This window comes from Erithacus rubecula, assembly GCF_903797595.1.
Source record: "Erithacus rubecula genome assembly, chromosome: 28".
NCBI classification, from domain to species: Eukaryota; Metazoa; Chordata; class Aves; order Passeriformes; family Muscicapidae; genus Erithacus; species Erithacus rubecula.
This window is the reverse complement of record NC_136680.1, coordinates 1-58,378: the sequence shown is the minus strand read 5'-3', so window position 1 is coordinate 58,378 and position 58,378 is coordinate 1. Positions and strand designations below refer to the sequence as shown.

Here is a 58,378-nt window from a genome sequence, read left to right as displayed (position 1 = left end):
AAAGGACAGGTAATAGCCTACAATGTGTTGTTTCAGTGAGGGGTCCTAACGCAAATCCTGCTGAATAACTGGATTAATTCCCAACTCGCTCCAATAATGAGCAAAGGGCGGGTTTGTTTCCTGGCCGCGGTGCATGCTGGGGCTTGCAGTCCGGCGCAGCGACCTCGCCGAGGCGCTGGCGGAGCCAATGAACGGGCGGGACACTGGGGAGTGCCGCGCTCCGGGACACGGCCCGGAGGAGCCTCCGCCGCCTCGGGCGGGCCGGTTCCACGCCGTTCTCCGACCCTGTCCCGCCCCATGCCGTCCGTCCTGCTCCGTCCAGCTCTGGCTCGTCCCGTCCCGGATGGCCGCGATCTCTTGAGCACCCGTGGGCCGAGGTCAGGTGAGGCAGCGGCGCCCTACCTCAGTCTGTACCTCGGCAGCCTCTGCCACGGGCGGTGTTTGTGTCCCTTGTGGGGAGGGTTCTGTACAACCCCCTTCCTACAGCTCTCTGACAGAACTGAGTGCAGTCAGGTAGTGACAGCGCTGCTCCCAGGGAACCAGCGGCAGGACGAGAGGACAGTCTTAAGCTGTGCCTGGGGAGGTTCAACTTGGACATCGGAAAAAATTTCCTCACAGTAAGGGTGGTCAGACACTGGAAGGGGCTGCCCGTGAAGTCACCATTCCTGTGGAGTCACCATCCCTGGAGATGTTTAAGGAAAGACTGGATGTGGCACTCAGTGCTTTGGTCTGGTTAGCGACGTGTGTGAGGATCAGTCACAGGTTGGACTCGATGATGTCAGGTCTTTCCTAAGGTCAGTGATTCTGTGATTTTTGCAGGGCCACAGCCATGCGCCCCGCAGGACGTGGTGACCTCACGGTGATGGACACAGAGCTGGAAAACGCTGGAAGAACTCAGGCCCATCACAGCAGGTTTCTGAAGGTGCGCAATGCAAACGCGCGAGGGAGGCTGTGGGGCCAGAGGCCGGGAAACAGCGTGTGGGCAGAGAGCAGCCCTGGAGCCCAGAGCACGCTGCGCAGCACCTCCCACACGCGGTTAAGCTCCGTCCTGAATAAAGTGGCACAACTAGAAAGCAAAATCTTGCATCAAAAAAAGCACCTGGAATTGCAGAACACTGACTCGGGCCTGAAACCTTTGGCTGAGGAGTGCACCTCATCTGCCTCTGGGCATGAAGATGGTGCCAGGGGCAAGAAGTATTGGAAGAATTACGGTACCACCAGTGGGAATGGGACCCGCAGGGATGCCTATTCTGAGGAAAAAAGCATCCAAAGTCCTAAAAGGAATGCTACGGTTAAACAACAGCTTGATCTGGATAGTGATGAAGAGGAAATGAGAGAACTGATGGAGAGCTCTTTGGGCTTTTCCAGTGGAAATGAGAATCAGAAGGTTCTGGTAAGTGATGCTCAGTGGGATAGATAGGTAAATACAAATTTGCTGGACTATGTATCTTTGTTAATGCTTCTTTATAATTGTTTTAATTGATTGATCGCTTTTTATTTAGATAACACCAGCAACTAAATTTTAAATTTGCATTTGTGTTTAGCTCTTGATAGGGTTCAAGTTCACACCTTAACATCTTAAAATAACTCTATAATACCCGCAATGATTTGTTCTCCTTTTAACAATTTACACATAACAATGAAGTAACATAAATCTCTTTTTCATGTTCTTCAAAAAGAGCAAGACTCCAGCTCCATCAGGAAGGGCTCCTCCACCTGGTAAGGAAGTTTCACCAGCAGAGTTACCTAAAGCATCTTCTTTTCACAACAAAGATTCAGAGAAAAGTGTGTTTGGTAGAGTTAATTCACCAGCAACTTCACCTGCCAGCAGAAACCTGTCAGGACATGCCATGAGATCTCGATTGTTGTCGTCTTCCATGAAAGACAACACTGTAAAGATTGCTCTGCCTAAAGCAGGCTACACCAAGCAAATTCAAGAATCCCTTGAAAGTGAGAGAAGTGAAATAAAGTCATTAGATGAATTATTTTCTGAAGGGGCTGATGCAGAGGATCCAACCAGCAGCAGCTTGAAATGTAAGTTTCCTAAAATATTGTCTTAGTAAACTCAGTATTAATTGTACTGATAGTCTCTGATAAATTCTTTTAATAAACATGGACAAATAGTCACTTTGAAAGGATTCACTGGTGAAATTCTACATAAAGTAAGGCCTGATCAAAATAATTATCCTGATCTGTTTCTTTTTTCTAGTGAAATAGATTTGTATTTTTCTTAGTTTTTCACTTAATGGGGTCATATTAATGACGCTGCCCTGGGTGACATATGTCAAAACAAATAGGTCATTTAGAGTAGTTTTCATGTATCAGTGGCACAATATACTAATAAGTCAGAGTGAGAACAGCTGGAAATGAGGAGCAGCAAAAATCTCATGAACTTCAGGAAAATCAGCAGCTCAAAGGAGGAAATTTTAGGAGTTTCTACGAAGTTACAACCAGTGACTGATTGCTATTATTTTTTGTGCTAAACTAGGAAGGTAGTACTAATTTTTCCCCCACTTTTCTCACACATGGGAAAGTGTACTGTCATTTTAATGTAAATTCTCATGCATAGGTGTCATTCATTTGCAGGCTTCAGACGAAATGTCGTGAGCCTTGATGGTTTGGCACCAGATACTACCAGTAAGGCAGGAGAATTAAAGAAGAAAGTAAGTAGAAATTCCCAACTAGCACATATTCTCAGTCTGCCTTTGTTTGGAGTGTGGAGGTTCTAAAAGAAATACTTTTACAGGGAAAAGACATCCAGTTTACTCAAGAATCAAACAAATGTGTGAAAAAAGATACATTGCTGGTGGGAGAGGACCAGGCTGCTCTTAAAATGACCAGTGCAATAACTAGCGTGAGTGATTCTGCTGAAGAGGATGTTGAAAAATGTGTCTCTGAAGCTGAAATCTCTGAACATTTAAGTGGAGTTTCCTCAGATTTCCCTCCACACAAAAAGGTTTATCTTAATCAGAATGAGAGAACTCTTAATTCAGAGTATTCTGAAGACTTTGAAAAGTCTCTGTCTACAGCAGACAGGGAATCTGTAGAGGGACATGCTGAGAGCTGCCCGTGTTCTGGAGCACAGCCGTCTGCAGCCTCATCCCTGCTGGTGGTCCGAGAGCAGCGCAGCCGGAGGCGCCGAGTGACCCTCACAGAAGCCGCGGTTCAGACAGCAGAGCCTCCGTGCACCTCCTGCTGGGCAAAGAGTGAGTTCAACACTTACTGTCTTCATCAGGCTAGTTTGACACTTTTACGTATGCCCAGGCAGCCTTGGTAGACTTCTTCACTTCGGTGCCAGCTTCCCCTCAATGGTGCTAAATAAAAAAATGTCTAAAGCCCAACACTTTAATCTGCTGTCTACAGAGAAGACTGGGATTGAGTATCATAATAACAAATGTTTTTTTGGTTAAAAATACCCCCCACAGGACCTGAGGCTGGATGAGCAAGTGTTAGGAGCAGAGCTCACAATAGCACAAGTAGTACTCTCAAATGCAATTCAATATTCTGACATCTTTACTGTCATAAATAATAGCATTGTAGCATTACTGAAGTGATTGCTCATTCATAGTTTTTTTGCATTGTACTTCTCTCTTGGGAAAGCATTATGGCCCCAGGACAGGTTCAGATCCGAGCTTTGATATCCCAAGGGATAAATCCCTGCCTACATCTCTTTACTTAAGGGAAAAAGTATTAAGAGCCACCATTCCTGGCCACACTTGAGGAGAAAGTAGAAACCCGAGTGTCCTTGAAAACAGCAGCATCGAGTACAGAAGTCTTTATTTTTACTCTGCCTAGGGCTAAGATTAGAAAAGGTGCTTTCTGCAATGGAGCTGTCAGCCGGAGAGTAAAGACCATGGAAGGTGTTTTAACTATGTCATTTTTTTGGCTGACAGAAATCTCCTGGTAGGCTGTACAGTGTGTATTAGGGCACCTGCTATCCCAAGAAACTGCCGAAGAACCAAGCAGTAGCAGCAAACCTTTCCCCTCTCCTCAGGCAGTAATTCTGATGCGATCCTGTGCACAGCAGACCCCTCTGCGGTGGGAGCCCCGCCTGCTGGAACCAGCGACTTTGATCCAGTGCCAATTGCCAGTCACGTGATCAGCATGGATGCAGTAGAAGGTACCAGAACCACATTTCTTCTTTTTTTTACTGTTTTCTGCACCTAAGCTCAGCTTAGTTTGTTCAGACTTTGCTGCTGGCTGTGCCTCACCCAGTACATCCTTTCCCTTTCTGGCAGCCCTGACTGCATACAGCCCCTTGGTTCTTGTTTTACACACCATGTGCAAGCAGCACGTGATGCTGACCCAGCAGTTTGTTGAGAATGTTCACCGCCTTCACACATCCCTTGTGGAGTCGTTAGAGCATGAGAAGTTCCACTACCATACCCTGGAAGAGGCTAAAGAGGTATTTATGACAAACCAGAGAATGAGCATATATTCCTTTACAAGTGCTTATGGTAGTTGCAGAAAACCCGGTTTCTTTGCATATGATTAATTAATAAGTTTAAAAGAAAAAAAAAAAAGGACTGAAGTCCTGCTGGAGGCCATAGTTTTTAAAGGTTAAGGTTTCTGCTGTAGCATTTAGCTGTCCTCAAATGAGCAGGGATCAATCATTCAGATGCTTCAAGGGTCACTTTCTGTTGGTAGTACAGAAATGTGCAGGTATTGTGACATGAAGATTAGTTGCTTTCTACTATTTAATAAATAATAATCTACATAATACAAACATTCGTTTATTAACTTTTTTTTTTTTTGCAGTACATCAAGAATCACAAATCCCCACCTCTAACAATTGAGCAAGCGCTTGAAGAAATTCGGAGAGCCCAGGAGAAATAACTGCTTGGACAGTTACTGAGCTTTAAGTGACATTTATATTTACAGCTCTAAGGCTGAAACAAGAAACTTTTCCAGGCTGCACAGAAAAAAGGTTCTAAACCTTTGGAATCCTTCTATTGGAAGGATTAGTACAAACTGCTATGTTAGTATAAATTACCTAGTACAAGTTGCTAATTATTATATATAATTTACTTTTCTATAGCTGAATGTTTTACTTATGTACACAATATAGGGATACGCAGGAACCTTCAGCAAGACTATGTCAGCAAAGGAGATGTCAAGGTTAACACTTCTGTCTAATACAACCATGATAAGTCATCACAGTGCACATATTTATTCAGTGAATTGTGACATCTGTGATCACATCTATGATTGTGGTAGAAGTGAAAATCTGTACTACAGCCCCTGAGAAATATGACCACAGCAGGAAATTACCATATCCTCACCTTAGTGCCATTCTCCGAGCAGCGTTTCTATGTAATCAGCCTCGTCAAATTACAACAACCCCAAACGCACACTTGAGTGTGTTAATATTAAGATAAATTCAAAACAAAGAAGGCTTATAGTCAAGGTACAGGAATCCACTTACTCTGAAATATCAGCTGCCTTTTTATTAAAAAAAACCTGTTTATTGGAAGGCAAAACAACAACATTCACAAGTTGGTAACATACAGGTGTTATATGCTGATTCACAGACAGGTACAGTTCCACAACTACAGTAGATCTAGAACAAACTGGTATTTCACCATATTAACTGAATGGTTTTAAGAGGGATTTTAGTCTACAGCCAACCAACTGGAAAAGGGAACCACCACGCAGACCTGGGGAGTGGAACTGCAGTATAAGGGCCTAACAGCTCTAGCTGGTGGTCTCTGGGAAACAGTTACAAAAGGTTTGTTTCTCTTTTCATTTAGATTACAGCAAGGTTCCAAGAACATCTCCTTGATAGAAACGTGTAGAGCAGAGAAAATGAATTATCTTCTATTGAACTAATTAGCTTTTATTAAAGGGTATGTACAAAAATATAAAAAAGCTTAAAGACTGTGTTCCATTACAAAGCATCACCCATCCCTCAGAGTGCTGGAAAAGCTACCAGAGAACTGATCCTTGTGTCCTGCCCTGAGAGGCGGCTGCAGCAGCTGCTGGGCGGGGCCTGAAGGTGGGTGGAAGGTTCTAAAAGCTTGCACAGTGCTCAGAGGTCACGTGCACCGGAACTAGATGCTTCATTCCCCATTTAGACATTAGGATACACTGCTCAGCATCAGTCTGACTTGATCCCAAGGCAGCACCCCTCCACTTCAAATAGAATTAACCTTTTGAGAGAAATAAACATACATTATGCAACTAGAGAACATACAACCACGTCAGATAATGTCTGTATTCCACAGGAATGAATGAGGCAAAGTCGTGCACTAGGAACAGCTTGAATGGGTTTAATTCTACTATAAAATGGAAAACTAATTAGAAAGTTTTGCAAGATAAATGGAAATTTTTAAACTTGCTAGACATGTCATAGTAACAACTGGCCTTTTTAAAGCACTAATTGGCAAGTGTTGAAGTGCATGTCGTAGCTTTCTATTTTTCACCATAGTTTTAAAAGCAATTTATTTGTCACTTCCTCCAGATTTTATTTTGGATTTCTACAAGTTTAATGTTTTACACAAGATGCAAGACATCTTTCTTCAGAGAGTCTTATTTGAGTGGTGGAGGGTCTTGTGTTTCATGCTTCACTGAAACAATAGGGAAAAGAGTTCTTACACATTCTGCAGTTACCTAAGGTGTCTGAAATGTTTCGTGGAAAAAGGGTTCTGTTAATAAGGAATTTTTCCTTATGGGCTTTACTTGAACCCACTTGACTGCACAGATCTAGAGGCAGAAGTGACATTTCATTGAGCATGCCAGCTTTTTCCTTTTAGCTGTTGGCAGATGCCAATGTTCATTGTATTACAGACTCAGCAAAAATCCAGCATTTGGGTAATTGTCTTCACCTCTTATAAAAGTTTCCACTTTTTCTGAACCCTTCCTGCACTACAGGGAATTTATTATCAGTTCTGGCTTTGGCAGAATGTGGTACTAATGATAGGAAACTGAATAGGGCAGGGGTAAACAGTAAGTGTGCTCTAACTTGATTCCAACCACAAGGACCTCCCTGCTGCAGCAGCTGTCCCTTGTGTGGCACAGCTCCCCCTCCACTTTGCGAAAGATGCAGGTGCTCACTATTGCAGCCAGAAAGTGGCTTACACAGAACACACTCATTAATTAACATTTCAGAAATTAAAACGCTACACAATGCCTAAAAAGGAATACCTGCTGAATAAGAGTACATGTCCACTTACCTGTTGTTTTACTGTATCAGTTACACTAGAAAAAATTAAGAGTTACTGATATTTTGATTTGGGTTTACAAAAATCACCCTCAAGACATTTCTAAATTGCTGAGAAACATTCACTTACATTCATCCCTGGCCTTCATTCGTGCGATAAATGAGTAACTTTTATTTCTTCTGTAGTTTTCATAAGGGTCGTCCAACGCAACTCCCACTCCTTTGTACTGATCCCATTTGTCTCGGATATCACCTCCTTTAATTGGATCCTGAATTCCTTGTTCCTTGGCTCCTAATCCACCAGATCCACTCCACCCTGCAGCAAGGACACAACATTGCAGTCTCTTCACTGTTATTACTAGAATCATGAAACAACCAAAGAGAGCATCAGTTTGATAAAGCAGGATGGGGACAACCAGAAACAACACATGAGCTGTCCCGTTTATTTCACAAGCATTAACATGCAGAGATTCCAGGAGCTGACATCAGCAGTGTCCCTAAGAACTGTTAGGAGGATAAGACGAAAGGCAGCGCGAACCCAATCTGTGCGGTCAGCCCTGCTGATGAAATACCTCAGGTAGCGTCACTTCTATCTGATACCAGATTCACATCCCTCTCCTGTATATTTCCCAGAAAGGCAATTATAACTGTTCCATAAACATGTATCTCTGAATATTCTTATGCTGACCTTGGAATGCCAAGGAACAATTTCTTATGAACGTGTATTAATGAATTATATCTAAGACTTTGGTGTCTAATTTTCTTTCCTGGCTTCTGTAAGATTCTAGAGCAGCATCTTACCCATTTTCACTAGCATTTGATGGCCTTTATTTTCTTCTCCAAGTCTCGATTCTGGTATAGGAGGCCCAGAACTGGAGCCCAAACCAGCAGAAGAACTAAGAAAATAAGAACAAATGAGGAATCAGTGATACTACTATGACACAGAAAACAGTCAGTTCTATTCTATTAAGCATTAACATCCAACACAATTCTATCCACTCTACTAAGCTATTCTTTATCAAAGCCACAAGATTATGCAGTTATTGAGGTGCCAGAAATACATCACCTGCTTCTCAGCACAAGGGAAATCAAAACACTTGATTGCTATTGCACTCTGAGTGCAATGGAGCACTCAGAGAATTACTCGTGCTCCCAAGAAGACATACACAGACTTCACAGTTGCATGCAGTTTAGTTAAAATAAGAAGCCACCACAACAGAGGAATATTCTCTCTACAAGCACATATAGCAGATAAATTGTTTCCAAATCTGCTCGCCATCATCTTTTCTGTTCTTTGTTGAAATGCTTATTATCCCCTGATAACGAGGCAGTGTCCCTGCAGGCACTCTGTTCAAACAGCCCAGGTAAAAGAAGACAGGTCCAAACCAAAGCTTACGGAGGAGTGGGGCTGCGAGAGCGGGAACGGCGCCGCCTTCCTGGGGAGTACGATTTGGACCGAGACCGTGACCGAGACCGCGATCGGCTGTGAGAGGAGCGGGACCTGCTCCGGCTTCTGAAAGGGAGAGCACACGAGTTACCAGAGCAGTTCCTTGGATCAGCCTTGAGGGATGGATTTTTCCCACTCCCCAGTTCCCAAAGTTCAGACCCCCTGTGCCCTACCTGGACTGTGAGCGAGAATAGGATCGCGATCGAGAGCAAGAGCGAGAGCGTGATCTCGAGTAGGAGCCAGATGATTTTGAAGATCGTGAATGAGACCGGGAAGATGAACGACCTCGGCTTTTAGACCGACTGCGAGACCGAGAAGGTCCACTGCACAGATGAACAGAGAAACTCCACTGAGATTCCATGGAGAATCACCAGAAACACAAATCTACTCCTGATCAAATTAAAATTACACACAAGCGCTACTTCTGCAGTGAAAGTGAAAGCTTAAGTGTGAAAAACTGTTTCATAGAATCACAAAATGGTCTGGAAGGGACCTTGAAGATCATCCAGTTCCAACCCCTGCCATTCCGCAGGGACACCTTCCTCAAGACCAAGTTGCTCCAAGCCCTGTTCAACCTGGCCTTGGGCACTTCCGGGGATGGGGCAGCCACAGCTCCTCTGGGCAACTTGTGCCGGTTCCATTTTCTGCAGATTAGAAGCTCCAGCACATTGAAACTCAAATTTTCATCAGCATGTTGCTGAACAGACTTTCCCTCTGCATTTAGTGCAAGCACCATTCAGATGAACAGCACATAGCAGAAGGTGGCACACAGGAACTCTCACCTATTTCTCTTCTCTTGACCTTTCCTTCGTCTTGCTCTCATTTTAGCTCTGAAGAATTCGTACAGTCCATTCTGCTCCCATCCTTCACTGCAACAAATCAACCACACAGAATCCACATGTGTATATTCCACTTCAGTGATGACCTTAAGGATTTTTACCAGATTTTGTACTGAACAAAAGGTCTGGGCAAAACTGTCTTGCAACTCTTAGCATAAGATTGAAGAGCAAGTACAGTTACAATTCAACAAGTGCATTAGGAGAACCAAGACACAGACAAAAGAGAGGGGGGCACTTTGTGGTTTGAGACACCTTCTTAGGGCAGTTTCCTTACCATTTTATTTGCTACACCTGCTATTACCTGTTTCTAGGCCTGTCATGAGATGGTGGACTATAAAATGCCTCAACTGCAGCCAGGAGTCTCTCACTGGGGGGCATTGGAGGTGGAAGACGTATATCTTTAGGATCTAAAGGTTTATACTCATGATCTTCAAGCTGCCGGAAACAAAACAAATTGCATTCATGTCACATGTCATGGGGTGGCTGTCTGGAGAGTTAAATACAGATTTAGCTGTGTAGAGACCTCAAATTTCAATACTATATAAAAAATGATCCGGAAATAAGGATTCTGCTGATGACTCAATGCTTCCTCATGCTATCACTATTGTGAGTTCTCTGAGAAAAGCCTGCACTGCACAGGTTGCAGTTTTAAGTGGGTCACCAGGTGGGTAAAATGCAGATCTCATTCATCCACCTTTGTGCTAACGTGTCTGGATGGAAGCCTGGCACAAACTGGTATATGAGAATAACACAAAGAGGTGGAATAGGCTCATTTGTTCATCTCAAATACAGAAAATATATATGTAAATACCCCTGAAAATGCTGATACAGGAGTGTTTCCTGTTTTCTAGCCTTCTTTGTTTATATAACATTGACATTGTAAAACATCGTCATGAGAATTCTGATTATGAAGAGCTAGTACAGTGGTCCCATCAGACTTAGGAGGTCTCCCTGGCCATCTGGAAATCACTAGGGATTTCCATTTCCTACAAATAGGGGTCAGACTTTCAAGTATAAATTAGTCTTTCTGTGAGTTCAACCAGCTTCCTCTAGCACATAACACAGGAAAATCATCACCATTTTTACTACCTAGTCCCCCCAACTACTCCTACTCTTATACCCTACACAACTAGTAGTGGAATGGAAGTATTTGAAATTATACACATCCATGTTAAACTGTCCCTAATAACAACAACAACAACAGGTTTTGGATCTTTTAATTCCACCAGTCAGTCCCATAGCAAACACTTACTTTGACAAGTGGAGCCATCAGTCCGGCAGGAAGATCAAAGTAGGGAACATTCGGCACCAGACTGGGATCATCGTGGTTCATGTGAGGGGGCCCTTGGCGCCGCATGTGAGGGGGCTGCCCGTTAAATCCATGGGGGGGAGGCCCAAAATCAGGGTGCTGTGGCCCTCCCCAGGGAGGATGCTCGCTGATTCCAGGATGAGGCAATCTGTGACCAGGATGATGATGAGGAGGTCCAATTTCTGCAGGGTGGGAGGGTTAACATGTTTTATTTAGCTATCAAGAAAGAAAGGCAATCAGAGATGTACTTATGTACTTATGTACTCACCTATGGACTGATGTGCAGGTGATTAAATTTACTTTTGAACTTAATTACTTAATTAATTTTCACTTTTGAACTTAACTATTTTTAAAGCAAAGTAGTTGCAAAAGCTGTAGAGATGCTGACTTGAATTTGAACTACAATTTCTTATCCATTAGGGAAGACTCACAAAAAGCAAGGAAGCATCCAACTCTGCACATATTTCCTACCGAGTTCTTAGCTGTAGTTTCCCAAACTAAACATTTCTTAGGAAAATCACAACAGTCCACCAGGGATAAACTGTCACTGCAAACCACTAAATAATTTTGTAATGGCAATCAGCATTACAACGTAAGAAAACCTGGCCTGGTACACACTTTACCTTGAGGAAAATCCCCTTGGGGGTAATCAAAACGATGAGGATAAGGAGGCCTTTCAAAGGGATGGCGAGGTGGAAAATCATCCTGCATGAAGCGAGGTGGAAAGCGGTTGAAATTATGCGGATGCGGGGGCTGGTTGAATTGGGGATGTTGCTGATGTGGAGGAAATGGGCCTCTGAAGTGAGGTGGCCGCTGCATTCGAAATGGAGGTTCCCTCTGACCCCCACCCCATGGAGGCTGCTCATGCTGGTTGTTCCACGGTGCTTCAAACTGGTTGTTCCAAGAAGGATCAGGCTGGTTGTTCCAAGGTGTCTCTCGCTGATTGTTCCAGCCTTGATCTCTCTGTTCATTCCACATTCCTTCATGGTTGTTATTCCAGGGAGGACAATGAGGTGGTCCCTGGAGGTGAAGTACAGAAGTCTGGTCATTAGGTTACAAGAATAAAGAACACAATAACATAGCTCCTTATGGAAATACAGCCCATAAGCAACATGCACAAGTGAAAGAACATTTAAAATACGAGTCTGAATGACTGCAGCTTCAGAAAAAAGATGGGAAAAGACCAAACTGTTACTTAGCAAACAGCTCTTGCTCACGGGAACAGTGTGATAGTTAACAAACTGAAATATAATTAACATTTTGCCTTTAACTGCGCTCAGAATGACAAAGCTTGGCATTGAAATCTGGATTTCTAACTTCCACAGCTTTTCACTGCACTTCCACAACCCAACCTCCACAACCAAAACAGCTATTCTGAATCCGCATCTGTTTTCACAACTATTTCTTACCTGTTGCTGACCCCATGGCGCAACAGGGTGAGGTTGGTCAAACCAGGGTGGTTTATTTGGGGGAATCTGGTCATGAGATCCAGGCCCACGTGGTCCACCTGAGGCAGGATCCTGCACTCCAGACCCAGTTGTATCATACTCTGTAGAACCAGCTAGAGGCAGCTGAGATTTACCATCATCTGGAACAATTTAGAGACTATTGTCAGCATCAAAGTCATATGCAGTTAAATAAAACATCAGCACACCAGACACCAGATGGACTTCTTCTGCAGAAATCTAATTACTGGGAGACAGGATTTCTGATCCATCTCTTTGGTTCTTTTTATACTCAACCATCAGTCTACATCTGCTGAAAGGCTCTGAAGTGATTCAAGCTTTTGCCTGAACCAAACCAGTAGTGCATTTTGTCTCATTATTAAAAAAGGAGGAAAAAACCAAAAGTCTTAACATTGTCACCCACTGATTTTTGCACAGGTCCCAGGTCAGCTCAGTACCTGCTTGTGTGACCGGAACAGACTGTGGAGCTGAGGCTGGGGCTGCTGTGGGGGCTTGAGGCGGGGGTGTTGATTTCACCTCGTTCTCTAGTGGGGGTATTTGGATTTGTTGCTGCTGCTGCTGCTGTGTTAAACTGCTCACAAACTCCTCGTGTTGAGTTTTCAGGTTCTGGATTTGCTGTTGGAAAGCCACTTGCACAGGCTGTACAACCGTTGCATATTCAGTGATCAAATTTGCCTAATAAAACAAATGAAGAACAAGTGAACACTGCAAGTACCTGCCCTCCCTTGCTTGTTCAGAATTCCCTGTATTGCCCTTCACCCTCTCTCCCAAAAAACTCATAAGGATGCAGGCTGGCAGCACCTATTATGAAGCTTTATGGAGATTTCCAAAATATTCTCTGCAGCCTGGAACCCACCATCTTTAGTACTGTCTTTCCAATCAGCTCAAATCGACAGCATTCATTATTAATAACAAAAAGGAAAAGTTCCAGCTGCCACAGTAATTTTTATATTCGATGTATCCAGTTTAAAGCCATGCTTGCTTGTTTCCTTTCGACTAAACACTCCCTGCTAATACAAGACACTGTCAAATATGTACAAATACGGACAGGATGGTATGAGTATCCTGTATCCAGGACCATATCAGCAACTGGACTATTGAACGTTTGAAATAACAAGGTTGTATTTTACATTATTTTTTGTAATTCCTTGTAAGCAACTTCAAGGGGGGGGGGGGGGATGACAGAAATTAACATTATCCTTTAAAAAGGAAAATAATTTAAAAAATATTTGCATAAATAAAGAAACCTTGTATTTTTGTGCCTAACCTGGTACTGGCCAAGTCCAAGAGCTGGGCTTTGTAATTGCTGAATAATGGACTCATCAAAGTACCCGTTTTTCTCCCATAGCTGAAGAAGCTGCATGAATAAGAGTGAAAGTGATTTTAGAAGTTATGAACAATCAAAGAAAAAGTGGACCACAGCATTTTTGTGCCTTCAGTTTTTCATAAGACCTAGTTATTTATTTTCGAACCACTAAAGATTCAGATGTGTACATCATTATGGTAACTCTTAAATAAAGCCTAGGTACTTTTAAGTTCTATTTTAAATGTGAATTAGAGCACCTCCTGTAATACACTTTATGAAGACAATCAGACCAGAAAAATATCTCAGTGATCTTCTTGAACCTGCCTATTTGTGAATTTACATAGCACCAAGCTAAGCAAAAGTCGCAGTTAAACCAGATACTCACTCTGGCAATTTTCTGTTGCTTATCTTCCTCCACTGCTAGAAAACTGGTACAATAAATAGGCACAACCACCTTCTGTAAAGCAGCCAGAAGATCTCGTGCTTGCTTCCGCTGGCTTTGAGAAAGGAATGGGGAGAGTTATCTTTTTCATTGTAACACTAAGTGCATTGGAATATTCAATTAATCTCAACTTCTGCTAAAAGTAGTGGAATCACGAAATAGAGTTCTCTCCCTAATGACTTCAGTATAAAATCTTGTTTGGAGGAAAAATACATCAAGCAGGTAAAATGGTTTTACCTAAATTTGATTACTAAAGCACTAGATCAAAGCTGTGGACATCTGAGGACAGCAGCTAAAAATAACTAGTACATTAAAAACATGAAGTGACTTGTCAAACCACTGTCAACCAACACTGCATCTAGGAGAGAAACTTCATCAAATTAAAACAGCAAACTGAAACCCATAACAGAATTCTTACCAGTGATGCAAAACATCATTGATTAAGTAGATGAGGTGCAGCCGCAGCTCAAAGTGAGCTCCGTCTGCTGTAATCCGGTTCCGCAGATGTCCAGCCATCAACTCACAGTGTGCAGGAGACTTGGCATTACTAAACATCCAGTTCTTGCCAGCCTTAGAAAAGCAAATTTAAAATATTTTAAGCCAGTCTAACGTGTTCCCACAATATGGGCTTCCTATAGTTCTGAAATAACTGCAGGAAGGGAAGTTTTCAGGTAACAGCTTTCATCTTACCTGCCACACAACACAGATATAAAGCTGTTTTTAATGTATGGAGAATCTCAAAATTCAAACAAACCCACAGCACCACCAAATCCCTGTGGAAATTCAGACCACTTACCGAGATTGCATCTTTCGTGCAAGTGTCAATTATTGGCTGCAACAAGTTGTCAAATTCATTCATATCTAACTGGGTTTCCTCCAAAACCTTTTGCATTTGTTGCTCGATTGCAAGGGCTACTGCTGATGTGACTTGTTCCTGGTGAAAGGAACAAAAAAAAAGCAGAAGCAAAAAAAAAAAAAAAAAAAAAAAAAAAAAAAAAAAAAAAAAAAAAAGATAAAGATAAAGAAAAAGAATTACATTACAGCCAAAACCAACATTCTTTTAAAGAATGAAGCTGCTGTATCCTTATCCTCTTGGACACGAGTAGCTATCTCAAGGACAAAATCTTTTACAACCACTGTGACCTCATGAAAATGTTTAAATTCTTTAATTCTGAAAAGACTCTTCACATTTTTCAGGTGAAGTCCAATTTACTTCTAAAATCTATCACATGATAAAAAGTAATTGCAAGAAGCTCTTAAATGTAAGGAACATAACCAAGTCACAGGGAACTCTTCAGTTTGGTTTTCAGCAGCCTTAACAGCTACACATCTACAAAAATTGATAGCAAAAATTGATAGCACGCAGTTCCCTTCCACCAGTAATCACATCTAAGTTGGAATACTATTAACTCGTAGATCTTGCAGTTCCTACCAATCTGCAGCATTTAACCAAGGATAAGGTGGTCACAATTTATTCCACTCTGAAACTAACAAGGATTTTCAAAGATTAAATAAAAGGTTTTAATCACAGATCAATCATACCAGTACAACCTACACATCAGATACATCCATTATAGGGTAACGCTGGCATTTGCTACACAACAAAAAAGAGGAAAGCAACATCCATTCTCCTCACCTCCATCACCACTCAGCAGCAAACCATCCTCTCCCCCTCCACTCCTAATTCCTATAGCCACTGACAGGCCAGGATACACCAGGTGAGTGCTCATCTTAAACCAACCTGTCTCATAGCGAGGAGATGCTGCTCCTGCTGCTGCAGGTTCCACTGACTCTGCTGGATGAGTTCCTCCACAGATGGGGTGCCCTGAGGGGCTGGGATGGGCGCAGCAGGTGGGAGCGATGGCTGTGGCAGGGGCTGGATCTGTGCAGAAGCCTCGATGTCTTGGCTTTGCTTGCACAACACTATCAGACAGAGTAAACTTTGAAAGTAAACCTCCCAGAGAAACCTGCTACCGCCAGCCCACGGGTGCAAATGGCACTGGTTCCAAATAGACCCTCGCTCTGAGGGGGTCAGAGGGGTCTCCAGAGCTGCCTGGACAACACTCTCAGACATTTGGTGGGATTCTTGGGGTGTCCTGCGCAGGGCCAGGAGTTGGACTCGATGATCCCGATGGGTCCCTTCCAACTCAGCATACTCTATGATTCTACGGTTAACGCAAAATCGCGGGTGGATGGTGCAAAAGAAGAGAGCCAGCAACTCCCCATGCATTTGCAGAGGGACAACTCCAGGACAAGCCGAGTTGAGGCTCTCCAGGTGCTGAGCTCCGTCTCATCACGCTGCCCGTCCCTGCGGCTCCCCCTGCCCGCCTCCAAACCCACAAGCAGGGCGGTGAGGAGCCGTGAGCAGCGCTCGGCCTGGAACCTAGCGCAGGATGAGGCCGCAAACCGCTCCCGGCGGAGCAGGGCGAGGCCCGGACACACAAACCGGCCGAGCCCGAAACCCCGCGGCCGGGGGGGGAGGGAGCCCCGAGCCGGCCCTGCCCGAGCCGCAGGCCCCACTCACGCTGTTGCTGCTCCAGGGCCAGCTTATACTTGTAGTAGCCGTAGAAGTCGCCCCCAAAAAGGAAGGAGAATTTGGGGTTCTCCTTCTGCTTCTCCATCGTCATCTTCTCGAACTCGGGCCCGTTCCGCGCCACAAACTGCGCCAACTTATCGATGACATTCCGCAGCTCCTGGTCTGTAGGAAGGCAACGCCGTCAGCCCCCGCTCTTCCCGCTCCCTTCCCACTCTCGCGGTTACCCCCCGTTCCCTCCGAGCCCCTCGATCGCCCCTCACCCTCGGGCGGCAGCGGCATCTCCATGGCCGAGAGTCCCCGGGGCCGCTGGGCCGCGCCGCACGGACGGAGGAGCTGCGACACCCGCGCGGCGGCGCTTTACGGCTCCGTAGCTATGGAGACGGCGCGCGGCGCCGGTCACGTGACGCCGCTCTCCACGCGTGCCCCGCACCTAGTGCGGCCTGAGGGGCGGGAGTGACAGCAGTGGCGGGCCGGGGCACCGGAGAGAAACCTCGCCTCCTCTGCTGGACTTGGAGTAACAGCGCAGACAGAACGTTACGCTTGAGGTAACTGACCTGCCTCAAGTCCAATGCTTGCATTATTAATTATTTTAAAAGGTAACAGAACCAGGGTTGTGAAGCACGGAAATAAACTTCACAACCTATAAAGTTGTGGAGTAGGTACGTAATTTATTCAGCGCTGGACGCAGGGGGAGAGCATCTTCCCAAATCCTGCGTACCTTACATGATTTCTAATCTTCTATTTATCTAGGAAGTTCATGCATATTCTAAATCGCCTATACATATTGATTATCTGCCCCGCCTGTTCCCCGCTCCGTATGGAAATCAGCTGCATATTCATTGCAGCTGCGTAGTTTATTGGGTCGTGGTCTCTAGATGAGTCGGTGGGCTGGAAATGATGAAGAACAGCAGTCTTCCTCGCTGTTGAACTTTTCATCTTGTCTTTCTACGCATGTGCTATAGTCTCTCGGTTGTGATATTTTGCACACTCTGCACTTTTACAAAGAGGGGCCCCCTTCATTTTTGCAAGCCCAGCAAGATCTATAAATCAGGGGTTTCTTATCGTGCACACAGTAATTGATACCATATGTTCTACTCTTCATTCTATTTAACCCTTAAATCCCCTGTTTCAGTTGAACAACAATTTTAGGATAGGTTGGTTTTGGGGTTTTTTTTGGGTTTTTTTGGGTTTTTTTTGGTGCTGCTCCGTTGGAACATTAAGTTTTGTTTCCAAAAGGTTTCCAGTTCTATTAAAGTCAGCGAAATAAACCTGGGGCGCTATATACAGGAATACAGGTTATAGTCTCAGGGCTCTCAGGTGGGCATCTAAAATTGATGGGAGAGTGTTTTGCAGTACTCACAGTCAAAATTAGATAATATTTCACAAGTGAGATGTGAAGAGATTCCTTGTGTCTCAACAGATCCACAGGTTAAGCTATCAGAAAATAACATAGTATTACAGAATTTTTCAGAGACTGATAAAGGATCAAGACGACTCCAATACTAACCTTTTAGTTCGATTGTATGTACTTGATAACCTGTTCTGTTTGTGCTCAGTGCTGAGAGTTACCTATGGGGTGGTCAGGAATTTTTTAAAGTAAATGCTTTTGTCAGATACACAAATAAAAGCATCTCGTATGCTTCTCATTCATAGATATCTTATAATTTATTGGTCTTAAAAGCCAAGACAAAATTAACAGTTAATCTCACTTAGCATCGGTTCACCTTGGAGGACAATCCAGACCACTTAAACTACACACAAACTGTGGGCATGATGCAAAAATAGGAATGTGGGTGTGTGGGGTGGGCAGGAGACCCCCGGGATGGGCGGGAGACCCCCGGGATGGGCAGGATGATTTACCTAATGATGAGTATAGGTCTAACACCGATACTCAACTGTGACGGACAAAAGACTCTCTAACAAGTTAAAGTTAGAAACTGTATGTTTATTCAGTGCTGGGCAGCATCGTGAGGTAATCCTCTAATACGCACCGCAAAACTACAGGTGATCACAAAGTCTATTTATTAGCAAAGGATTCAAACAAATGCATATTTATAATAATAGCCCCTCCCATCCCCTGCTTCCCATGGTAATTAGCTTGAATAGCTATTAAGCATGCGTGATTGACTTCTTAAATTAAATCTGGGGTAATTTTTATGGGGAGGGGTCTTAAAAGGAGGAAGCCATTCAGGCAAGGCAGTGGCCACTCTGTGGCATTGGTACTGCCGGGGTGTGGTGTGGGACCGGGAGGTTTCTGGATGGTCGCGGGACAGACTCAGGAGCTTATTATTTGCTGTTCTTCAGGTCTGTATTTTATTATAGGGCGTGGGTATAAGAGAGAGATTAGAGAAAAGTTAGAGATTAGAGGTAATAAGAGTGGAGAGGAGAAGCGGGGAGGGAAGAGAGGAGAAGCAGGAGGAGAGAGAGAAAGAAGCAGGAGCAGAAGCAGGAGAGAGCAGAGAGGAGCTTTTCCATTTGCAGTACAATAAGTATTATTCCATAATGAATATTCTAAATTCCAATAACCAATCTAATACAATATACTAATTTCCTAATATTTGCATGCAACCTATAGGAACAACTAAATTACCATGTTTTATGGCTTTACCCTTATCTTGAGATCTTTCCTGCCAGGCTTGGGACAGGATGTCTGCTGCTTCTTTGGCATGTATGGTATTTGGTTTTACCTAAACAAAGGAAGAGGCCTCAAACCTTAACATAACTATTTTCAGCATCTATGTCAAATACTGCTAAGATTTCTATTTCATCTATTGCTTCGGAACTACTTGCTAGGCATTCATAAGTCTTTGCTATTCCTTCACCAACATCTCCCCCATTTCGTTGAACAACAAAAATACTAGAAACTGTCTTGGTCATTATTTTCCTTATACACTGGAGTATGCAGGGTAAAAACACTAATAACACCACTATTACTAATAGAATAAACAAGCCTATTTTACAGAGTTCCTTTAGCCAAGAGTCAGAGCTCCAACCTTCGAACAACCTGTCTAGCCAGGTTGGATCGCTTGTAGTAATTTGGTTAGCTAAATCCTTTAAATTTTGCAACTGTTTATGAATGGAAACAGAATGATCTGATAAATTCATTCAACACAATCCTTGAAAATCTTCACAGCCATGCCCATGAGCTAGTAAAAGGAAGTCAAGGTGCTGCTCTGTTTTGTACAGTGGCATGTTTCACTGCTTCTTCATCTGTCAACAAGTCACTAATTGCAATTGATGTGGCATTTACTTCTTTACTGAGCCAACATCCCAACTGATTTAACTGTCTCAGAGCAAATGAAATGCTCACCTGAGGTAAAAAAATGCTTGTGATAATTCTCGTTCCAGAGTTCCACGGGCGAAAGTTACTGTCACAGTCACTTTCAAAATGATGTCCTGTGGAGGATCTGATTTTTCTACTCTTCTTTTTGACCACCTCTTTAACACTGGGGGCTATTATGGTAAGTTGTCCAAGTGCACAGGGGCCACCTTCTATATATGAAGGTATGCCCTGCCATGCTCTGTCTCCACAAATGAGCCAAATTCCCTTGGGAAATCATATTGGAAGTTTGCTAAATCGACTTGTGTGTGGCTCAAAATATGTGAGAATTTTAGTTTGATTACACCAAAAAGTCACATTGCTATAAATTGGGTGATATGGGGTAACATTTAAATGAGGACTGTCTCCTTCCATGAGATGAAGGAAATAACAACTGTTCATAGTTACTGAACCTAAGATTTCAAGCTCTTGGAGATCAAATTGATCAGCTTTAAAATTGTCAATGTAAGTTTGATGTTTTTGGCTGGGAGTTGGAGATGCATGATGATCATCATATGGCCAGTACCTTTCAAGGGTGACATTGTCGAAACCCTCTGGCAAAGGTACTCCTACTAAACAGGTTGAAAAAGGTTTGTCAGGACTTGTGTTAGATAAGCAGATGGTGCTGATTTGCCTAAGGAAACCCAGATATTTGTCTTGAGTTGATTCACTGGTAACGCTTCACTACAAAAGCTAAAACAAAGGAAGAAAAACAACATGCATTCATGCAAACAATGAAACTCCATTCTTTTCTTGAACTGTTTCTCTTGGTCACTTTCTCTCGATGATTCTGCACAGTTCAGGTCTGGGTGTTTGCTTCCTGGCTTCTCGCAGGATCACCGGCTGCTGTGGAGGCTTCAGCAGGTTTTGATGCACAGTGGGGCTTCACATTCTTTGCTGGCACCCACTTGAGGCCTCCATCTGTGGAAACACACGCAAACCCTTTTCCCCATATTATGAGGTTGTATGGTCCCTCTATTTGTCCTGTTTCTAAGTTTTTAACCAAGACTGGGGGGTGCTCTTTCAGTTTTGCTTTTCTGTTATTTAAAAAGTGTCTATAAATAGGAGGATCTGGCTCGTCTGCAGAGCTGTTCAGAAAATTGTAGACATACAATGCTTTATTTAGCCTCCTTTGAGGTGAGGCCTGAGGGTCTCCCCCTTTCTGTTGATCTAAAATGCGTTTTAGAGTTTGATGTGTCCTTTCTATTATTTCCTGACCTGTGGGTGAATGAGCAATGCCAAATGTATGGCGAATACCCCAGTCATTTAAAAATGCAGCCAATTCATGTGAGGTATAAGAAGGACTATTATCAGTCTTGACTTCTTGGGGGATACCTAGATAAGAAAAGGCTTGTGAAAAATGCTGGCAAACATGCTTAGCCATTTCCCTTGTATGCACAGAAGCAAAAATTGCATTTGAAAATGTATCTACAGAGACATGGATTTTTTAAGCTTCCCAAAAGAGGGATACTTAGTAATATTTGTTTGCCATTTTTGCAAGCTCTCCAACCCTCTTGGGTTGGTGGCTCCTGTAGCAGGAAGTGGCAGAACTGGCTGGCAGTCAGGGCAAGCTCATACAATATTTTGCGCTTGCTCTAAGGTAATGTGAAAATCTCATTTAATTGCTTGTACATTTTGGTGAAAGAATGCATGGCTCAATTTTGCTTGTTCAATAGTGTTAGGCAGAGTTATTGCAGCAAGCACTGAGGTATCTTCCTCATCAGAGACAGCTGATGCCAATGCTCGAGCATTTCCCTCTGCCGTAAATTTTGGGAGGCCTGAATGGGCCCTTATGTGGGAAATAAAATAAGGATTAGCTAGGGTTAGGGTTAGGGGTAAGGGTAGGGTTAGGCACCTTGTATTGCAGTTAGTGCACGCCACCTAACTGGCTGCTGGGATGGAGCTGCCTCACATCTTTCATTTGCTTTGAGAATTCTCCTGGTTTGTTCTGGTCCTAATCAATCAGAGCTGGTCGTGAACTTGCTGGTTCATGGAGGCCTACCCAAGGTTACTCACTTCTCAGGCACATGGTTTACTATACCACTATGCCTTTGTAGCAGTGGTTTGCAGATAAAGCAGATGTTGTCAGAGGACAGCAACAAGGGATACAACATCACATACATCCATCCACATGCCCACACCTACCCACCTTGCTACCTGCAAGAGTGTGATTGGTGAAGGAATTTAATTGGTGAGATAAAAATCAGTGCAGGTGCATAGCTGACAAAGCAAAGTATAACTAGAAATACTGCCTATGTAAAACCCTTAGAGACTGAATCGACACTTTATGCATAGTGACTGAGATGCCATTTCTTTTTCTGCCCTAGATTGAAGTGCTGTAAGCCACTTCCCTGAGATCTGTGGCAACTAAAGCTTTTAGAAAGGGACACTGGAATGTCGTAATGTTTCATGGGTACATGATAGAATTAGTCACCTAGGAAACCTAAATATTCTAAATGTTACAGCAAATTTATGGCTGCTGTGCAAGTGATGAGGTTGGAGATGGCTAGATCTGAAATTTGGATTACTTAGAATGGTCATCTATTTCTGCTCTCTTAACATAATTTTTTTTAAACCCACTGCTTAAAATAATTAGGGTTAGGGTTAGGGTTGGGTTAGGGTTAGGGTTAGGGTTAGGGTTAGGGTTAGGGTTAGGGTTAGGGTTAGGGTTAGGGTTAGGGTTAGGGTTAGGGTTAGGGGTTAGGGGTTAGGGTTAGGGTTAGGGGTTAGGGTTCGGGGTTAGGGTTAGGGTTGGGTTAGGGTTAGGGGTTAGGGTTAGGGTTAGGTTAGGGTTAGGGGTTAGGGTTAGGGTTAGGGTTAGGGTTAGGGTTAGGGGTTAGGGTTAGGGTTAGGGTTAGGGTTAGGGTTAGGGTTAGGGTTAGGGTTAGGGTTAGGGGTTAGGCTTAGGGTTAGGGTCACGGCGACATGGTGACAGACTGCCCCCGCCTCACAGCAACGGCCCCACCCCCCGTGCCACAGCAACGGGCCCGCCCCCCGCCTCACAGCAACGGCCCCGCCCCTCGCCTCACAGCGACTGCCCGCCCCCCCGCCCAATAGCAATGGCCCCGCCCCCCGCGCCACAGCAACGGCCCCGCCCCTCGCCTCACAGCGACTGCCCGCCCCCCCGCCCAATAGCAATGGCCCTGCCCCCCGCGCCACAGCAACGGCCCCGCCCCTCGCCTCACAGCGACTGCCCGCCCCCCGCGGCACGGCCCTCCGCCCCCTGGGTTATAGGGTCGGCCCGCCCGGCACTGTCACCGTTCCCGCGCGTCACAGGGTCGGCCTGCCCTCCATGTCATCGGATGAGGCCGTCGTCCCGCATCACCCCGTCGGCCCGACCACGTTCATTGGCGCCGCACGAAATGTCCCCAATCACAAGGCCGAAGGGCCGCCGCCATAATCTCCCGTAACACGTGATTATTTAGTCGCAGCCATACTTGTCCTGCACCAAGTGGCCGCGTTGGAGCCGCCATATTTGACCAAAAGCACGTGGCGGCACGGGTACCGCCATTTTAAACCGGAAACACGTGGCAATCATGGGTGCCGCCATTTTGAACCGGAAGCACGTGATGATCACGGGCGCCGCCATTTTGAACCGGAAACACGTGGCGATCATGGGCGCAGCCATTTTGAACCGGAACCACGTGGCGGGCATGGGCGCAGCCATTTTAAACCAGAAACACGTGGCAATCATGGGCGCCGCCATTTTTGAACCGGAAGCACGTGACGATGGTGGGCGCCGCCATTTTGAACCGGAAGCACGTGATGCTCATGGGCGCTGCCATTTAAAACCGGAAATACGTAAAGAGCAGGAGCGCCGCCATATTGTACGGAAAATACGTATGGGGCCCGAATGCCGCCATATTCAACCAGAATCACGACCCTAACGCTTTCTAGCGTCGGAATGGCGCCGGAACACTGCGCCGAAAGCGCAGGGTTGGTCGACCGGTGTCAGAGTCGCGTCGGGATCAGGCAGGTGACAAGAATGATGCATTTGTGAGGGGCGAGGGCCCTGAAGGGAGCCACAAAAAAGACGGCGGCCGACCGGAAGTCATTTCGGCCACAACAAAGATGGCGACCGACAGGAAGTGGCATCGGCCACCACAAAGATGCCGGCGAGGAAGGGCGGAAGTTGCTTCATGCCACCCCCATGATGGCACCTCGGTCGTTCTTCGCTGACCTTCCAAAGGTGGCGGCAGAAAGGGTGGGAAATGGAGGTCCCTGCTCGGTTATTTGGCTGCCTGCCTGCGCCCCGGTGCCAATCCCCCCCACCCGGCACCGTTTTCCGCGGCAGTGCCAGGCGTGCGGACACGGGCCGTGCGCTCAGCGGCACCGCGGGCACGCCGGAGCCCCGCGGGCACTGGCAGGCAGCTGCGGGAGCGGCTTTCTCTGCGGGGCTCCTCTGCAGGAAGGGCCCTTCCCGAGCCGTCCCGGCTCCGCTCCGCGCTCTCTGCCTGCTCCCCTCCGGCCCCGGGGACATGGAGAGAAACACAAATACATCGAGGAAGAACGAACACTCTGCAGAGCTGCCGAGCCATCGCCCTGCCCGCAGCCGAGATCAGCCGGCAGGAGGAGGCAGCTGCTTTCCTAGCCAGCAAGGTGAGAGCTGCGGGAGGGATTTCTTCCTTTGTCCTCTCTGCTGTCACTCCCTCGCTCTGCCTCTCGCCGCCTGTGTCTGCGGGGCTGGGGAACTGTGGGCTGCCCCCCCTTCCCAGTGTGAGCACAGTCCCTTTTTGGGGGGATGGACCGTGGGAAGGAATAAAACCCCGTGCTCCTGCCCGGGGCAGCTGCAGCCGTTCTGTGCCTTCTTTGGGAGGTAAAAAAGCTGAGGGGGGGACGGGGTGGGCTGGGTGTAGAAGACAGAAAAAATGTAAATATAAAAAATACCTAACTAGCCTTAAATAAACCTTAAATAAATTTATTATTGGTCTTATTTGGTTAGAGGCAGGATTTTTAATCAATAATATAAATGTAGCTTATATAAACAAAAATATAAATGCACAAATATGCAATATATACAAACATAAAACTAAAAATATATCTACATTTATGAATATATGTACGTGTAAATATATATAAATTAAAATATAAACAAATAGAAGTATATATGTAGGATATAATATAAATAATATATGTTATAGTGTATAATATACTTAATATATATAAAGTATCAACTTAATCAAATCTTTATATATACCAAAGAGTATGATATATATAAATAGAAAAATACATTTAAATATAGTTAAAAATAATGGGTTTTTCTGTTTCTATTAGGTTAGAGGCAGAGCTTTTCAATAAATAATATTAAAAATATAAACATACAAATATATGTAAAGATATATATACATAAAATAGAAAAAAGATCTAGTAATGTAAACATGTACATAATAAATAATAAAAGTGTAGTATATGTTATAATTTAAATTCCATAAAATTTATTGAGTAATATATGTAGTATATATAATGTCAAATATGGATAGGACCAGAAATTAAATATTTTAATAGGTATAAGTTTTCTGTATTTAAAGTTTTCTTTTTTTGTTTTATTTGGTTAGGGGCAGGAAGTTTTTTAGTTGTGGTTGGGCTTTTCTTGGGGCATTCATTTAGGGGAATTTTTTCTAGGATTGGGACTTTCCTTTTTGCCCCAGGACCTCAGGGGTGCCCCAGCCTGGGGCCTCTCCTGCATGGTAGAGAAGGAATCCAGGCAGTGTTCTGGGACTTTGAATCTACACAAATGTTTTCCAAAAGTGTTTGCAGAGATCCAGCTGTGGGGAAGCTATTGTGAAGGTTTGTAACCTTCTCAGAGGTAAAAAAAAATATTTACTATTGGTATGAATTGATTGTCATTGATAAGCAGCTGAGATTCTCTAGTACTGGAGAAAAAAATCAGTTTTATTTCAATAAAATTGAATAATTACATGGTGATTCCCACATTCCAAACTCTGTTAGTCCTTGTCCTCTCAAAGTGCAAAGAAGTTGAAGTAATGGAACAGAATTATTCCACCTAAAACATTCTGCATGAACCATGTAAATTTTTGTTTTAGCCTCTTCATTTAAAATATCTGAGTTCTTTGTCCTTTTCATTTTAAGCAATCTTGCTCTATTTGTAGACACCCTTTTTGCTAAGCTAGTATGAGATGGAAAATAGGAGCAAAGTGTTTTAGCATGATGTGCATTACTGTGTTTCAGTAACCTTCCTGTTTATCATTAGGGCAAAATAGAAGAAAAGAATTTCTTCTGAACCTGGTTTCCTTTTCTAGCATAAATTGTTGGTTTCTAGCTCAAGGAGCATCTTAGTTTAGTCAGAAAGCTGAAGGAGCATCTGGAATTTTAGCACCTGTCATATGTGATGAAGTTATGCTCATCCTACATTCATACCTGGTGAAAAATACAGATGGTGCTGGTTTGTATTTCTGAAACCTTCCATTAGCAGTTTCCATCTTTGCAGCAGCACAAGTGGGGGGCAGGGGGGAGTACATGAAGGTTTATAAGCAGGGTGAAATCTCTGTGTGTGCTACGTAGGTACGATAACACAACTTGCAGGAAGGTACAGCTGCCAATGAAAACCAGTTTCAGCTCTGCTCATGGGTTTTTATCCAGATGGATGCTGATTGTTCAGCATAATGGCCAGCTTCTTTCTTTGCAAAGGTATCTGTGCAAACTATATTTTAGCATAATATATTTTTATACTTTATTGATGATAACTAATACATTAATAAGGCACACATTATACAGTAAACAATAATAAAAATAATTTCAGTGAGGATATTTAGAAGTAAATGAAATTTTAATTGGGATACTTTTGTAACTACTCTCCCTACATGGGAGCTGCCTCAGGCTGGATGAGTGTGAGGATATCCAGTTATTCCTTTGGGCTTGGTGCATGGCAGGGTGCAGAGCTCATGGTAAATCTTGATTAAACACTTTCAATATCAAAATATTTTAAAGCACAGACTTTGAAGAAATAACGTACGAAAGTCTATTGCAAGCCTGGGTGCAGGCTGTCCTTATTATTGATGGGTGTTTTGTCAAACCACTCTGAGGACAGAGTATGTCCTAAAAGCTTCACTAACCCTTGTCTTCTGCTGTCAGGGCAGCGTCCTAGCCTCGGTCTCACGGGCTGTATGGAGATTCCTTCCTGGAGCAGTGTCCCCCTGTGAGGATGAGCCAGAGATTGGGACATTGGACCAGGTAAGGATCTTTTTCTCTTTAGTCCTTGTTTTTGCTGGCTTTAATGTCACGGCTGCAGTGTTCCTTCAGATGCTGTGCCCTGCAACAGCAGTTCCAGCTCCTGAGCTGGGCAGGGTACAGTTCTGGGGAGGGGCTCACCAGTGTCCATTTGAATCAATCATTTGTTCTATTTCTGTCAGTCTCTCAGGTTTGCCACCCTCGGTCCCACGGGACAGAGCTGTGCAAAGGCTCTGTCCTGTCTGTACAAAATCCTGGGCAGTGTTTCCAGCAGCAGGGGCTAGAGGCATCAGGGGCTGCCTTTTGAGCCTTGTTCTTCCCTTGGGTTTTACAGAGGGTGACAGACTCTGCCCTTAAGGACCCAATGTTTATTTTGAACATTGATCCTGCAGATGGACAGTTCAGGTAACAGGGATTAGAGTCAGTTCTTGGACCCAACACAGATTTTTTTTCCCACAAAGACCAACTGAAGTTCTGAGATAGCAGACAGATGATGCACTGGAACTTTGGGATTCATAGTAAGTGTTCCCTCCCTTTGGGAGGTTGAACTGAAGTGATCTCATGGCTGAGAGCTGCATCACCCCTGCTGCTGGCAGAGGAGGCAGAACTGGGACAGGACAGCTCCTCCATTCCTTGGTTCCACAAAATCCTGTGTTAAAATTCCGGGGCTGCTGCGGGCGTTGATTCTATGAGTTCCAGATAAAGCTTACTGCTGCACAGAGGTTGGTGCCACACAGGACCTGGTCCTTCATCTGGGACGTTTTACTGAGGATGTTGTTCCAAGGGAAATGGCTCTTAATGCTGAAGGTTCTGCTGTGGCCCATGTACCAAGGGACCTGATACTGTATGTGGAATGTGTTACCAAGGATGCTACAGACACCTGGGCTTTTATGTGGGAAGTTTTACTGAAGAAGTTGTTACATGGGAAGTGGTCCTTCCCGTGTGGAGTTTTACTTCCCTGTCAAAAAGCCTTGGGAATGCTCAGGAACACAGCGTGGAATATTTGACCTCTGAAATGGGTCCTGTTTGGTCTAAAATACCCATTTTCTACCAGTTTGTGGTTTTTCTGCCCTTGGAGGAATGTGAGGCTGACTAGTCAGGTTGGAGTCTGAGCAGTACTCCCAGGGCTGCTGCTTTGAGATGTAATATGGAAGCCAGGAATATTCCTGCTTTGCAAACATGGGACAGAGTGGAACAGCAGGTGGCAAAGCTGGGCTTTGCTCCTTGAATCCCACAACACCTGGGTTTAGGTTCCATCAGCCAGAGGAGGGAATGAACCCTGGTTCATTATATGGGCTTACTTTGCCAAGCCTTGTAAGGTGATTGCTTTGCCGTGCCTTGTATGTGCCTTGTATGTGCTTACACCCAGAGCTGCCCTGCCCTGGCACACAGTCACAGTTAGGTAGAGCAGCTATGAAACTTTATTGTTGATCTCTTTTCCATGGGATTTTGGGTAGGAAATGTGTGTGGGTATCTCCTAACTGTCAGGTAAACCCTCGTTGACCTCCTCCCATTGTCTCACAGGCCCCGAGGCAGATATCCATCTCCGCAGCCACCGATGCTTTTCCCGGAATCTGCCGTTCGATGTTGAAGACCAGCAGCCAGAAGATGTGTTCAAGCATCCTCTTCAGAGCGTTTCAAGAAAGGATTGCAGTCAGCGTGTCAGCTGAAGATTGTGGGGCTGTTCATGTCTGTCTGTGAGAGTTTGCGTCTGTCTGCCGATGCTTGCGTCACCTGTGCGAGTGTGTGTGCTGACAGGCTCTAACCTTGCGTGCGTGACTTTTACCTTTCAGGTTTTTAAATTAATTTTTACATTTAGAATAAAAATCCCCAGCCAGGGGGGTTGTTTTTTCCCCCCCAGCTGGGTTTTTTTTCCCCCCGGCTGGATTTTTTTTTTTCCCCCTGGCTGTGTTTTTTTTTCCTCGGTCCCAGCCGGTCTGTGAGGCGACGTTCATGGCCAGAGTTCGGGCGCAGACCGACCAGGGCCCGGGGTTTTCGTCAGGCAGGAGGATTTTCCTGAGGCTCCCGGGAACCAGGAGAGTGACGGCGAGTCACAGGTAAGCATAAGGAGTTGCGTGTGGCAGACGAGAGTTTTCTGTGTGCCGATTGTCCTTTGGATTTCCTGTATAAATAAAGCAAACTACAGTGAGCAGTTCTGAAATAGGAGGATGGATATATTGCATTAATATGTATTTGGCTTGCAGTCAGTGGTATTGTTGTGCATTTGCTGCTGCATTTCCATGTATTGCTCTGTATGTAAGTTTGCATGTAACATCATGTATATGGATTGTATTTCTAATCCAATTTGTATCTGTACTCGCCTTTGTATACATTGTTTGGCTGTGTTTTAATGAAGTGTAAATAAAAAAAAATAATTTAATAAAGGTGAATATAATAAAGATACCCCACTCCTTCTCCCCCCAACCCCCTCTCCCCCGGCTCCTGTCTTTATTTGGTATGATTTATTCATTTTCTTCACTGTCTTTCTTGCTTTGCCTCTCACATTACTTTTCAGTATATTTCTGGCTTTGCTCTTTTATTTTGAACTCTCTGTGTCTCTCTGGTTCTCTAAGTTTCTCACTATTTCCTTATTTCCCTCTAAGTCTGTTTTTTCTCTGTTTCTCTAACTGTATCTTACTATTTTCCTTTAACCCCTAAGTCTTTTCCTTTCTCTCACCCTGTTTGTAACTCTCTGTTTCTTTTTCTAACTCTCTATTTTCCTGTCCCTTTATATTGACTCTTTCTCATTCTATTTCACTCTCTTTTGTGGTCCCAGTGGGCGGGGTCTCCTTTTCTGACAGGCCCATGGGCGTGGCCTCTTCCTTTGTAGGCGTGGTCTCATTTCTGAGGCAGGGGGCTATTCCCTGGTGGGCGGGGCCACCTTCCTTGGGGGCGGAGGTCTCTTACCCGGTGGACGGGATCTCCTCTCCTGGGGGCGTGGCCCCCTCCCCGGTGAGCGGGGCCTCGGCTCAGGTGTGAGCACTTAAGGTGATGAGAGAACAGGGCAGCCCCAGGTGTGAGCGATGAGGGTGAGCAGCCCCAGGTGTTCGCAGTGACAGTAAGGAGGGGCAGGTCCTGCTGGGGGCTGTGTTACGAGGAGGTTTTCACTGCTCTCTTTGGTGTGGAGCTGCTGGGGGAGAGCAGTTTATGGTGGGCTCCCAGGGGTAACTCGTGGAACCGAGGTGAGAGCACCTCACAGGATCTGGGGGAGCGCTGGGATGTGGAGCACTGCTTCAGTGAGGTGCTGAGGGACACTTCTGTGCAAGGAAGCAACTGCTGAACAGGTGAACCAGTGTGGCTTTTTAGTGGGAACTTGTTTCTTTTCCCTAGTCAGTTTTATCTTGTCCATCCCTCCCTGGTTCCTCCATAAAAAAGGGGGGCTATGAGGACAAAAGAAATTTAAATTGAGGGGAGTAGCACTCTTCCGTTATTGTGTTTAAACTGCGGGAAATAGCCCTCCAGCTGTGATTTAAAGGGGACTGAGACGCGGGCGACTGAGAACCGTGCAGAGCTGAGCCGCAGAGCCGAGCCGAGCAGTGTCGGAGCGGCAGGCGGGAGCTGCGGCAGGAACCGAGCCCGTTTCGGCCGCTCCGGAGGGGCCTCGGGGGCCGCCCGGACCCGGCACGGCTCCGGCTTCTCTCGCGCCGCTCCGCCCCCCGCCGCTCTCGGCCCCGTTCCCCCTCCCCCCGCCGCGCGCGCCGCTCCCTCGCGGCCCCCCGCCCCCCCTCCCCTCGCCGCGCGCGCCGCTCCCTCGCGGCCCCCCGCCCCCCCTCCCCTCGCCGCGCGCGCCGCTCCCTCGCGGCCCCCCGCCCCCCCGCCGCGCGCGCCGCTCCCTCGCGGCCCCCCGCCCCCCCGCCGCGCGCGCCGCTCCCTCGCGGCCCCCCGCCCCCCCGCCGCGCGCGCCGCTCCCTCGCGGCCCCCCGCCCCCCCGCCGCGCGCGCCGCTCCCTCGCGGCCCCCCGCCCCCCGCCGCGCGCGCCGCTCCCTCGCGGCCCCCCCGCCCCCCCGCCGCGCGCGCCGCTCCCTCGCGGCTCCGCCCCACCCCCGCCGCTCCTCGCGGCTCCGCCCCCCCCCCGCCGCGCGCGTCGCTCCCTCGCGGCTCCGCCCCCCCCCGCCGCGCGCGCCGCTCCCTCGCGGCCTCCCCCCCCCCCCCCCCCCCCCCCCCCGCCCGCGCCCCGCTCCCGCCCCGGCAGCCGCGGACCCGCCGCCGGGCGCCGCGAGCGCGGGGCTGTGCCAGGCACCGAGTGCCGCCGCTGCCGCCGTCCCCTCACTCCGCGGAGCGACGCCCGCCCCGGAGCGAGTCCCAGCATGCGACGTTAGGGACACCTGGGGCTAGTCAGCTTCAGACTGTGCGTGTCTGAAAGGGAAGAAAGGGGAAGAGGAGGCAGGACGAGGAGCTCATTTTGTTTGTGAACTCCTGACTTGGGACAGCTGCAGAGCACTTCGGTTTCAAATAATGCTGCCCCAGTCCCGTGAACCTGAATCTTTTTTGGGCACTTTTGGATCCCTCTGATCCTTTACCTGCAAGCTGTGGGCTCAGAAACATTTGCTCCTTGTGGATGGGTTTTTACACATACAAATTAATTTTCTTAGTGAAGCCAGCAGATGTAATGAAAACTTACTGAAAGTGGGTGGCTGGTACACCAGTTGCTACTAGGTCTTGGTTGTTTCTTCTGGTTTTTTTTAACCTGTTCTTAAGAGGACTGTTCAACAGGAAAATGGAATAGGGTGGGAGTTGCTTTCCATTTTTTGAAGTATTACTGTGGATTTTGGTATGTCAAGTGACACAACCAAAATAGAATTGGAAGAACTGAGCTTCAGGACTCTGCACTTAATTCTTTTAATGTGTTTGTGTGGGTGCAGGAAATGCCAAAGCAATTCTGCGTCTGTAACCTTAACCGCAACATCTTTATGACAAGTGCTCGCTTGGGGTTTTCATGTCAGTTTTTCTGGTCTAAAGGCCTTTCTTGTGCCCCAAAAGCCACAAGGAACCTGCCAGAAGCAGGCCTTTATTGCATAGCTGGGATTTCAATTTGCTCTTGGATTCTCTCCAATCTAATTTGGAGTTCTTGTGCCAGAGGTGGGCTCTGACCCCCAAGCCAAACAGGGTCTGTTGCCTTGCTAAATGGGAATTAAATTGGCCAAGTCTGTCAGGAAAGCAAAACCAACCTGGGATTTGTTTGGCCAAAGATGAACTGTGAATAAGTCCGTACTAGCAGTGGGTGTGAGTGCTGATACTTTTGGGTTGCCTGGTGCCTCTGGCCCCACGGATGTTTTTAGCAGCAATCCATTTGTTAAAAGAACACAAAGAGCATAAAATGCAGAAGAGTCTTTAGGATATACATCCATAAAAGGGACTCTTCTTGTAGTTCTCCTTCCTGCCTTCACCTGGGCTGGAAGGATGGGCATGGCCTGTATTTATCATATGAAACTGATGTTACTAAATTTGTCCATAAGTTCTGATTATTATTATTACACATTTTCTGACAGAAATAATTTTCATTTTGCCTTTCCCACGTTGTTTTCAGGTCCTGCCCTGGATGGACATGTGTGGTCTCAGACAGCGATTCGCTAGGAGGAAGGGGAACCTTTGTCTCACCTGCACAGCTCAGGTGGATGTGACAGAATTGGTGTGGCCTGACAAGGCATGAACAGCTGTGTTCTGGAGCGCCTCAAAACCTTTTGGAGGGGTTTCTCTTTGGGATTTCTTGGGATGCTGCACCCTGGGTGTCCCTTTGTGCGAAGTCCAGCGGTAAAGGATTGAATAACTGACAAGCAGGGTCTGGGATGAAAATGGTTCTGTTAAAATCAAGCAAAGAATGCAATAAGAAAAATGAGCATCCTTTTAATTTCTGAAATAGTTTGGAATAAAAATGCTGGGAAAAGGCACTTTTGTATTTGAATTGGTGTCACCTGGATAAAACCCCGTATTGAGCAATCAGAGCAGAAATGTGAAAGCCGGGATCCTTTGAATTCTGCAGGGAACTTAATTTTGTTTTCTTTTCCTCCTCTCTTTCAGGACAGGAAAAATCATTACACTGCTCCCGTCTTTGCCAAAAGCTGTGGTGTTTGAGCAGCCAAAGCCAAGAGGCTTCAGCAGCCGGGGTCTGTGCTTGAGGGCTCCTGGTCCTGTCCGTGCTGTGGGGTAAGTCACAGGGATGCTGCGTTCCTCTTTTCCTCCCTGCTGGGATTGGCTGCCTAGGGAATCCTGTATCTGGGTGAAATGCCAGCTCTCCTGGTGTTCAGGGATGCAAGGTCTGAGGGACTACATTTACCTGGGGCTTTCCAGCAAGAGGAAATGGGGTGCCAGAGCCGTGTCCCATCAGGCTGCGTTTCCCTCTGAGGACAGAGAGTCTGGGCTGAAGCGAGATTGCCACGAGCGCTCGGATGAGCATTCCAGGGAACAGGGAGCTGGGAATTGCAGGTGCTGCCAGAACCATTGCCTTAGGTCTGCTCCATCTCTGTCTGACCAGTGGGATTTGTGCTGGAGAGAGAGGTGGTGTTGGGAACAAAAGCAGGAGTAAATCCTCTCTGGGGATGTGCAGCAAAGGACTGAATAGCATGGAAGGAGAGCATTTATAAACTCTATAGCTCTTTCTCCCAAAATTAAGATGGAGCAGTGAAGGGGGTGGTTTGGTTTGGTCTGGGAATCTTATTCTTTGTGCAATTTTTAATTATTGGACAACATACTGTACAGTATCTTTCAAACAAAAGCGGTCAGAAATTTAGGTTAAGGATTAGAACTTTCTCTGTGAAACACTTCAACTCTTTTGTAATGTCCATTTAGAGGTGGGTTTTGGCAGCCCAAGTCCAGCCAGGGTTCTAAGCAGCGGCATCTTTAGTCTGAGAGAAATCCGGAACCGTTCGGAAATTTAGCAGGCAGAAGCCCAGTCTAAGGCTGCATTTCACAGAGAAATAGGCCCCTGTTTGTGTCCACTGCCCAGTGAATTAAACGTGGCTTCTGCCTCCTAAAATTCCAAACAGTACAGAGTCTCTCACAAGCACAATCTGGTAACACTTAGAAGCCTGGCTGTTTTTTGAGTGCCAAACACCTGCTATAAACTAACATTACAAAAGTGCTGAAGTGAGCTGTATTTCACGGATAAATAGGCCATTATCTGTGTCCAGGTGCCAGTGCCTGATACTGGGCTTCTGCCTGCCATAATCCCAAACGGATCAGGATTTTTCCCAGGCACAACCTGGCACCAGTTAGACGCCCGGCTGTTCTTTGAATGACATCACCTTATCTAAACTGACATTACGAATGTGGTGGTGGGGTTTTTGTTTCACAGGTTAAAGGGCCAGTATTCGTGTCCAGTGCCCCGGGCCTCAGGATTTACTCCGCCTCCTCAAACAACAAACAACTGAATATTTCACCCAGACACAAGTTGCCATCACTTAGAACTATGTCTGCTTTTGGAGCGACAAAGGCCTTCTCCAAATGGTGTTGATAAACTGGGAGGGTGAGTATTTTTTCATAGTAAAAAGGCCAATGATCATGTCTGTGACCCTGTGGCTGAGACTGAGCTACTGCATGCCGAAGTTCCAAACAGACCAGGAATTTTCCCAAAGTAAAGATGCCACCACTCAGAAGCCTGGCTGTTCATTAAGTGCAAAAATCCACCTCTAAATAGACATTACTGAAGTGTTGAAGTGAGCTGTATTTCACAGAGAAATAAGCTCCTATTTGTGTCTGTGCCTGAGACTGGGCTTCTGCCTGCTAAAATTCCAAACAGTTCAGGGTCTCTCACAAGCACAATCTGGTACCACTTAAAAGCCTGGCTGTTTTTTGAGTGCCAAACACCTGCTATAAACTAACATGACCCAAAGTGTCGAAGTGAGCTGTAATTTACAGTCAAATAGGCCCCTGTTTATGTCCAGGTCCCTGTTCTTGAGACTGGGCACTGTTTTCTGCAAGTATTAACAAATCTGGTGTTTACCCAAACCCCAGCTGCCACCACTTAGAAGACTTGCTACCTTTAGAGTGACAAAGACCTCCTTCAGACCGGTATGGGAAAACTGGGAGGGTGAGTACTTTTTCAAAGCGAAAAGTGCAAATGTTTTTTCCCAGGGTCCTGCGCCTGAGACTGGGCCTTAGCCTGCTAAATTTCCAAACGGATCAGAATTTTTCCCAGGCGCAGCCTGTCACTACTTAGAACCCTGATAGTTCTCTGAGTGCCAAAAGCCTCCTCTAAATAGACATTAGAGAAGTGGTGAATTCAGCCATATTTCGCAGAGAAATGGGCCCATGTTTGTCTCCAGTGCCCAGTGAATTAAACACGGCTTGTGCCTGCTCATATCCCAAACAGTCCAGGATCTCACAGACACCATCTGGCACCAGTTAGTACATGGCTGTTCATTCATTGCCAAACACCTCCTCTAAATAAATCTTACAAAAGTGGTGAAGTGAGCTGCATTTCACAGAGAAATAGGCCATTATTTGTCTCCAGTGTCCAGTGAATTAAACATGGCTTCTGCCTGCTAAAATTCCAAACAGTTCAGGGTCTCTCACAAGCACAACCTGGCACCATTTAGAGCCTTGGCTGTTTTTTGAGTGCCAAACACCTGCTCTAAACTGACATTACCAAAGTGTCGATGTGAGCTTTATTTCACAATGAAATCAGCCCCTGTTTGTGTCCAGGTCCCTGTGCTCGAGAGTGGGCTCTGTCTTCTGCAAGTATTAACAAATCTGGTGTTTACCCAAACCCCAGCTGCCACCACTTAGAAGACTTGCTACCTTTAGAGTGACAAAGACCTCCTTCAGACTGGTATGGGAAAACTGGGAGGGTGAGTACTTTTTCAAAGCGAAAAGTGCAAATGTTTTTTCCCAGGGTCCTGCGCCTGAGACTGGGCCTCAGCCTGCTAAATTTCCAAACGGATCAGAATTTTTCCCAGGCGCAGCCTGTCACTACTTAGAACCCTGATAGTTCTCTGAGTGCCAAAAGCCTCCTCTAAATAGACATTAGAGAAGTGGTGAATTCAGCCATATTTCGCAGAGAAATGGGCCCATGTTTGTCTCCAGTGCCCAGTGAATTAAACACGGCTTATGCCTGCTAAAATTCCAAACAGTGCAGGATCTCCCACAGACACACCACATAGAACCCTGACAGTTCATTCAGTACCAAAATACTCCTCTAAATACACATTACAAAAGTGATAATGTGAGCTTTATTTCACAGTGAAATAAGCCCCTGCTTGTGTCTGTAAGACTGGGCTTCTCCCTGCTAAAATTCCAAACAGTTCAGGGTCTCTCACATGCACAATCTGGTACCACTTAGAAGCCTGGCTGTTCTTTGAGTGCCAAACACCTGCTATAAACTAACACTACCCAAAGTGTCGATGTGAGCTGTATTTCACAGTCAAATAGGCCTCTGTTTGTGTCCAGGTCCCTGTGCTTGAGACTGGGCACTGTCTTCTGCAAGTATTAACAAATCTAGTTTTTACCCGAACCCCAGCTGCCACCACTTAGAAGACTTGCTACCTTTAGAGTGACAAAGACCTCCTTCAGACCAATATGGGAAAACTGGGAGGGTGAGTACTTTTTCAAAGCGAAAAGTGCCAATGTTCTTGCCCAGGGTCCTGCGCCTGAGAGTGTGTTTCAGCCTGCTTAGTTTTCTGAACAGATCAGAAGTTTTCCCAGGCACAACCTGTCACTACTTAGAACCCTGATAGTTCTCTGAGTGCCAAAGCCTCCTCTAAATAGACATTAGAAAAGTGGTGAATTCAGCCATATTTCGCAGAGAAATGGGCCCATGTTTGTCTCCAGTGCCCAGTGAATTAAACACGGCTTATGCCTGCTAAAATTCCAAACAGTGCAGGATCTCCCACAGACACACCACATAGAACCCTGACAGTTCATTCAGTACCAAAATACTCCTCTAAATACACATTACAAAAGTGATAATGTGAGCTTTATTTCACAGTGAAATAAGCCCCTGCTTGTGTCTGTAAGACTGGGCTTCTCCCTGCTAAAATTCCAAACAGTTCAGGGTCTCTCATATGCACAATCTGGTACCACTTAGAAGCCTGGCTGTTCTTTGAGTGCCAAACACCTGCTATAAACTAACACTACCCAAAGTGTCGATGTGAGCTGTATTTCACAGTCAAATAGGCCTCTGTTTGTGTCCAGGTCCCTGTGCTTGAGACTGGGCTCTGTCTTCTGCAAGTATTAACAAATCTAGTTTTTACCCGAACCCCAGCTGCCACCACTTAGAAGACTTGCTACCTTTAGAGTGACAAAGACCTCCTTCAGACCAATATGGGAAAACTGGGAGGGTGAGTACTTTTTCAAAGCGAAAAGTGCCAATGTTCTTGCCCAGGGTCCTGCGCCTGAGAGTGTGTTTCAGCCTGCTTAGTTTTCTGAACAGATCAGAAGTTTTCCCAGGCACAACCTGTCACTACTTAGAACCCTGATAATTCTCTGAGTGCCAAAAGCCTCCTCTAAATAGACATTAGAAAAGTGGTGAATTCAGCCATATTTCGCAGAGAAATGGGCCCATGTTTGTCTCCAGTGCCCAGTGAATTAAACACGGCTTGTGCCTGCTAAAATTCCAAACAGTGCAGGATCTCCCACAGACACACCACATAGAACCCTGACAGTTCATTCAGTACCAAAATGCTCCTCTAAATCTACATTACAAAAATGATGATGTGAGCTTTATTTCACAGTGAAATAAGCCCCTGTTTGTGTCACTTCCTGAGACTGGGCTTCTGCCTGCTCATATCCCAAACAGTTCAGGATCTCACAGACACCATCTGGCACCAGTTAGTACTTGGCTGTTCATTCATTGCCAAACATCTCCTCTAAGTACATCTTATAAAAGTGGTGAAGTGAGCTGTATTTCACAGAAATAGGCCCCTCTTTGCCTCCAGTGCCCTGTGAATTAAGCATGGCTTCTGCCTGCTAAAATTCCAAACAGTTCAGCGTCTCTCACAAGCACAATCTGGCACCACTTAGAAGCCTGGCTGTTTTTTGAGTGCCAAACACCTGCTCTAAACTGACATTAACAGAGTGTTGAAGTGAGCTTTATTTTACAGTGATGTAGGCCCCTGTTTGTGTCCAGGTCCCTGTGCTCGAGACTGGGCACTGTCTGCTGAAAGTATTGGCAAAACTGGTTTTAACCCAAACCCCAACTGCCACCCCTCAGAAGAATTGCTACCTTTAGAGTGACAAAGACCTCCTTCAGACTGGTATGGGAAAACTGGGAGGGTGAGTACTTTTTCAAAGTGAAAAGTGCCAATGTTCTGTCTCAGGGCCCTGTGCCTGAGACTGGGCTTCTGCCTGCTAAAATTCCAAACGGAGCAGGATTTCTTCCAGATAGAAATGGGAGCTACTTAGAACCCTGGTAGTTCTTTCAGTGCCAAAATACTCCTCTAAACTGACATTTCAAAAGTGGTGAAGTTAGCTTTATTTCACAGTGAAATAATCCTCTGTTTTTGTCCAGGTCCCTGTTCATGAGACTGGGCTCTGTTTGCTAAAAGGAGGAACTAATCCAGATTTAGTCCAAACCCCAGCTGCAACCACTTAGAAGGCTTGCTACCTTTACAGTAACAAAGGCATCCTACAAACTGGTATCAGAAAACTAGGAGGGTGAGGTTTTTTTCACTGCTAAAAGGCCTAATGATCTTATTCATGGCCTTTTGCCTGGGACTGGGCTTCTGCATGCTAAAATTCTAAATCAAATAGTATTTCTCCCCGACTAAAACTGCCATCACTTAGAGCCCTGGAGGTTTTTCCAGTGCCAAAAGCCTGCTCTAAATAGACGTTACAAAAGTGGTGAAGTGAGCTTTATTTCACAGAGAAATAGGCCCCTGTTTGTGACTAGGTCCCTGTGCTTGAGACAGGGCTTCTGCTTGCTAAAATTCCAAACAATCAGCATATTTTGCAGATGCAAACTAGCACCACTTTGAACCCTGGCTGTTTTTTGAGTGCCAACCACCTCTTCTAAATAGACGTTTCCAAACTGGTGAAGAGAGCTTCATTTCACAGAGAAATAGGCCCCTGTTTGTGTCCAGAGCCCTGTGCTTGAGACAGGGCTTCTGTCTTCTAACATTCCAAAGAGTTGAAAAATCTCCCATATACTAACTGGCACCAGTTAGACGCCTGGCTGTTCTTTGAGTGATATCACCTTATCTAAACTGACATTACAAATGTGGTGGTGGGGTTTTTGTTTCACAGGTTAAAGGGCCAGTATTCGTGTCCAGTGCCCCAGGCCTCAGAATTTACTCCGCCTGCTCAAACCACAAACGAATCAATATTTCTCCCAGACACAAGCTGCCATCATTTGGAACTATGTCTGCTTTTGGAGCGACAAAGGCCTTCATGAAACTGGTATTGGGAAACTGGGAGGGTGAATATTTTTTCAAAGTGAAAAGGCCAATGATCATGTCTGTGCTCCTGTGCCTGACTGAGCTTCTGCATGCTGAAATTCCAAACAGATCAGGATTTCTCCCAGACTAAAGATGCCACCACATAGAATCCTGGCTGTTCATTGAATACCAAAATACTCCTCGAAGTAGATATTACAAAAATGCTGAAGTGACCTGTATTTCACAGAGAAATAGGCCTCTCTTTGTGTCCAGTGCCCAGTGAATTAAACATGGCTTCTGCCTGCTAAAATTCCAAACAGTTCAGGGTCTCTCACAAGCACAATCTGGTACCACTTAGAAGCCTGGCTGTTTTCTCAGTGCCAAACACCTGCTCTAAACTGACATTACCAAAGTGTCGATGTGAGCTTTATTTCACAATGAAATCAGCCCCTGTTTGTGTCCAGGTCCCTGTGCTCGAGAGTGGGCTCTGTCTTCTGCAAGTATTAACAAATCTGGTTTTTACCCAAACCCCAGCTGCCACCACTTAGAAGGCTTGCTACCTTTAGAGTGACAAAGACCTCCTTCAGACTGGTATGGGAAAACTGGGAGGGTGAGTACTTTTTCAAAGTGAGAAGTGCCAATAGCCTTGCGCAGGGCAACTCTTGATACCGGGTTGTGAGTTTTATTTCACAGCAAAATAGGTCACAGTCTGCGTCCAGGAGCGGACTTCTGCCTTCCAAAATTCCACACGGATTAGGATTTCTCCCAGGTCCTTCCTGCCACCCTGACTTCCTTTGGAGTGACAAACTCTTCCTCCAGACTGGTATCTGGAAACCAGGAGAGTGAGTTTTGTTTCACCAGGAAAACGGCCCAAGTTTATGTTTATGGGTCTGTGGCCACATACAAGCCTCCACACACTAAAGTTCTGAACGTATCAAGATTTGTCCTAGACCCAAGTTGCCACTGCTTAGAACCCTGGCTGCCTTTGTAGTGTGAAACAGCTCTTCTCTACTAATATCATGGAATTGGGAGGGGTGGGGGGGGGTGTAAGTGAGTTTTTCTTTATAGAGAATTTATTATTTTTCCCTTTCTTTTTGTAACATAGCACTAAGTAGAGTTCCCTGTAAGACTTACACAGCTTTTGTCATTCCTAGTCATCCACCCTACTTAGGCACAGGTGTAGTACTTCTTTGCAATAACTAATGAATAATTATGTAACTGAATAAATTATCTAAGTTATCTCACTATGCCGCTGAAACACAAAGTTTTCTTTCTGACCAGATTTCTGCCCTTTTTGTCAAAGTACTTTTGTTATAAAGGATAGCATTTTCATTTCCTATAAAGTTTTCTTTTACATTGAAAAAAGACTCACCTTTCTCTCCTTGCATGCGCTCACCTCGCTTTTACTTCAGAGGAGCCAAACAGCTGCAGGTCTTCTGAGGCCTTTTATACCTCGTGGAACTTGCTCCACCTTTTCTGTGGGAGGAGGAGGAGGACCCAATCAGGGGTATATTAACTCCAGGCTTTGCTAAGGGCCTTCATTCCCTCTCTGGGAATCAGAGAGAGAATCAGCTGAGATAAGAGGTCTCTCATTTCTCTGAAGTGGTTGTTTCACCTTGTCTCAGTTTGTTTTTTTCAATAGATGATTTTGGGTATCTAAAACAGCAGAGGATTTGAAAATACAGCAAAGGAATTAGCATTAAACACAGGGAGTATTTCAATTCCTCCTTTTGGGTCACATATTCAGAGGCAATAAGGCACTTTTGCAATTTTTGGCTTTTTTTGTTTTTTGGGGTTTTTTTGTTTTTTTTTGTTTTTTTTTGTTTTTTTTAGGAGGAATACAACTTCCTGAAATTCTAGGTTGTGTCAACCTGGCACACGAGATTTTTTTTCAGCAGGTTTGTCTTGTCACAAAAGGCTTCTGCTTTGTGTCAAAGAGGATATTTGAGATCAAGGCTCATATGAGTAAGTTGAGGACCATGACCAGAAGAAGGAGGCTGAGCACCGTATACAGTTAGAAATTACTGGTGGGGGATGGGGGGCCAGTTTTGAAGGCAGCACAGTGATAAATGTCCTTTTGTAGGTCCCCAATGCTTTTCACGAGAGCAGCAGATGCATTTACACGCCTTATAGCGCATAGATATAGCTGCCTCGCTCACAGCAATGCCGTAGTTTTGTCTCTTGCCAACTCAGGTGCCAATCATAATAACAGCCACTGGCTTAAACTTAGGATAAAGCCAGAGATAGAAGGACTGATCAGGAGCAGGTGAGTAGCTGAGTAGCAGACACTTGCAACTTGTTATGTGGGGTGTAGTTGGGCTGCAGATGATATCTGCTGATTGAGGTGAGATATCTGGAGGTATTAAGTTATCCTGCAGGGCTTTGACTTTTGTCTTTAATTCCTTTCAGATATAGCCGGATCCAATCCACGGTAGAGAGCCCCATCCCAGGCGAGGAGCTTGCCCCGAGAAGGTCGGTCACAGTTTGCCTTTTCAGGGCAACCATAAATGGTGACTCTGTTAAAGGAATATTTTTTCGTTGTTGTTAACGAAGCTGGATATTGGCAGTCATGGGGAAGCGACAAGGTGAGTAGTTGCTGACAGACAGAAGGAGCTGTTATTGATCAGGTCTCAATCTCTGGCGCAACTCTCAGTATTTGTTATCTGCGCATTTTATGCAACGCACTTGAATTACACCGAGATCGCTCTCACCAAAAGGCATCACCCTGCGAGGGGGGATGAAGAGTGCGTCCCAAGCACCCGGGCATTTCTGGGAGGCGGTGACTAATGGAATTACCTGATTTTGGCTGTTGTACTGCTCGTAGCAAGTACAGTCGTTTGATTTTCTTTATCGCAGCTGACTAAGAGACCACAGCCTGATGATTGCAGCGATTTGCTACACGGCTGAACTGCTTTTCCTCACAACTGGCATGGATTCCCATCCCTGGATATCTGACAGATAAGTGGAGGGTTCAAACTCACAGAGGGGATGAGAGCGGGATGCTGGGTCCGGACTTGTCAGGAGGGATTCTTAAGGCAGCTTTAGATGCGGGGATGTCCAAGAAGCAGCCCCTTAGGCCCCATAATGGGCAAGTCTCATTTTGATCTCCCTGCTGAGGTGCACAGGGTAGAGCAGTTCCAGTGGGTGTCACCTCACTTGTCCGTGGTGCAGTCTGCGTCTTTTGCGTGTGTTGCATTGTAAGTGTCTTGCCTTAGCTCTTTGATGGGCATATCAGAAACTCTGGAGTAGTTCTTAGCATCTCAGATATCCGCATTCCTCGGCCCGGTGCCCGTACCACGGAACCTCCCTTCTGGATTTGAGCAGGCATCCGAATAGCATCTCTGCCTAAAAGCCTCCAGTCTGATGTCTATAAAGTCTTGTTCTGCGCCATATTGACTGCAATGCTCTGCAAGGACCCATTACAGCAGATTGGGACTCAGAAGAATGTGAAGATAGGGAGAAGATTCTGCCCACAGTATCCTGTGGCATCTTTCTCTGTGACTGCTAGAAGAAATGCTTTCGCTAGCATCTTATTCTCGCCTTGTCAGCTTGCTATCAGTCTCCACTCGGTCATCTCATTTTGCAGTCTCTCATCTTCACGGTCATTCATCCAACCCAGTTTTTTCCTCCTCGTGCCATCCCCTCGTTTGTCATGTCCCGTGTCACGGGTCCCTGCAGGCATTTGTCCCGGAGCTGCTCTGCCTGCTGCTTAGTCAGGGTGTGGGTGCGATAGGAGCAGTCCTAGGGACTTGCAATTTGTAAAGTGGGGTGTATTTGGCTCGAGAGGATAATATGCAGATTGAGCCAAGAGGTCTGGAGGTGTTAAGATCCCCTGCAGGGCTTTGACTTTTGTCCTACCTTTTTTTCAGCTGCAGATGGATTCAATCTGAGGCAGAGGGCCCATCCCAGCTGAGAGGGCTCCCCTGAGAAGGTCAGTCCTTGTTTTTTTTTGCAGGGGAAACATAAATGATAAGTGTATTTACAGCACTTTTTTTTTCTTTTTTTCTTAGGAATTAAAGCTGGCTATCTGCAGTGAAGTTGAAGTGGGCAAGGTGAGCAGTGACCTGTTTACAGAAGCAGCTGTTTTTGCTGAGGTCTCCATTTCTGGTGCAACTCTTAAGTATCCATTACTGTTTGTGTTTGCTCTTTTATTAAGCTGAGATCTCCTCAATGACCTGGCAACAGACTCTGTTCACCGCTCATGGGAGCTCTCCAGAAGTATCAGAAGAATGTCTGATGAACCCTTTGCCTTTTCCTCTTTGGAGGTGCCACCTGGGCAGCCTTTGGCATCGGCCAAGCTATTTCGGTGAGTCGGGGAGTTTGGGGGGCGGAGCGTGGGTCCGGTCTAGTTTCAGCCCTGCCACATCACCTTGTCTCCTCTTATTGCAGGTCTCTCCTGTGAAGATGGCATCAGGCACTGAGAGAGGCAAAAGCGCCCCTAGGACCCGGGCATTTTTGGGAGGCGGTGAGTAGTGGCATTATCTGGTGTTGGTCAATGTGCTGCTAAGAGGATACACTGATGTTTACTTTTCTTTTTTGTAGCTGACTAAGAGGCAGCATCCTGGTGCTGGCAGGAATTGTCCAGCTTGCAAGAGGCTTTTGATCACACCTGACATGGATTCTCTTCCCTGGTTCCCTGGATATGAGACAGATAAGTGAAGGGGCATGACTCACTGAGGGGAGGAGAGGGGGATGCTGGGTCTGGACTTGTCAGGAGGGATTCTTAAGGCAGCTATAGAGGCGGGGGTATCCATGAAGCAGCCCCTTAGGCTCCGTAATGGGCAAATCTCAATTTGATCTCCCTGCTGAGGTGCACAGGGTAGAGCAGTTCCGGTGGGTGTCACCTCACTTGTCCGTGGTGCAGTCTGCGTCTTTTGTGTGTGTAGTATTGTACGTGTCTTGCCTTAGCCCTTTGGGCATATCAGCAACTCAGGAATTGTTCTTAGCATCTCAGATGTCTGCATTCCTCGGCCCGGTGCCCGGACCGTGGAACGTCCCCCTCTGGATTTGAGCAAGCATCCAAGTAGCATCTCTGCTTAAAAACCCCCAGTCTGATGTCTGTTATAGTCTTGCTCTGTGCCGTATTGACTTCTGTGCACTGCAAGGATCCGTTACAGCAAATTGGGACTTGGAATAATGTGAAGATAGGGAGAAGGTTCTGCCCACAGGATTCTGAGGCATCCCTCACTTTGATTGCTAGATAAAAGGCTTCTGCTAGCATTTTTTTCCAGTCTTGTCAGCTAGCTATCAGTCTCCCCTAGGTCATCTCATTTTGCATTCTCTTGATCTTCTCAGCCCTTCTTCCACCTGAGAGTTTTATATTCTGCGAGAGTTCTTTATTCTGCTTAATGTCATCCCCTCGTTTGTCATGTCACAGGTGCCTGCAGGTATTTGTCCCGGAGCTGCTCTGCCCTGCTGCCTAGTCTGGGCATAGGTGAGATACGACAGGTCCTAGGGACTGGCAATTTGTAACGTGGGGAGTAGTTGGGCTCTAGAAGATAATATGCAGATTAAAGCCAAGATGTCTGGAGGTAGTAAGTTCTCCTGCAGGGCTTTGACTTTTGTCCTACCTTTTTTTCAGCTGCAGGTGGATTCAATCTGAGGCAGAGGGCCCATCCCAGCTGAGGGTGCACCCCTGAGAAGGTCAGTCACAGTTTGCATTTACCGGGGCTAGAGTAAATGATGAGTGTGTTTACAGAATTTTTGTTTTTCTTCTTTTCATAGGAATTAAAGCTGGCTATCTGCAGTGAAGTTGAAGTGGGCAAGGTGAGCAGTGACCTGTTTACAGAAGCAGCTGTTTTTGCCGAGGTCTCCATTTCTGGTGCGACTCTAAGTATCCATTACTGTTTGTGTTTGCTCTTTTATTAAGCTGAGATCTCCTCACTGACCTGGCAACAGACTCTGTTCACCGCTCATGGGAGCTCTCCAGAAGTATCAGAAGAATGTCTGACGAACCCTTTGCCTTTTCCTCTTTGGAGGTGCCACCCAGGCAGCCTTTGGCATCGGCCGAGCTATTTCGGTGAGTCGGGGAGTTTGGGGGGCGGAGCGTGGGTCCGGTCTAGTTTCAGCCCTGCCACATCACCTTGTCTCCTCTTACTGCAGGTCTCTCCTGTGATGATGGCATCAGGCACTGAGAGCGGCTAAAGCGTCCCGAGGACCCGGGCATTTTTGGGAGGCGGTGAGTAGTGGCATTATCTGGTGTTGGTCAATGTGCTGCTAAGAGGATACACTGATGTTTACTCTTCTTTTTTGTAGCTGACTAAGAGGCAGCATCCTGGTGCTGGCAGGAATTTTCCTGCTTGCAAGAGGCTTTTGATCACACCTGACATGGATTCTCTTCCCTGGTTCCCTGGATATGAGACAGATAAGTGAAGGGGCATGACTCGCTGAGGGGAGGAGAGGGGGATGCTGGGTCTGGACTTGTCGGGAGGGATTCTTAAGGCAGCTATAGAGGTGGGGATGTCCATGAAGCAGCCCCTTAGGCCCCATAAGGGGAAAGTCTCTATTTGATCTCCCTGCTGAGGTGCACAGGGTAGAGCAGTTCCGGTGGGTGTCACCTCACTTGTCTGCGTCTTGTGTGTGTGTTGTATTGTACGTGTCTTGCCTTAGCTTTTTGAGTGCAGTATCAAACATCCTGGTGTCATTCATAGCACCTGCACTATCTTCATTCCTTGGCCCAGCACCGGTGCCTTCAAGCCTTTGACTCAGGAGCTTGGACAGCCATCTGAATCTCATCTCTTTTTTTGAAGCATCCAGTCAGATGTCTTTCAAGACCTTTTTCTGAGCTGTATTGACAGCCATGCCCTGCAAAGATCCATTCCAGCAGATCGGGGCTTTGGAAGAATGCGAAGATAGGGAGAAGATTTTCGGGATCCATCTCTGCAGATCGTGGAGTAAACCTGAATGGCTCGCTTTCAGTCTCCCCTCAGTCATCTCATTTGCATTCTCTTGTTCTTCTCAGTCATTCTTCAGTCAGAGTTTTATCTTAGCTAGCATCTTCCCCTCCTTTGTCATGTCCTGCGTGTCACAGGGTGCCTGCACATATTTGGGCCGGAGCTGTTCTGCCCTGCTGCATAGTCCGGGCATAGGTGGGATAGGACCGGTCCTAGGGACTTGCAATTTGTAAAGTGGGGTGTATTGGATTCTAGAAGATAATATGCAGATTGAGCCAAGATATCTGGTGGTGGTAAGTTATCCTGCAGGGCTTTGACTTGTTTCCTACCTATTTTTTCAGCTGCAGATGGGTTCAATCTGAGGCAGAGCGCCCATCCCTGCTGAGAGGGCTCCCCTGAGAAGGTCAGTCACAGTTTGCATTTACCGGGGCTAGAGAAAATTATGAGTGTGTTTACAGCATTTTGTTTTTCTTTTCATAGGAATTAAAGCTGGCTATCTGCAGTGAAGTTGAAGTGGGCAAGGTGAGCAGTGACCTGTTTACAGAAGCAGCTGTTTTTGCCGAGGTCTCCATTTCTGGTGTGACTCTAAGTATCCATTACTGTTTGTGTTTGCTCTTTTATTAAGCTGAGATCTCCTCACTGACCTGGCAACAGACTCTGTTCACCACTCATGGGAGCTCTCCAGAAGTATTACAGGAATGTCTGATGAACCCTTTGCCTTTTCCTCTTTGGAGGTGCCACCCGGGCAGCCTTTGGCATCGGCCGAGCTATTGCGGTGAGTCGGGGAGTTTGGGGGGCGGAGCGTGGGTCCGATCTAGTTTCAGCCCTGCCACATCACCTTGTCTCCTCTTACTGCAGGTCTCTCCTGTGAAGATGGCATCAGGCACTGAGAGCGGCTAAAGCTCCCCTAGGACCCGGGCATTTTTGGGAGGCGGTGAGTAGTGGCATTATCTGGTGTTGGTCAATGTGCTGCTAAGAGGATACACTGATGTTTACTTTTCTTTTTTGTAGCTGACTAAGAGGCAGCATCCTGGTGTTGGCAGGAATTATCCAGCTTGCAAGAGGCTTTTGATCACACCTGACATGGATTCTCTTCCCTGGTTCCCTGGATATGAGACAGATAAGTGAAGGGGCATGACTCACTGAGGGGAGGAGAGGGGGATGCTGGGTCTGGACTTGTCAGGAGGGATTCTTAAGGCAGCTATAGAGGCGGGGGTATCCATGAAGCAGCCCCTTAGGCCCTATAAGGGGCAAGTCTCAATTTGATCTCCCTGCTGAGTTGCACAGGGTAGAGCAGTTCCGGTGGGTGTCACCTCACTTGTCCGTGCTGCAGTCTGCGTCTTGTGTGTGTGTTGTATTCTACGTGTCTTTTCTTAGCCCTTTGAGTGCAGTATCAAACATCCTGGTGTCATTCATAGCACCTGCACTGTCTTCATTCCTTGGTCCGGCACCTGTGCCTTCAAGCCTTTGACTCAGGAGCTTGGACAGCCATCTGAATCTCATCTCTATTTTGAAGCATCCAGTCAGATGTCTTTCAAGACCTTTTTCTGAGCTGTATTGACAACTGTGCACTGCAAAGATCCATTCCATCAAATCGGGGCTGTGGAAGAATGCGAAGATAGGGAGAAGATTTTCGGGATCCATCTCTGCAGTTCTTGGAGTAAACGCTTCTGCTAGCATCCTTTTCCAGTCTGAATGGCTCTCTTTCAGTCTCCCCTCAGTGATATGCTTTGCATTCTCTTCTTCTCAGTCATTCTTCAGTCAGAGTTTTATCTTAGCTAGCATCTTCCCCTCCTTTGTCATGTCCTGCGTGTCAAAGGGTGCCCGCACTTATTTGGGCCGGAGCTGTTCTGCCCTGCTGCGTAGTCCGGGCATAGGTGGGATAGGACCGGTCCTAGGGATCTGCAGTATGTAAAGTGGGGTTTAGCTGGGCTCTAGAAGATAATATGCCGATTAAAGCCAAGATGTCTGGAGGTAGTAAGTTGTTTTGCAGGGGTTTGACTTTTGTCTTACCTATTTTTCAGCTGCAGATGGATTCAATCTGAGGCAGAGGGCCCATTGCAGTTGAGGCTGCACCCCTGAGAAGGTCAGTCACAGTTTGCATTTACCGGGGCTAGAGTAAATGATGAGTGTGTTTACAGCATTTTGTTTTTCTTCTTTTCATAGGAATTAAAGCTGGCTATCTGCAGTGAAGTTGAAGTGGGCAAGGTGAGCAGTGACCTGTTTACAGAAGCAGCTGTTTTTGCCGAGGTCTCCGTTTCTGGTGCGACTCTAAGTATCCGTTAATGTTTGTGTTTGCTCTTTTATTAAGCTGAGATCTCCTCACTGACCTGGCAACAGACTCTGTTCACCACTCATGGGAGCTCTCCAGAAGTATTACAGGAATGTCTGATGAACCCTTTGCCTTTTCCTCTTTGGAGGTGCCACCCGGGCAGCCTTTGGCATCGGCCGAGCTATTTCGGTGAGTCGGGGAGTTTGGGGGGCGGAGCGTGGGTCCGATCTAGTTTCAGCCCTGCCACATCACCTTGTCTCCTCTTATTGCAGGTCTCTCCTGTGAAGATGGCATCAGGCACTGAGAGCGGCTAAAGCTCCCCTAGGACCCGGGCATTCCTGGGAGGCGGTGAGTAGTGGCATTATCTGGTGTTGGTCAATGTGCTGCTAAGAGGATACACTGATGTTTACTTTTCTTTTTCGTAGCTGACTAAGAGGCAGCATCCTGGTGCTGGCAGGAATTTTCCAGCTTGCAAGAGGCTTTTGATCACACCTGACATGGATTCTCTTCCCTGGTTCCCTGGATATGAGACAGATAAGTGAAGGGGCATGACTCGCTGAGGGGAGGAGAGGGGGATGCTGGGTCTGGACTTGTCAGGAGGGATTCTTAAGGCAGCTATAGAGGCGGGGGTATCCATGAAGCAGCCCCTTAGGCCCTATAAGGGGCAAGTCTCAATTTGATCTCCCTGCTGAGTTGCACAGGGTAGAGCAGTTCCGGTGGGTGTCACCTCACTTGTCCGTGGTGCAGTCTGCGTCTTTTGCGTGTGTTGCATTGTAAGTGTCTTGCCTTAGCCCTTTGATGGGCATATCAGCAACTCGGGAATTGTTCTTAGCATCTCAGATGTCTGCATTCCTCGGCCCGGTGCCCGGACCGTGGAACATCCCCCTCTGGATTTGAGCAAGCATCCAAGTAGCATCTCTGCTTAAAAGCCCCCAGTCTGATGTCTGTTATAGTCTTGCTCTGTGCCGTATTGACTTCTGTGCACTGCAAGGATCCGTTACAGCAAATTGGGACTTGGAATAATGTGAAGATAGGGAGAAGGTTCTGCCCACAGGATTCTGAGGCATCCCTCTCTTTGATTGCTAGAAAGAAGGCTTCTGCTAGCATTTTTTCCAGTCTTGTCAGCTAGCTATCAGTCTCCCCTAGGTCATCTCATTTTGCATTCTCTTGATCTTCTCAGCCCTTCTTCCACCTGAGAGTTTTTTATTCTGCGAGAGTTCTTTATTCTGCTTAATGTCATCCCCTCGTTTGTCGTGTCACAGGTGCCTGCAGGTATTTGTCCCGGAGCTGCTCTGCCCTGCTGCCTAGTCTGGGCATAGGCGAAGGACAGGTCCTAGGCATTGGCAATTTGTAACGTGGGGAGTAGTTGGGCTCTAGAAGATAATATGCAGATTAAAGCCAAGATGTCTGGAGGTAGTAAGTTCTCCTGCAGGGCTTTGACTTTTGTCCTACCTTTTTTTCAGCTGCAGATGGATTCAATCTGAGGCAGAGGGCCCATCCCAGCTGAGGGTGCACCCCTGAGAAGGTCAGTCACAGTTTGCATTTACCGGGGCTAGAGTAAATGATGAGTGTGTTTACAGCATTTTGTTTTTCTTCTTTTCATAGGAATTAAAGCTGGCTATCTGCAGTGAAGTTGAAGTGGGCAAGGTGAGCAGTGACCTGTTTACAGAAGCAGCTGTTTTTGCCGAGGTCTCCATTTCTGGTGCGACTCTAAGTATCCATTACTGTTTGTGTTTGCTCTTTTATTAAGCTGAGATCTCCTCACTGACCTGGCAACAGACTCTGTTCACCGCTCATGGGAGCTCTCCAGAAGTATCAGAAGAATGTCTGACGAACCCTTTGCCTTTTCCTCTTTGGAGGTGCCACCCGGGCAGCCTTTGGCATCGGCCGAGCTATTGCGGTGAGTCGGGGAGTTTGGGGGGCGGAGCGTGGGTCCGGTCTAGTTTCAGCCCTGCCACATCACCTTGTCTCCTCTTATTGCAGGTCTCTCCTGTGAAGATGGCATCAGGCACTGAGAGCGGCTAAAGCACCCCGAGGACCCGGGCATTCTTTGGAGGCGGTGAGTAGTGGCCTTATCTGGTGTTGGTCAATGTGCTGCTAAGAGGATACACTGATGTTTGCTTCTCTTTTTCTAGCTGACTAAGAGGCAGCATCCTGGTGCTGGCAGGAATTCTCCAGCTTGCAAGAGGCTTTTGATCACACCTGACATGGATTCTCTTCCCTGGTTCCCTGGATATGAGACAGATAAGTGAAGGGGCATGACTCGCTGAGGGGAGGAGAGGGGGATGCTGGGTCTGGGCTTGTCAGGAGGGATTCTTAAGGCAGCTATAGAGGCGGGGGTATCCATGAAGCAGCCCCTTAGGCCCCATAAAGGGCAAATCTCAATTTGATCTCCCTGCTGAGTTGCACAGGGTAGAGCAGTTCCGGTGGGTGTCACTTCACTTGTCTGCGTCTTGTGTGTGTTGTATTGTATCTGTCTTTCCTTAGCCCTTTGAGTGCAGTATCTAACATCCTGGTGTCATTCATAGCACCTGCACTATCTTCATTCCTTGGCCCGGCACCGGTGCCTTCAAGCCTTTGACTCAGGAGCTTGGACAGCCATCTGAATCTCATCTCTTTTTTTGAAGCATCCAGTCAGATGTCTTTCAAGGCCTTTTTCTGAGCTGTATTGACAGCCGTGCCCTGCAAAGATCCATTCCAGCAGATCGGGGCTTTGGAAGAATGCGAAGATAGGGAGAAGATTTTCGGGATCCATCTCTGCAGTTCGTGGAGTAAACCTGAATGGCTCGCTTTCAGTCTCCCCTCAGTCATCTCATTTGCATTCTCTTGTTCTTCTCAGTCATTCTTCAGTCAGAGTTTTATCTTAGCTAGCATCTTCCCCTCCTTTGTCATGTCCTGCGTGTCACAGGGTGCCTGCACATATTTGGGCCGGAGCTGTTCTGCCCTGCTGCATAGTCCGGGCATAGGTGGGATAGGACCGGTCCTAGGGACTTGCAATTTGTAAAGTGGGGTGTATTGGATTCTAGAAGATAATATGCAGATTGAGCCAAGATATCTGGAGGTGTTAAGTTCCCCTGCAGGGCTTTGACTTTTGTCCTACCTTTTTTCAGCTGCAGATGGATTCAGTGTGAGGCAGAGGGCCCATCCCAGCTGAGAGGGCTCCCCTGAGAAGGTCAGTCACAGTTTGCATTTACCGGGGCTAGAGAAAATTATGAGTGTGTTTACAGCATTTTGTTTTTCTTCTTTTCATAGGAATTAAAGCTGGCTATCTGCAGTGAAGTTGAAGTGGGCAAGGTGAGCAGTGACCTGTTTACAGAAGCAGCTGTTTTTGCCGAGGTCTCCATTTCTGGTGCGACTCTAAGTATCCATTACTGTTTGTGTTTGCTCTTTTATTAAGCTGAGATCTCCTCACTGACCTGGCAACAGACTCTGTTCACCGCTCATGGGAGCTCTCCAGAAGTATCAGAAGAATGTCTGACGAACCCTTTGCCTTTTCCTCTTTGGAGGTGCCACCCGGGCAGCCTTTGGCATCGGCCGAGCTATTGCGGTGAGTCGGGGAGTTTGGGGGGGCGGAGCGTGGGTCCGGTCTAGTTTCAGCCCTGCCACATCACCTTGTCTCCTCTTATTGCAGGTCTCTCCTGTGAAGATGGCATCAGGCACTGAGAGCGGCTAAAGCTCCCCTAGGACCCGGGCATTCCTGGGAGACGGTGAGTAGTGGCATTATCTGGTGTTGGTCAATGTGCTGCTAAGAGGATACACTGATGTTTACTTTTCTTTTTTGTAGCTGACTAAGAGGCAGCATCCTGGTGTTGGCAGGAATTCTCCAGCTTGCAAGAGGCTTTTGATCACACCTGACATGGATTCTCTTCCCTGGTTCCCTGGATATGAGACAGATAAGTGAAGGGGCATGACTTGCTGAGGGGAGGAGAGGGGGATGCTGGGTCTGGACTTGTCAGGAGGGATTCTTAAGGCAGCTATAGAGGCGGGGGTATCCATGACGCAGCCCCTTAGGCCCTATAAGGGGCAAGTCTCAATTTGATCTCCCTGCTGAGGTGCACAGGGTAGAGCAGCTCCGGTGGGTGTCACCTCACTTGTCCGTGGTGCAGTCTGCGTCTTGTGTGTGTGTTGTATTCTACGTGTCTTTCCTTAGCCCTTTGAGTGCAGTATCAAACATTCTGGTGTCATTCATAGCACCTGCACTATCTTCATTCCTTGGTCCGGCACCTGTGCCTTCAAGCCTTTGACTCAGGAGCTTGGACAGCCATCTGAATCTCATCTCTATTTTGAAGCATCCAGTCAGATGTCTTTCAAGGCCTTTTTCTGAGCTGTATTGACAACTGTGCACTGCAAAGATCCATTCCATCAAATCGGGGCTGTGGAAGAATGCGAAGATAGGGAGAAGATTTTCGGGATCCATCTCTGCAGTTCTTGGAGTAAACGCTTCTGTTAGCATCCTTTTCCAGTCTGAATGGCTCTCTTTCAGTCTCCCCTCAGTGATATGCTTTGCATTCTCTTCTTCTCAGTCATTCTTCAGTCAGAGTTTTATCTTAGCTAGCATCTTCCCCTCCTTTGTCATGTCCTGCGTGTCAAAGGGTGCCCGCACTTATTTGGGCCGGAGCTGTTCTGCCCTGCTGCGTAGTCCGGGCATAGGTTGGATAGGACCGGTCCTAGGGATCTGCAGTATGTAAAGTGGGGTTTAGCTGGGCTCTAGAAGATAATATGCCGATTAAAGCCAAGATGTCTGGAGGTAGTAAGTTGTTTTGCAGGGGTTTGACTTTTGTCTTACCTATTTTTCAGCTGCAGATGGATTCAATCTGAGGCAGAGGGCCCATCGCAGTTGAGGCTGCACCCCTGAGAAGGTCAGTCACAGTTTGGATTTACCGGGGCTAGAGTAAATGATGAGAGTGTTTACAGCATTTTGTTTTTCTTCTTTTCATAGGAATTAAAGCTGGCTATCTGCAGTGAAGTTGAAGTGGGCAAGGTGAGCAGTGACCTGTTTACAGAAGCAGCTGTTTTTGCCGAGGTCTCCGTTTCTGGTGCGACTCTAAGTATCCGTTAATGTTTGTGTTTGCTCTTTTATTAAGCTGAGATCTCCTCACTGACCTGGCAACAGACTCTGTTCACCACTCATGGGAGCTCTCCAGAAGTATTACAGGAATGTCTGACGAACCCTTTGCCTTTTCCTCTTTGGAGGTGCCACCCGGGCAGCCTTTGGCATCGGCCGAGCTATTTCGGTGAGTCGGGGAGTTTGGGGGGCGGAGCGTGGGTCCGGTCTAGTTTCAGCCCTGCCACATCACCTTGTCTCCTCTTATTGCAGGTCTCTCCTGTGAAGATGGCATCAGGCACTGAGAGCGGCTAAAGCGCCCCTAGGACCCGGGCATTCCTGGGAGACGGTGAGTAGTGGCATTATCTGGTGTTGGTCAATGTGCTGCTAAGAGGATACACTGATGTTTACTTTTCTTTTTCGTAGCTGACTAAGAGGCAGCGTGCTGGTGTTGGCAGGAATTTTCCAGCTTGCAAGAGGCTTTTGATGACACCTGACATGGATTCTCTTCCCTGGTTCCCTGGATATGAGACAGATAAGTGAAGGGGCATGACTCGCTGAGGGGAGGAGAGGGGGATGCTGTGTCTGGACTTGTCAGGAGGGATTCTTAAGGCAGCTATAGAGGCGGGGATATCCATAAAGCAGCCCCTTAGGCTCCATAATGGGCAAGTCTCAATTTGATCTCCCTGCTGAGTTGCACAGGGTAGAGCAGTTCCGGTGGGTGTCACCTCACTTGTCCGTGGTGCAGTCTGCGTCTCGTGTGTGTGTGTAGTATTGTACGTGTCTTTCCTTAGCCCTTTGAGTGCAGTATCAAACATCCTGCTGTCATTCATAGCCTCTTGCGCTGTCTTCATTCCCTGGCCCGGTGCCATCCAATCTTGGACTCAGGAGCTTGGACAGCCATCTGAATCTCATCTCTTTTTTGAAGCATCCAGTCAGATGTCTTTCAAGACCTTTTTCTGAGCTGTATTGACAGCCATGCCCTGCAAAGATCCATTCCAGCAGATCGGGGCTTTGGAAGAATGCGAAGATAGGGAGAAGATTTTCGGGATCCATCTCTGCAGTTCGTGGAGTAAACCTGAATGGCTCGCTTTCAGTCTCCCCTCAGTCATCTCATTTGCATTCTCTTGTTCTTCTCAGTCATTCTTCAGTCAGAGTTTTATCTTAGCTAGCATCTTCCCCTCCTTTGTCATGTCCTGCGTGTCACAGGGTGCCTGCACATATTTGGGCCGGAACTGTTCTGCCCTGCTGCATAGTCCGGGCATAGGTGGGATAGGACCGGTCCTAGGGACTTTTGAGTTTGTAATGTGGGGTGTAGATTATCTCAGATGATATATGCAGATCCCAAGATCAATATTCGGAAGCACAGTAGTAAAATTTTCTCTTTTGTCTTCTTAGGCATCCAGGGGAGGCGTGGAGCCGAAATCCGAAACGCAGTAGCCGAAGGGGTCCCGGAGATTATCTCCACGTCCACGGCACCGATTTGTTTCCAGCGTGGATGGATTTTGTCAGATCGTCTACCTAAAGGTAAGTATCGGGGTCAGTGGTGGGGAGAAGGGGAAAAATGTTATCAACATAGGCAATTTGAAATTAGGTTAGAGGATAGGCCCATAGTGGGAGGGGCCCCTCAGAAGCAAAGGGACCAGGTTTCTCATCAGCCTCACCAGAGCCTCGGCAGGGCAGTTCCGACACAAGCACGCGTTCTCCCGCCCTTTGCGTCGTCAGCCTTTTTTTTTTGCGTCTCAGTCGTCGCGGATCTTTTCACCTCGGGAGCCCGCCTTTCAGCTCGGAGCCATCGCCACGGTCACTCGGCAGCGCTTCCTTCCTCCGAGCTTCTGGACCAACCTCCTAACAGCTTTGGAACTAACTCATCTCGGGGCGTCACAGTTCATCATCATGCGCTTGCATCGCTTTGTATAACGTTGCTTACTTTGCCATGCCTTGTATACGATGTGATGTTGCCTCCTTTGCCATGCCTTGTATATGTAATGGCTGTTGCTCACTTTGCCGTGCCTTGTATATGATGGGATGTTGCCTCCTTTGCCATGCCTTGTATATGTCAGGGATGTTGCTCACTTTGCCATGCCTTGTATATGATGGGATGTTGCTCACTTTGCCATGCCTTGTATATGATGGGATGTTGCTCACTTTGCCATGCCTTGTATATGTCAGGGATGTTGCTCACTTTGCCATGCCTTGTGTATGTCATGGATGTTGCTCACTTTGCCATGCCTTGTATATGATGGGATGTTGCTCACTTTGCCATGCCTTGTGTATGTCATGGATGTTGCTCACTTTGCCATGCCTTGTATATGATGGGATGTTGCTCACTTTGCCATGCCTTGTGTATGTCATGGATGTTGCTCACTTTGCCATGCCTTGTATATGTAACGGATGTTGCTCACTTTGCCGTGCCTTGTGTATGTAACGGATGTTGCTCACTTTGCCGTGCCTTGTGTATGTAACGGATGTTGCTCACTTTGCCGTGCCTTGTGTATGTAACGGATGTTGCTCACTTAGTCATGCTTTGTGTATGGAATGGGTGTTTTTACTTTGCTGTGCCTTGTATATGCAATGGATGTTGCTCACTTTGCCATGACTTGTAAATGTTGCTTATGCTCAGAGCTGCCCTGCCCTGGTACACAGTTAGGTAGAGTAGCTATAAAACTTGATTGTTGATCTGTTTTCCATGGGATTTTGGGTAGGAAATGTCTGAGGGTATCTCCTAACCATCAGGTAAACCCTCATTGACCTCCTTCCTTTGTCTCACAGGTACCCGAGGCAGATAGCCGTCTCCGCAGTCGCCGTCGCCGCCACTATTCCCGGAGTCTCCGGTTCAACGGCGAAGACCAGCGGCCGGAAGATGCGTCCAAGCGTCCTCTTCAGCATAGCTTTTCGGGTAAGGATCGCAGTCAGCTAAAGAGCGTGTGACCGTTTGTCTGTTTGCGAGAGTTTGAGCCGGTCTGCCGCCGCTTGAGACGGCCAGAGCGAGTGCGTGTGCTGAGTGGGACTAACCTTGCATGCATGTCTTTTCCTTTTCAGCTTTTTCAATTAATTTTTACACTTAGAATAAAAAATCCCCAGCCGGGGGGGTTTTTTTTTTTTTTTCCCCCCCGGCTGGGTTTTTTTTTCCTCGGTCCCGGCCGGTCTGCGAGGCGACGTTCATCGCCAAAGTTCGGGCGCAGACCGACCAGGGCCCGGGGTTTTCGTCAGGCAGGGCGATTTTTCCCGAGGCTCCTGGGAACCGAGTTCCCGAGGAGCGCGGCGAATGCGGTTGGGATGAGAGCGAGGGTGTGTTTGGGTGCTGACTGGTTCTAACCTTGCATGCATGTCTTTTGCCTTTCAGGTTTTCAAATCAATTTTTACACTTAGAATAAAAAATCCCCAGCCGGGGGGTTTTTTTTTTTTCCCCCCGGCTGGGTTTTTTTTTCCTCGGTCCCGGCCGGTCTGCGAGGCGCCGTTCATCGCCAAAGTTCGGGCGCAGACCGACCAGGGTCCGGGGTTTTCGTCAGGCAGGGCGATTTTTCCCGAGGCTCCCGGGAACCGAGTTCCCAAGGAGCGCAGCGAGTGCGGTTGGGATGAGAGCGAGGGTGCGTTTGGGTGCTGACTGGTTCTAACCTTGCATGCATGTCTTTTGCCTTTCAGGTTTTCAAATCAATTTTTACACTTAGAATAAAAAATCCCCAGCCGGGGGGGTTTTTTTTTTTCCCCCCGGCTGGGTTTTTTTTTTCCTCGGTTCCCGCCGGTCTGCGAGGCGACGTTTCATCGCCAAAGTTCGGGCGCAGACCGACCAGGGCCCGGGGTTTTCGTCAGGCAGGGCGATTTTTCCCGAGGCTCCCGGGAACCGAGTTCCCGAGGAGCGCGGCGAGTGCGGTTCAGCAGAGCGGTCGAGACGAGAGCGAGGGTGCATTTGCGTGCCGAAGGGTTCTAACCTTGCTTGCATTTCTTTTGCCTTTCAGGTTTTTCAATTAATTTTTGCATTTAGAAGAAAAAATCCCCAGCAGATCGACCAGGACCCGGGGTTTTCATCAGGCGGGACGATTTTCCCGAGGCTCCCGGGAACCAGGAGAGCGACGGCGAGTCGCAGGTAAGCATAAGGATTAGCGTGCTGCAGATGAGAGGTTTTTCCGTGTGCAGATTGTCCTTTGGATATCCTGTATAAATAAAGCAAACCGAGGCGAGCGGTCCTGGAATAGGAGGATGAATATATTGCGTTAATATGTATTTGGCTCGCAGTCGATGGTGTTGTTGTGCATTTGCCGCTGCATTTCCCTGTATTGCTCTGTATGTAAATTTGCATGTAACATCATGTATATGGATTGTATTTGTAATTCAATTTGTATCTGTACTTGCCTTTGTATACATTGTTTGGCTGTATTTTGATGAAGTGTAATTAAAAAAAAAAATCATTCAATAAAGTTCCACCCCGACCCTAAAAAAGATATCCCCCCGCTTCTCCCCCCGTACCCCTCCCTGGCTCCTGTCTTTATTTATTTTCCTCACTCTTTCTCTCTTTACCTTTCAGTCTATTTCTGACTTGGCTTTTCTAAGTCCTCTCTAACTCTACTTTCCTCTATTTTTCCTATTTATTTCCTTCTCCACCTTTGTTTCTCTGTTTCTCTCTGCTTCTCTGTCTTTTCTCTCTCTCCTTCTCTGCTTCTCTCTCTTCTTCTCTCTGTTTCTGTTTCTCTCTTCTTCTCTTTGCTTCTCTCTCTTCAGAAGAAGAGAGAGAACTTTGCTTCTCTCTCTTCAGAAGAAGAGAGAGAACTTTGCTTCTCTCCTTCTCTCTGTTTCTGTTTCTCTCTTCTTCTCTTTCTTCTCTTTGCTTCTCTCTTTGCTTCTCTCTCTTT

The 58,378-nt window shown here is 46.7% G+C and overlaps 2 protein-coding genes across 6 annotated transcripts; one reads left to right on the top strand and one right to left on the bottom strand.

Moving 5' to 3' along the window:
• Nucleotides 1–209: 209 nt before the first annotated feature.
• On the top strand, nt 210–4,957 carry LOC306813095 (uncharacterized protein C19orf44). Of its 2 annotated transcripts, none has more exons than XM_079328175.1 (8): nt 210–732; nt 820–1,393; nt 1,680–2,034; nt 2,587–2,663; nt 2,747–3,206; nt 3,995–4,120; nt 4,239–4,405; nt 4,759–4,957. In XM_079328175.1, the coding sequence occupies exons 1-8, from the start codon at nt 689–691 to the stop codon at nt 4,834–4,836; spliced, it is 1,881 nt and encodes a 626-aa protein (XP_079184301.1). In that variant the 5' UTR covers nt 210–688; the 3' UTR covers nt 4,837–4,957. The 2 variants fall into 2 exon arrangements, with proteins under 2 accessions (XP_079184301.1, XP_079184302.1); XM_079328176.1 differs by having other exon boundaries at nt 212–732; nt 4,028–4,120.
• A 464-nt stretch (nt 4,958–5,421) lies between these two features.
• Nucleotides 5,422–16,910, bottom strand: CHERP (calcium homeostasis endoplasmic reticulum protein). Of its 4 annotated transcripts, none has more exons than XM_079328156.1 (18): nt 16,765–16,910; nt 16,493–16,666; nt 15,710–15,891; nt 14,765–14,902; nt 14,387–14,538; nt 13,912–14,023; nt 13,488–13,577; nt 12,658–12,895; nt 12,164–12,342; nt 11,378–11,774; nt 10,698–10,936; nt 9,747–9,880; nt 9,389–9,475; nt 8,780–8,929; nt 8,556–8,669; nt 7,961–8,055; nt 7,290–7,475; nt 5,422–6,566 (listed from the first exon to the last, which is right to left on the bottom strand). In XM_079328156.1, the coding sequence occupies exons 1-18, from the start codon at nt 16,787–16,789 to the stop codon at nt 6,529–6,531; spliced, it is 2,730 nt and encodes a 909-aa protein (XP_079184282.1). In that variant the 5' UTR covers nt 16,790–16,910; the 3' UTR covers nt 5,422–6,528. The 4 variants fall into 4 exon arrangements, with proteins under 4 accessions (XP_079184282.1, XP_079184284.1, XP_079184281.1 ...); XM_079328158.1 differs by having other exon boundaries at nt 5,422–6,149; XM_079328155.1 differs by having other exon boundaries at nt 8,556–8,672; nt 16,765–16,909.
• Nucleotides 16,911–58,378: the final 41,468 nt, after the last annotated feature.

What these genes read in the sequence shown, in the direction of transcription:
- CHERP (XM_079328155.1), bottom strand. Translation starts at nt 16,789, where the DNA reads ATGGAGATGCCGCTGCCGCCCGAGG. An exon ending in GATGCCGCTGCCGCCCGAGG is followed by an intron (nt 16,667 to 16,764) that starts GTGAGGGGCGAT and finishes GCCTTCCTACAG; the next exon opens with ACCAGGAGCTGCGGAATGTC. An exon ending in CATGACAGGCCTAGAAACAG is followed by an intron (nt 9,476 to 9,746) that starts GTAATAGCAGGT and finishes GATTTGTTGCAG; the next exon opens with TGAAGGATGGGAGCAGAATG.
- LOC306813095 (XM_079328175.1), top strand. Translation starts at nt 689, where the DNA reads ATGTTTAAGGAAAGACTGGATGTGGCACTCAGTGCTTTGGTCTG. An exon ending in CACCTCCTGCTGGGCAAAGA is followed by an intron (nt 3,207 to 3,994) that starts GTGAGTTCAACA and finishes CCCTCTCCTCAG; the next exon opens with GCAGTAATTCTGATGCGATC. An exon ending in CAGCATGGATGCAGTAGAAG is followed by an intron (nt 4,121 to 4,238) that starts GTACCAGAACCA and finishes CCTTTCTGGCAG; the next exon opens with CCCTGACTGCATACAGCCCC.